Consider the following 60948-nt stretch of genomic DNA (forward strand, 5'->3'; position numbering starts at 1 on the left):
CAAAAAGCCGATTATTTTCTGGTATTTTGCCGTGTCCCCGCTTTGTTTAGCCTACTAGTAGAAAAAAGGGCCGACTGTCAGCCAGAAGTGTCATCCAGCCATTTAGAGCACTTGACGACAGTCAGACACACACACACGAAGCAAAAAGAGTGAAACGTGCAATAACACTCAAATTGTTTTCTTGTTTTTCCCCAACCAGAATGGCCCGTTTCCATGGATTATGGCCGAAATCCTTACCGCCAAAGTCCCGCAACCGCTTGTGTGCCCGGCGGTACTTGGAGTTCATATTTTAAGCCGGCTCGAGCTGGAACGCCAGCGGAATAGTAATGGCCACAAATTGGGCCAGCGGCTGACGCAAAATTACTGAAACTGGCCTTCAAACTACCTTTGCCAGACAGTCACGGTTAACACACACGCTCACCATGCCCCACACTTATGTAAATTATGAAATTGGTTTAGCCCACTACAAAATGAGCAGCCATATTAGGCCAAACCTCATCAGCATCGCCAATGCCATCAAAAGTGGCGACAGTCAGACAATGGAGTACAGCTGGAGGCATGTATATACAAGAACATTTCTATATTTATTTGTCATAAAGTGATACCTATACCTATCCTTATCCACACACATAATTTAGACACTCTGAACGAAAAATTTGATTGTGTTTATACTACAAATTGGAAGAGCAAATACAAAATATAATAATAATATTTAATTAAATTTGGGGTGCAATCCTATTCACTAGGCTTGTTTAAATTGAGTTGTTCAAAGCAGTAATGCAATCTATACCGGCAACATCCAATATTCTGCCTTGGGCACCTGTAAACGAGTGTTTTGAAATAATTAAAAGAATAGTGCTAATTTCGTAAAGTCTTGCCATTGCCCAAGGCAGTAGTTTTACCCACAAAAACCATTTTGAATACTATCCCATTTTAATGGCCGCAAAAGTTGCTAAGCCCTCCCATTGTGCATGTGGCTGCCATGTGCCATGTGCCATGTTTCACTTTGTACGCTACGGCCCAGGTCGGCCAATGACGCAGTCACCTGAAGGATGGCAGGATGGCAGGATGGCAGGATTGCAGGGATAGGGGCAGGGATTTGGTCCAGACTGGCCCATATGGTGTACTCGTCCTGGCACTATGACCCCTTAGTTAATATTTCATGGATTTTGCCTTTATGGTGCAGGATAAAGGAAAAGACAGGGAGAGATAAAGGGACATGAAAAAAATGATTGGATTTAGCTGGTAGAATGATTTTTTCCTTCGGTATCGATTAACTGGCGAAGAGAAAAACTGAAATTTAATTAGTCTCAAAACATTTCTTGCGTAAAAAATGTTTGCAGTACTTTACGGCCCAGCGAATACCTAATTGTAAAATGATTTTTTATTAAACAACGTATGCAAATATTAGTTCGGCAAATATTTGCCTCAAAATACATAGAAGTAATTGAAATTGATTCAAAGGGAACAAAAAAAACCTTGTTTTAATTACATATTCAGTTCATGAGGTGAAATCACTAATTATAAATATTTATTTTGCGAGCGTTGTGGAAACTATAATTTCATATTTAACATAAAGATAAGATAAATGTTTGTGAAGTGCCTTCCAATTTATAATTAAAGGCACTTTTAGCATTTCGTCTTTCCAAAGGTCAATAGGTCTTAATCCGCGCAGTCTTCGTGGCACGTGCATCATTAGCGTGGCATCAGAGCGCTGAGGATGCTCACGAAACTCGCATCAGCTGCCGGTCTTCATTTTTCATGTAATTATAAAAATTATGCGTGGGCCTGCGAGCCAAAAAAAGTCACGCAGTAATTACATGTCCAATAAAAAGTCATGGTTGTTTGCAAGGACAAAATGGCGGCGGCCGTAATTAAAACTCTGAGCGCTCTTGGCCAAAAGAAGACGGAGAGCCTCTTGACTCGTGGCCATCTGAAGCTCATCCGCACCTGTAACGACATCCGCGTCCTGCCCGCATCCGCCAGCAATGGTGTTTATGAGAAAACCCAGCAATGGCGAAGCCGACACACATTCCCGCGTAAACCAAAAAAAGTTTTCACCGGGGAGCACTTTGGCTTATAGCCGCCTCGAGTGCACATAAAACACGAGCCTGCGGACTCAGATTGCTGCATCTATCTAACTCATGAGTAACTTCGGTGGGGTCGAGGGGCTGATAGTTGTGTCGCCAGATTTGTGTTGCTCCAGCTGCGGGCTAACAATCTTAATGAGTCCCCTTTGGGGGCCGCCCGCCAAGCAATTAAAGTTCAAATGAGCCAAATTACAAGCTTGGAGCCACATCAAATGGTGGGCCTTGGGGATGTATTTATACGGAAGGCAACTTCCAAGGGGGAAAAATAAATTAGGAACGCCAACTTAAAGAAGCCAAACCAAATTCGGATCCTAGACTCAAGTACGAAGACTCTAGATCTCGAAATGTTAAATTAAAAATGTCAAGTTTCCGCAGAAAAGTACATTCAGAAACTAATAAAAAAACCAACACCTCTCTTCCTAAAGAATTAAAACCTTGAAATTATTTCATTTGAATATTTAAAAAGAGTAACTATTAAGTATATTGCATTTGCCATTCTCTCTGTCGAAGAGTTGTAAAGTATATAGAGGGACATAAAAAGGAAAACGTCGCCTCAGCATGGCCATTAACAACTTTACTTTAGCGCAAGGCTAACAACACGCAGCGCAGAGCCGACAACGTGCAACATACAACAGTGCGTATACGCAACACTGGGCAATGCTCCAATTTCAACTTACTGCGAAACTGAAACTGAAATGAACCTCAAAGGGGAGATACATGGAACAAGAGAAAGAGTGCTGCTGCTGCTTTCTTTGCTGTTCTACTTTTTGGCCCGCTTGCAAGGAACACGTAGACCGGAGAACACGATGCCATAAAAATAAATTGAGCCAGGACACACAGTCACCGACAAAAGTGGGTGTGCCGACAAAGAGCCAAGTGAGCGTGAAACGGAGTCTGGACCAGGAGGGTAAGCGCCCAAGGGGGGTGCTGGGGTGGGCCATATTGAACACCCCGCCACATGGCTTGTATAATTCTCAGACTGACACCCAACATATGTTTCAGTTTTGAATGAATCCTCGGATAATGGTGGCACATAGCAATTTCACACTAAACACAAACACGAAAGCCACTCGAATAACAGAATTTCCATGGCATATCGCAGCTCTCACCCACTCAAAGCACCCACACTCATGCAAATGTATCTTTAATGCGTAGACAGCGTTTCTGTTTGCAAACTCACATAGATACACGCACTCACACAAAATCTGCAGAACACTTCATGCCTGCTCTGTGCAAAGGCTTTTTATTTATTTATTTATTTATTTTGCGAGCATTCACGTTGGGTAATTGTTTATTGATCGATTTGATAAATGCCACTTTAAATACAATTTTCCACCCCTGTTCGACTGTTTACTCAAATATTTATGGGAACGCCAAGCACTTGTGATCAAATGTCATCGCAATGTGCATAAACATAAATAATTTATGATACAAAAGGTTCAAGTTGATGAAGATGAATCAACTTTGGGGTTGGTATGATAAGTGAGCTGTGGTCAATGGCAAAAACCTTTGGGGAAATTAAAAGCCAAAAAAGTCTGAAATCTAAGTTTTGATGAATTTTAAATGGATGCTCTGTTTTATGCAGGGAGAAATAATAATAATAATAAATAATAATTGTTGAATAACATTGGCTTATAAAAGAAAAAGAAACATCAAAAAAAGGAAATCACTTATGTGAGTAATGACTATTACAACTTGTTTAGACTATATCATGGCTTAAATCCAGCTTAGAGTCATGCCCTATACAGTACAATAAACTTGAAAACAATTTCTTGGGAAGCTTTAAGGTATCTTTCATTTCTTATTTATACTGGCTTCATTAATGATTTTGTTTCTTCTGTGCTCTTTGTCTTGTATAAATCAAAAAATAAATAATTATGCGGAATCTCAACATCATACCAAATAGGACTCTTCTCTTATCTATTTGATTTTTATGGCCTTCCTGGAAAAATGTAGCTAGGCCAAGTTTTCCTGCATCTTGTTTGGAGAACGAGGAAGTTGTGCGGGCGAGAGTTGTCCGTGGCGAAGGCTTGCCGGACAGTCATAAATAAGATGGAAAACGTTGACTAGAAATAAAATAATTTTTCAAAGGGCCTCCTGCCAGGACACAGGGAGCTCCGCATCCTTTTTTTCTGGGTCCCTCCTGCTGCGAATCATAAATTTCCACAGATGCCCAGAGGCTTCATTGCTTTGTGTTTTCTTTTTCGTTGGTTTGTCTTATTCTTTTCACACTTCGGCAAGAAACAAAGACAAGGCTCGTTGACTGCCGCTGCACTTTGTCATTTGTGGGTCATTTATCGCTATGTCTTTGCCGCTCGTGCAGTCCCCGCCCTAATCCCCCTTAACCTCGCCCCATTGCCATTCTCCGAGCAATTAAATGGCCCATACACACACACTTGTTGTTGTCTTTGATTGCCCAAAGCGGCGACCCCTGACCCACTGAATAATTTAAGCTCACATTTTGCGAGCCAAAAGCGCATCAAGGCCATTCAGCTTACATTGTGGACGAGATTGTGTGTATGTGAACAGGAAATTGTTAGTTGCATGGGGAATGAGAAACAGTGGGTCCCATTGCGAACCAAAAATCACTCATCCGCAGGGTTGGACGTTTTGATGGAAGTTGAAAATGAACACGGGCTGTGCACAAAAAAAAAAAAGGAATTGCAAGTTCTAAATATCACAAAAAATGAAATGGGTATTTAATTTTCAGTTACTATTTAATCCATTTAAAATGTATATGCTTTTTTAAATAAAATAAAATAATGTTAAGGTAGTATTTTAAATTTATCAGAAAGGAATGCATTAAGAGTTTTTTAACAATATAATTTAATATAAGCAGATACCAAAGAATGGATTACAAATCGAAATTATTTTCTACGTTTACAAGCCCAATTCAAAAATGTAAAAGCTTGCGAACAAAACGTCGCTTATGAAAATTTGTGTTGTATTATTATATTTTATACCACTTTTTTAATAGTTGTTTGAATCTAAGTATCAGGTGTAGTTGGAAGTTTTATACACACATTTTTGAATCTTAATTGGAGCTGTTTCCAGAATTTGCCAACCATTATTTGACTAAAGAGAATTATTTAGATAAAGTCAATTCCATGTGAGACTTTCCCACAAACCGCTGAGTGTGCGACTAAAATTCGCGAATTTTTGGGTCTTCTAATAAAGCCATGGATACAAATAATTCCACCGTTGGATGTTTTGTTGACCTGCGGCACTGTCATGCGCCCGCCCCAACTTTGCTTGTGTTACAATATTTTCCGTCATCACAGGATCTGCCGAGGCGGAGGTCAACTCGACTGACAATGTGTGTGTGTGTCGCACACTCCGGCTGCCTAAGGGATGCTTCTGCTGCCGCTGTTGTTGTTTTGGTCTCTCCGCAAACCCATTTATAATTTATGAAGGTAAGCAAACACTTTTGGCCCTAACAACGACGGCCACACACACGACACGAAAGCAGGACAACAGGACACGACATCACGACCCCAGAGCAGCCTTAAAGGATTTCGCATGTTTCGGCCAGGTGTAATGCGACGAATGTGTCGGGAGGTCAGGCCAAGTCAACCTGTAGGCCGCTTTGATTCGGCGTCCAACAACTTTGCCGGCACATTGCCGAAATTAGCAGGAATCCGGCACTATGCAAGCAAACAAAAAACCCTTGTAGAATCCCCCGAAAATTTTCAAAAAATCAGAATGAGGTTTTGCGAGAGAACAAAAGCTGCAGCAAGACAAACTTTGGCCGCATTACATTTTCGACTATTTCGGGGGACTAGGATGTGGGGGAGTAGGAGTTGGCTTGCATCTGCTTTGTTGGCCCATTCTGTATTTTGCCATAACGAGTTGCACTCAAACTTTTTGAAAGCGCATTTTGTTAAGAGTTATAATGAAGGGGCACAGGGGGCAGCGAAGTGGGGGAATGCGTATGGGGATTTAGCATGGGTTGGCGCTCCACGCTACTGAAAATGTGTTTATTAAACATTTTTTGGCAAGTTTTCAATTTCGTTAATGCTTTTAGGGGGTTGCGAGGACAAAAGGCAACGGGGCGGTTATAAAGGAGGTGCAATTTATTGTTTTATTTTTGCCTTGATTATCGGGCAGTCGAGTGAGCAGCTGCTCGTGCTACAGGGGCAATGGGGTTAAGGACCTTGCGAAACTATTTTCATTCTCATAATTTGCGTAAGCGGTCGTGATTCATTTTGAAACTTTTATACTTTAAGAGGTGCGGATAATTGTTATAAAAGTTAAAAAAGTTGTGTGGTATTTAAAAAGTTTTGTGGCAAAACAAGTAAAATGGTTCTACAAATGCAAAGTGTTTTATATATATTTTTTTAACTGACTGATCGTTGTTTAAAACAGTAAATCATTCTAATATATCATTCTATTTAAAAGGCTTTTAATCTTTTTGCTTTATAAAAATGAAATAAAAATTTTAAACAATTTTAAACAATACAATTGTATAAATTGATAAAATTGCAACTAAGCAATCATCATGTTGTTATTGACTTTGAGCGTGCGTCAATTTGATTGCAAGTAAAGTTTTTTAGAAAACACTTTTATTTCCGTGTCAATTTTAATTTTAATTAGTTTTCTTTTTTATAACTTTTATAACAAGACTTTGTGAGTTTGACACATGTCATGTTCCTGTCACTAAAAACCAGTTAACTAGTTAGTTTCCATGCCATTTGTAAGAAAATTTCAATCACTCTGTTGTGTATAAGTTTTTGTGTTTTTTTAAGAGCGATTCTCCCAGTATACTACAACAATAAAATTTTTAAGGATGTACTAGATATATGATTTTTAGAGTTGTTTATAATATATGATAACCCAATAACAGTGTTTTCAAGGATGTTAGATATGATGCCTATAAGATTGCATACAAGATTTACATGTTTACAGAACAACCCAAAAATAAGTAATAAGTAAACTGCAAATTTACCTTTCTGACAATTTAGCATCCAAGTTTGTGCTTTTTGCATCTTTTTTCCCTTGTCCTATGACGTTAAACACCATAACATCGTCTTCGTCAGAAAACGTCAATACCTCCACGTAATTTTCCGTTTGTTCCTGAACTGTTTGCATCTGAGGGCATACCGTAATCTGATTCATAAGATCCTTTGGACTTTTACATTTCGTTCTGTTCCTTAAAGTTATTTCAAGCGCTGTCTGTATATCGTTGTCATCGCATTCATATTTTAGGGAGAATCGTTGCCCAGTCTTTTGAATAAATCCATGGTTTAAGCCAAGCTGCACGGCAACCAGCACGCTCGTCTTTATGTCGTTACTTTTAACACTTAGCTTGCAGGAAACATGTTTCAAAAGTTCGCGTAAAGTCACCGGCTCATGTTGTTCTCTAAGAACAGATATAATTAAACCACCCAGCGTTGTGCAACAAGCCATTTTTAATGGGTGTTTACTTCTAATTTAGATTATTTTCTTTTATTACAAACAAATTTATATTTCTTATGACTATGAAGCTAACAAAATGAATATAACTGACTTACACGTCATCGCTTACTTCAAACAGTTTTTAAAAATACTAAATGAAAGCAATTCCAATTTATAAAATCAAAATAAATACATGGTTTATTCTCTATAAAATAATTATTACCGTTTTCTTATCTGTTCGACAAAGTTCATTATTATTAAAGACGTTATTTAACAGCACCTATGTATTTTCAATTAATATACATAAAACAGATAAAGAACTAAATCTTTTATTCTGGTAAGGGTAAATTAATTTGGATACAATGAGCTTGTCTGATTATTAAGAAAGTCGAATTAAATTGCTCATTATAAAGAAAAACCATAGGGAAAAGGAAGACTATAAGACTCTCTCCCCTAAAAAATGTTCAATGCGGACTGGCGCACCATTTTGTGAAGTTTTATGGGCTATTGTTTTCCGATTTCGTTGACCCCGTGGCTTGTTCTAATCTAATTTCAGCAAATCAAGTGAAACAATGGCAAGCTCAAGCCCCGACTCATCCTTGGCAATTTCCAAGGACTAGTTACGCAGAGGACAACCGCCCTGGCCTCCCTCCCCCTGCTGATCCAGAACTACTAAAATAATTTGCCAGCAGCCATGTCGCGTTACGAGAGCCATTATCCATGTGTGTGTTGCCAAGTGTTTATGCGCGGTTATTTTACCCGGTACTTGGAATAGTTGGGAATACCCTTAAAACAGGGAGCTGTAAATATTCTTGATAGTGATCAACATCGCCTTCAAGGGATAATAAAAACACTTTCGACTCCACGAATGCCAAGAACCTAGAGGACTCATATAGCTCAGCCCCAGAGATCGCAATAGTTTTATATTAATTTATAAAGATTTCTAAAAGTTTGCATGGAAAAATAAAATGATTCTCTTTTTGTATATTGCATATTTTTAGATACCTTTAAAAGTGATTTTTAAACTCGCCATTTAATTAATGTTTCAATCAGTTAGTTTTTTTAAATCTCTTTAACACGTTGTCCAGAAACCAGTGCAAAATGCGGGGTATACAACCCGTTTATAGAACTTCCCATTTTTCCTTAGAGTGTGTGTGTGGGAGTGTGCGAAGTGAATGCGTTAAATTAAATCAAAAATGTATGAAAGTCGAACGCACACACAAGGACCAAAGGGGAAACCCCCGAGCTGTACTTACGCATCCCAAAGCCAAGAGCCAGGACCAGAAGGACGGAGCCGATGCGCAGCCAAGATGCTGGTCTGGATGTATGGAAAAATCGGCGACACCACGTCGCCCCTGCTCCTCCCGTCCTTCGTCCGGTTCGTCCTGCTGCTCCTGCCACTGTCATCTCAGTTGTCAACGTTGCTGTCCGGGTCCTAGTACTGCTGATTCTGACTGTGCTGCTGCTGCTGCTACTGCTGCTGCTAGTGCTACTGCTCTTCTGGCTCTACTCCTGCGTGGCAGTCCCAGTGGCCCAGTTCCTGGCTGCAATGACACTTACAGCGCCTTTTGTACGCTCATTGTCCGCCTGCCTCCAATTGGGACTCGTTTGCGGCATCGAATCTGGCTGCTCTTGCTCCTGAGACCCAGAGCCAGGATCTGCTGATTGCACTGCGCCGTCTTGGCTGGCAAACTTTGTCGCATTCTCTGCCCAGCTCGATTCTCCAAATCCCAGCCGAAGTCTCAGATAAATAGGTTTATTGAATTAATACGCTGGGGGCTGGGTCCTGGCTTGCCTCCATTTGGGCTCCATCTAACCACTCTCCTGTTTCATTGTATTTTATTTTATTTTATTTTATTTTATTTTATTCGATTTTATTTCTATTTTCCACAAAAAGCTGCAACTCTTCTTTATAGGTTGGCCACAAGTTTTTCGATGCGTTTTCTCAAGCGATGTTCTTGCAATCCCATTGTTTGCTTACTCGGTCGGTCCCCTCGTTTTGCACTATTTTTGTGTTGGTTGATTTATATATTTATTTAAGTGTTTTCGCCTTTGTTGCGTGGTAGACTTTTATTGGCGCTGCAGTGGCACCAACATAGACAAATAAAGTGGCATCAGAACTCAACTTTATTGTGTGTGCGGTAATCCAATTTGTTTATTTGGCTTTTTGGTATTCTCGAAAACTTATTTAGCTGAACATCACAAACTCGTTTAAGCCCTAATAAATAAATTTACCAAACAGTGTTATTTGCCATTGGGTTTTATTGTCCTTATTAAAATGATTTGCCTTGTTTTACTTTGTTAAATAAGAGAAAATAATAATGGTTATAGATCGTAAACATAAAAAAAAGACCACAAAAATTTAAGTGCTTAGTTTTTTTGTAACACAAATTGAACTGTATAATAAAAACTTTCCCAGGAACAATTTCTCATTTTTAACTTTTATTTCAACAGCTCAATTAATGAAAACTTTTCAAAATATATAAATCAAATTATTTCCACTTGAACTTTCATAATCGTTTTGCAATTAATAACATAAAATTTCCATTTTAGTTCTTCTCGGCTGACTTTCTCATGGCGCCACACAAAAGTTAATAACCTGCACGGTTGCCATGCAGAACTATCACACAATGTTCTCGATGACTAATGGGTAAAACTTTTGCCACAAAAATCCCGAAGAAGTTGGACCATTTATAGTGTTTAACAAGTTTCATATTGCGTCTCGAAGGTCTTTGGCGTTTAGAATTCTTCGTAATAACTTACAATAACCATATGGCCGGGCTATAACCAATTGTGGTTCATTTATGTCTAGGTTGGCTGGCTTATATCACTAACCATACAACATATAGACTGGTCATTTCATACGACGCATTTGGACACAAAAAAACGGACCGCGGAAGGTCCACCGCTCTCACAGCAGCAGGTCCATGCACTTCGTGTGCGTTCGGGTTTTTTACTCTCTCATTCTTATTCTCATTTTTATGCTCGCGCACTCATTGCACGAGTTCAGTCGTTCAGTCGCAGAGAGGCGCTTTTTGAAGAAGGCTGTCCTGCGCTTGAATTCGTCTTTGTATGTATGCGTGATCATGCATTCTCATACACGGGAGCATGTGTGCGTTTATTTCATTTCGGCGCATCAAGAATATTTTGTCTTTTGCCACTTTTCAAACTTGGTACCCTAAGAATATGGGCGTATTTACTATTGGGTTATGATATAAATATTAATATTATATGTTATAATATATTTTTTTAATATTTCAGCATACATTTTATTTTTGTTTACAAATTCAAATCAGTGGTAGCAGTAAAATGTTTTACATATATGTATGTATTCGAATTTATAGAAATCAGTCCACTGAGATGGGAACAGGGCATATCGCAGTCGTGTCACTTGAAACACCGACTGCTCTTCAGTGGTTGAGAAAACTTCAAACTAAATCAATTCTTGTCGATGTTTTGCGAGCGGTTGGTGCCTGCATACCCTACCGACGATTGCTTTTAAGGGAAGCGGGCTTTTAGGACACTTGTTTTAAATGTTATGTTTAGTGATCTTTGGTTGATTTATTTTTTAATTATTCGCAGTGTTATTTTAATTGTCTTTAAACAATTCGTTAAAATTCAACATATTGGTACAATTAAAATCTAAAATTATAATCATTAAAATAAATTATTATCATTAAAAAATGTGAATTTTTATTTTTGTTCCATTTACATTTTCAAAAATATAAAAAGTATTTTATTATTTATTACTTGTTTAAAGACAATTAAAATAACACTGCGAATAATTAAAAAATAAATCAACCAAAGATCACTAAACATAACATTTAAAACAAGTGTCCTAAAAGCCCGCTTCCCTTAAAAGCAATCGTCGGTAGGGTATGCAGGCACCAACCGCTCGCAAAACATCGACAAGAATTGATTTAGTTTGAAGTTTTCTCAACCACTGAAGAGCAGTCGGTGTTTCAAGTGACACGACTGCGATATGCCCTGTTCCCATCTCAGTGGACTGATTTCTATAAATTCGAATACATACATATATGTAAAACATTTTACTGCTACCACTGATTTGAATTTGTAAACAAAAATAAAATGTATGCTGAAATATTAAAAAAATATATTATAACATATAATATTAATATTTATATCATAACCCAATAGTAAATACGCCCATATTCTTAGGGTACCAAGTTTGAAAAGTGGCAAAAGACAAAATATTCTTGATGCGCCGAAATGAAATAAACGCACACATGCTCCCGTGTATGAGAATGCATGATCACGCATACATACAAAGACGAATTCAAGCGCAGGACAGCCTTCTTCAAAAAGCGCCTCTCTGCGACTGAACGACTGAACTCGTGCAATGAGTGCGCGAGCATAAAAATGAGAATAAGAATGAGAGAGTAAAAAACCCGAACGCACACGAAGTGCATGGACCTGCTGCTGTGAGAGCGGTGGACCTTCCGCGGTCCGTTTTTTTGTGTCCAAATGCGTCGTATGAAATGACCAGTCTATATGTTGTATGGTTAGTGCTTATATTTAACGATTTAACACGTGAGAAAACATTTACACTTCAGTAACAATTTATCGCATAATCCAACTTGAAAATGTATTTTCCTTCGCCTTCTTACGATTTCCGAAATGATGCACAATAATCCCTTTCTTGCGTTACGGCGGGCGCCTTCGCATCCTTGGAGAAATCCCCGGATTCTGTTGGCCCTGTTTTTCTTCTTTGGGTTCTCAGTTCAGCGCGACATTCTAATATCCATTTGAATACGGCAAGAGCAAACAAATTTTAAAAGTGATTTCGGCAAAAGACACTCGACAGGCGGCACTGCAGGACACAGACAAAGGACACCCGAGGGGACATCAAGTGGTTTAACTTTGTCTTAATTTTTCCTTTCTTTGTTTTTCCACTTTAGCATATTTTTCTTCGTTTTTCTTTTCACATTTTGGTTTTTCCTGACTGTCGTTAGGGCACAATTCCTATTCAGACATCGCGTAAAATTGACTTCTGGTTTGGTTGCGGTTTCAATTTCACCATCCGAGTCACGTCCGCGCGCACCGGAATCAAATTTTCGACTGAAACGCGTGCGGCCAACGTCATACCACTGACTTTCTAGCATTCCGAGCCATTCCGTCCAACGTTCCCCATCGGGTTCTCCTCTGTTCCATATCGGCGGGGAATGTCTCGGCTCGGATACCGTTTCGTTTCGAACTTCCCCAGCTTTGTGCCGTTCTCATCCTTTTGGTTGCATTGGGACTTGGAAGCGAACCGGGTTCTGCGAATTCCACGCCTTCGTGAAAGTGCCGGCTGTTTGTCTGCGCTTGCGCTCTTGGGGGTTTTGCCAATAGAAGATTGTGGATTTATTATTTTATTCATCGGATGCTATTTGTAGATGACCAACTAAACACTTGTTTCCGCCACGCAGTTCCCTTTCTCCCTTCTTCCTTATGAATATCAATTGACCAACTAAACGGGTTCAAGCGTAAACAAAAATACTGAATATTAATAAAGCTTCGTATTTAAGCAAGAACTATTTGATCCCGGGGATATTTTCAATTTAAAACCAAGTAACTGATTTAAGCTTTAAAGTCAATAATTTGCTGTATAAAATAAGGCTTTTGGTTTGTTTTCTATATGAACACAATAAAAATTTGATTTTTAACCGCTGTTTCCGGCTATATAGTTAAAATACTTTGGTATTTCTTCTTTTATTAACTAAATCCGTAATTTATAGGTATCCTTAGCTAAGATATGGTCGTGGCTCTACTTTATTTACTTCCTCAGTTAAAGTCGCAAGTAAACCAACAAATAATTGGAATCGTGCAAATGGTGACCCCGTAAATCACACTGGTGACCGAGTTGGCATTTGGTCACTAAATTAGCTCGGTGTCTGTTGAAAAATCATCGCCTTCAGTGGCCAGGATTTACTACCAGGAATGGAAGGCATCTGCGGTCTCGGCTATTATGTGACAATATGCCATTATGTAAGAGGGAGTGAGCCAATATGAACGGCGACCTAGGACTAAGTATAATCTGGTGTGCTTTGTTGTCAAAGAGCAAGTAACAAATAAATATTATTGAACTTTTTAGTCCCCAGGGGGTGGCCAACTGGCAATTGACGCCCCAGTGCGATAGCGGATGCCAAAGGCATTGGGCATGCGACAGATAGGGTGCGGGTGCGGGTGCTGGTGCTGGTGCTGAATGTCCTCACACTGTGCCAACATAAATTCTTGCACTGCTCAATTTATTGTGTATTGACACAGCTTACGGAGAAACAAATAAAAATGTTTTCGAAAGTGCGGGTGCTTGGGCCAAAAGTCCTGCCCTGCACCCATTCTACGTTCTACTCATCTCAAAGGCTCCAGGAATGCGGACAACCCCTCAACCCCCTTAACCCCCGAAGTCAGGGACCTCGTTGGCATCCATTGTTATTACCTCTTTGTTGTGTTTACACGCCATTTGTGGTATTTCACCCACTTCCATGTGGCTCACCTCGTCTCGCCCGCGGCAAAAGATCCTGCGGCAAGGTGTCGGGCGGCATGCGGGCCCGGGGTCGAGGGGTTGGCGTAAAAGTACAATATATTTGAAATGCAAATGCCGGCGGGCCTTAAAATGCTCAGCTTCGGGCTCACAAAATAATCAAAATATACTTTATGTCGCCTTTGAGCCAGTGAAAACAGTTGGGCAAGTTATCGCACCCAAAAGCCAGACAACAAAAACCAAAAAGCTGCTCAAAGCCCATGAATCGGGTTGTGAAATAAAACAAGAGATCCAAAATTTAATATGCACTAAAACGACTGCATTATACTCTGGAAACAAAATTATTTTATATTGCACATTTTATTCACGAACTAATGAAAGTAAGAGATACCTTTTTTTGTTTATTTTGTTACATAACAATAGTAATCCAAAAAAGTGTTTTAATTAACTTTGGAACCAGCAAAAAATACCTAGGGATTTTTAATTAAATAACTGAATATTGCCATGTTGATGCAGGTTAGTGGCAAGTGCTATTCTATATTACCTCACACAAAAAAAAACATATTTTCAGCGCAAGCTGCTGGGTCTGCATTAGCTAAACATTGCGCAGCAGCTGTTAATTTAAGCGTTTTCACCAGAGTCGTAAATAAATTAAAATGTTTGGCTGGAGGCAATCGCAACTGCGCGCGGACCTAAATGGAAATAAACATCAGCTATCATGGAAGGGAAACTCGTTGCTGGGATTGGTTTGTTCATTTGAGGAGTAACTCTCGAGTTGTTCGCCTGCCAATATTTCAATATTTACATTATGATTGCTTTTCTCAGACTTTATTTTTCTATACGTATGCATATAAAAATATTTTTCTCTTTGTCCAACTACTTGCTCGTTTTGGAAGGGTGCCCGACCCTGCTCTTCGAATATGTGAATTTTCGTTGACATGCTAGACAAATTCCTGATAGATATACTTGTATATGCATACACATATGAGAGAAACTGTTTTGATTTTATACTTCGTCTACGGCGACAAAAGCAACAAAGGAAAATGTGCCCTCGATATTAAATATTTGCCAAGGGAAGCTATAAAAGAGCAGAGGAGATGGTCTGGAAAATACCAATATAAGAAAATTATGCACTTAGGCTACACATGTTTTGCATGGCTACCCTTGTTGATAACACAGACCGAAACGATAATTAAGTTTTAATTTTCTTGTTTTTTAATATTGTTTACAGCTTGAAGTCCATTAGTGGAAATTTTGCTAAAAATTAACACAGAGTGGTATCATGTGGATCTATAAAATTAATAAATAAAATAAAAACGCAAATCACATAAAATTTACTTGTTATCAACCACCAGCTTACAATCTATCGCATTTGTTTTCTGTATTCAGGCAATCTAACCGAACTCACTTTAAGCTTTACACTTCTCATTTGAAAAGCCATAGGGGAAATAACCCCCTTTAAGCGAAAAGTCAACTGCGAAATACATTGCACTCAACTGAATACTATGTAAATGCACAGCAGATTCCTGGTACCACTTTTTTTATTTTTAATCGACGAATTATTTTTTTTTTTAAGTATCGATACGAATGTTGCTTTAGTCAAACATTTGGAAATATATTTGCAAACGATGATCCTGATTTGTGACACCTACCTTTGGAACCTTGCGTATTGTGTAGAATCCTTAGTCCCTACATTTTGCTTTAGCAAATAAATAGGTTAAGTGTGTGTGTCTGTGGGTATTAGAGTTCAGTAAGATTGTATCCGCTGTAAACCTATTTTGACTAGCGTCTTTGTTGCAGTTTTTTCTGTTCATCTGCTCACCCATTTTCCATTTTCCATTTTCGCTTTCTTTTTGCTCGCCATCCTTTTGTGGTGAATCGGGAGTAACGGTAAACATAATTACTACACCCTTTATCCGGCGATGGAAAAAGGTTAAGGAGTCACACAGGCAAAGCGACGTGACGTTAATGCCATTGTCGGATGGGGTTGCGAACCCCCGCTGGATGTGAACCCTTGGCTAATTTGTTCTATGTTCGACTTGTGCCTAATTAATGAAGATTGTCTCGCATAATCGTAACGGTTAAATTTATATTAATTGTTGTGGGCCTGGCCGAGCACTTAAGTGGTAAACTTGTTTTTTTCTTGAACTGCTTTGGCAAAATGGGATACTTAAGATATTTAGTCCCTTTCGCTTTGGAATTTTCGTTGCCATTTAATTGTTTTATAAAGTTTTTGACCCACATACAAATATAAGAAAGTGTTGTAGTTTTCGTTAATCATTTAACAGCACAGCTAAGATACATATAAATTATTTGTATCAATTTTTTTTAAGGTTGGAATCTACAAAAGAGACCTGCATTAACTGTAAACTTTTTATTTCCTCAATGGAAATTTTACCGATGGTCAAATTTTAACCGTGACTTTGTAAAAATTGTTTTCTGCGTTCAGACATTACTCATGGGATATTCCCCTGTAAGCTTACAAGCCTTCCGAGTAATTAAATGTTTACCTGCCCCCATAGTTCGAATAGCTTTTGCTTTTCCAGCTTTAGCTTTTTCCCAAGACCCCGACAGTTGGCAACTCATGTTGGCAACACCAGTTAACGCTTATCAGTTGGTAAGAAGAGTGTAAAGCTCGCGGCTCGAGCGAGCGAAAGAGAAGCGAGTAAACTTACTGGGCTCTGTAGCTCATTCTCCCGCGCTCAGTTGGTATTACGCCGCCGAGAATTCGACGCTTCAGTTCAACTCGAAGTTTTTATCGGTGCGGTCGTGTGCTCGGCAAAAAAAAACCTATTTAATCGGACGGAAATATCACCGTTCTTGGAAAACAAGCGGATCCAATTCCTAAGTTTCGTTTAGTTCTCGCTTTGGTTCACATTTTTCGGTCCGTCAAAAATTTATAAGTCGCAGTGCGAAAGTTATCTCAAGTGCAACAAAATTAAGTAAAATTCAAATCACAACAATGCCCATGCAACAGCTGCGGAATTAGCAAAAACGACAGCACCGAAAACTTCAAACAAAAGCGGCAAATTTAAAAGCTTCGAAGTCGACGTCGGCATTATAGTCTCAAGCTCGGCTTTTCTTTCCACCTCCCCTTTTCCATCGGGCTTCTGCCGGGTGAGTTTTAGTTGCTCAGTGTTGCCAGTATTTTAATGACAAAAACTTGTAATTCCGAATAATAAACTAAAAGATGTGTAATATCGATTTCGGTATCCTACTGTGATTTAATCAACTTTATAACATAGTTCTTTTCTTTTCCCCTTTTAAAGATTTTTAAAATTCTTTATTGATTAATAATGATGTTTTTTTTTTAGTTGTCAGAACAAAAAAATCTATTTTGGAAACTAGCTACTTTTGTGGATTGCAAACATTGAATTTACTTTAGATCTTTGTGAGACCCATTCAAATCTGTGATATAAAATTCTAAACTTCATAGTTTTCATAATAATTCATCATCGAAGGGAATATAATGAGAGCACTGCAAATACTATTATTTTCCAAATAAAAAAAAACTAGCCAGCACTGTTGCTTGTGCTGTTTTGTGCTGTTTTGTGCTTCCAATTATTTTGAGTGACTTATAAACAGGTGGTGCAATATGCACAATATTTTCCCTTCCCCGTCGCCTTCTCCTTTCTATGTGCCACAGTTTTTTCTCAGAAAATTGCAAACTCGGCTGTACTGTTGGGGATAGAGCTAATCTGTTGCAATCTCCGTTTCTATGTTAAGCACTCCAGCTGACACCGCATCATCCGGACAGGTGAAAAAGGGATTATGGGCGGTCTTTTTAAGTTCAAGCGTTAGTGGGTGTTCAGTCTTTCCAGCCTAGTCATGGTTATTGTGAATGACACTATCAGTTGATCTTGGTCATTGACATTAGCCAGCCGTCTGACTTTGGTAGCTGTTAAAAGACCTTTGAGGGCTTGAAAGGGTTGAAATATAGCATAGATGTGGGTCAAAAACGAGTAGAATAAGTGAATATTATTTAAATGATTTAATAAGGGTTTAAAAGCCAATGTATAGAAGTTATTATGAAGGCGTACAGTGATTTGAGTTATCCAATATACATATATAAAACTTAAATACGATGTTATACAATTATATATGTATATAAGAAACACGTAAGCTAGCAATTAAAATTCCCCTTTTAGACTTATAAATGTTCTCACAGACAAAACTACAAATGGACAGCTAACATTTTTTACATTAAGAATTGCGACGTCACCGCATTGAGAGTCATTCAAAATTAATTTCTAGATCGGGGATTCCCATTTTTTACCACTCTTTTATTTCTGTTTTAGTTAGGTTTCATTTTGTTTTGGGCTTGGATAAATAAAAACAATAAAAGAGTAAAGTTATAGTTGTAGAAGAAGCAATTGAAGTTTAGGGCAAGGCAGACACGTGTCTCCATTCAGTTTCTTCTTGATCTTTTTAGCGGCGGCGGCCACGTAGTGATGTCATTTCAGAATAAAAAGTTTGTTCAGAAGAAATCACCAAAAGCGAGGCCAAAACTAATTTCAAGCATTTCCCGTTCCGCTTACTTTTTCTTCGTTTCTTGGCGGTATTTTTAATTGTTTTTGTTTTTATTTTTTTATTCTTTTGCCGGCAGTTAACCCTCTTGACTCCTAATAATAATTACTAAAGAATATGCTTGTTGCAAAACTGTAGATATTATGAGCGAAGCAATTCTGTGGCAACTTCATAAAATTTGTTTGTGTTAGTTAAAGGTAAGATAAACGAAGCAAAAACAAATCAGAGATAAAAGAGAGCATCTAGTTCAGTAGAACCTAAAATACTTAAAGAAATTCTGCTCAAAAAGTAATCGTGGCTGTCTGGTACTGGGGTTAGGAACATTGTCTAATACAATTGTAATGATTTTAAGCTTTGCTTAGTTTTTACCTAAGGTCTCTCTTTGGTAATGCTTTTCTGTCTCATTGGAACGATAGAATTATTTAGTGTCCACACAACTTCTGAGACAAAGATAAGGCATTGAGAGATACAAATTGCTTCTGCCCACAGGGGAGATAAGTGTACAACTCAATGGGAACAAAGATTTTCAAGGCAAGAAAAGTGCGGAGATCGATTTTAAACATCAAAACGTTAAAAAATTAGCCTATACCAAAAAACCACTTCTTTAAAATTAAAGTTCATATTACACAATCAAAGCTACAATTTTAATGAATGCAAATTTGTTTGTTTTGACCGCTTTTATTACCAAGTTTTCTAAACACCAGTAGTCATATTAAAAGAAATCAGAAGAATTCTAAAACCTTGTAAATCTATATTAAATTTAAAGAGGTAGTAAAAATAGAGTTTTTAAACAAGAGATTGTATTTCTTAAATTTATTATTTGTAAATGTATTTAAGTAAAATTAAAACCTGTATTGTATCTATTAGGTTACCAAAACTCCAACACTTCATTTAATTTTTAAATTACATTTATTTTAAATACTCAAAAAAATTTAAATGTTGAAGTGCTATACAAGTTAAAGAATACAACTATTTAGTCTACAACAAGATTTCTCAAGAACATTGGTCTTGTGATTTTCCGTTCTGCTCCCCAACCACCTGCGACCTTGGGAATATTTCTGCCACTTGCTATCTTAACCGATATCGATACACATTGGAGACACTTGTGGCACTTTTGATTGACACACTCGGCACTACAACTCAATTTTTAAGAGAGCTCTGTCAAGGAGCCCCGTCCACACTATCTCTAAATGTGTACAGCCACGGTCAAGCCGGGGCAGGGTCGCACTTATTTGTGGCCCCACGGAACACCCCACGGAACCCCCCTCGGGGGCAATGTATACCGGACAATGGTCGTTCGGACAGTCGGCCAGCTTTAAGTGTACGCCACACGCCAACCATCCGCATTGCCAGGGTCCACCAACAACGACGTCCACCACGACGGTCATTGTCAAAGGCAATAGGCGAACACGCAAAGGACGTGGACGAAGGGCAGGTGAAAGTGGTAAAAGAGAAAGCGGATTGGAGGGGAGGTGGGTGCAATCTCGTGGCCAGATAAAAGCGAAATAATCGGTTTAGTCAACTTTCCCGACCCAGGTTTACCGGGTAACTTGAGACAAAGTAAAACAAAACGAAATATTTGGCAGAAATGAAAAAAGCAAAAAAATACATATTATTTATTACAAATTTTATTTAGATTATAGGTTCTTGAAAATAAAACAATTTAAAATATATAAAATATAAAATATAAAGATATATATTCGTATATCATTGTGTTATAAAATTCCTTGCTCGGCATTTAAGTATCATAAATATGAAACATTTTTAAAGGGGATAGAGTGGCATAAGCTTAAGCTAAATAATACACCCATTTACTTTCAAAGTACCTCGCAATGGAAATCGAAAAAAAGGGTTGCGCTTTAAAAATCAGGGAAAGTGAACGAGTGTCGATGACCAACCGCTTGTGAAAAAAAATTTAAATCTTTTCTGGAAATTTCCACTCACCAAATTATGAACGAAAAAATTGCATGCCACTATTTTTACAGCGCTGCGGCCATATGTCCCACCAAATTATAGTTGCCATATTCCGGTGTGTACACAAAATAAATATATATATCAGGGTATGGGGAAAACACTCTGGGGGAATAGTTGGGCACTGAATTGATTTACCTTAACTCCAACTGCATTTCATATAGATCCCCCGAAAGGCCAAACAGTGATAGACAAGCGGACAAAAGGGAAGGGCAAGAGTGAGATGGGAAGCTAGAGAGAAAGAGATAGAAAACAACCATAGAATAATATAGGTAGTACGCCAATACGCCAATGGGGTACGACGTCCCATTAACATCGCCACAAATTAACTGGACAAGGTCCCCAATGAATTCGGTCAGCTTGTAGGTAGTGGATTTATCCTGACACGTTTATAATCACCATTGTCGGTCCTGGCTAATGTATTGTTTTGAGTTCTAATTACACTAAACTGTGAAAGATGCGATAAACACATATCAGATACAAGAGATTTATCTTTTTTAATAAGGATATATCTAGTAACAAGAGTCGTCCTTTTTTAAGACTGCAACTTGCTTTGCTTCAGTGTTTTACCACACTTAATAGATTAGTAATGACTTACTTAGAACGAAAATCTTACTTGCTGACTTCCAATTTATAAAATTTCTCAATGAGTAGCGACTCATCATAGATATGTACATATTTTTAAGGTCAGATATATTCTTGATGAGGGAGCTTAAAAAATTACTTTTTAATTTTATATTTAGTTGTTACCCTCGAAAAAGATTTTAACTATAATTAAAATATAGGTAATTATCTTTTCATTTCCTTTCTGAGCAGAGTTTGCCAGAGTCCAATAGCAACTGCGAGCCATTTTAATGTCTCTATTGGCTCTCTTCTTTGGGCATTCCAATATGGCACACTAACTATCTCACAAACGGCAACCCCAGCCCGCATTTAATTTTGCATTCCTAGCGTCAATTTGGCTTTAAGCGTTTGTTATAGAGGCCCCCATCCCCATTCCCCGCTCGAATTGGATACATGATGTTGCTATCTAGCGATGGGAATCGTGCGAGTTGTAGGAACGATAGGTTTGAGGTGTTCCCAGCACGCAATTGTCAGCACACGCACAACCCACCTGGGGTAACCCAAATTCCCCGCTCGTCGAACTACCAAAGTGACAACTGGGCCCAAAGACAAACCGCCTGATCCGTCGCACAATGGAATTGAGAATTCGACGGACAGATGTTTCCACATGGAATGTCTCATTGCGGCGTTAGGTTCAACAAGTCTAGGGATGATTTCAAGGGGGACTTCGATGAGAGACGGAAACCTGCTGACTTCCCGCACCTGAAGGAGACTTCCAATTGTGGGCCATGTGTCACCAAGACCGGGGTTTTCACTACCATATACATTTTTAATGCAGCACACGGAGCACGCACTCCCACGAGTCTCGGGATTAGTGGGCACTGCATGGTAATTATCTGCGATGGGTCCTTTCTTGGCCACGACGGCTAAATTATTGATTGCCAATCTAAGGTTGTGGGAATGTACTAGAAAGGATTATGGCTTAACCTAAGATGTCTGACACCTATATTCAGTTAATGGATTTCTAGAGCTGTCAGAGTGATATATATCAATACAAGTCTCAATACAACACTGTTGCTTAAAGTAAAAAAATATTTATTTTTCGTAATTAGGTTAATAGTAATTTATTCTATTGTTCTAAACACAATGACACTTTAAAAATGTGACTTTTTCTTACCCTAGCTGTTTAATTAGATATGTAGGTGAGATCTGTTATTTAGTTTAGATAAAATACCTACACTTAAATCATGAGCAACATTTCAGAATGGCTCCCTACACAAAGTTAAATGAACGTTTGGAAATATTACGCTTTGGTTAAAGTTTTCTTGTTTTTCAAAAATTGAGTATTTCTTATTGAAGTTTTTTAATTGACTACTTCTTTTATTTTAATGTGTTTATTGTCAATAAAACTACAAAAATTGCACTTCAATACCAACAGATTACCGTACTTGCGATCTAAGCTATTCCAAGCTAATATTTATTACCCCTAGATTTCCTACACAAGAAAGTTTTGCTAATACTCTTACTTAATTGCTCCTGTGTCCGATTACGTGAGTACTTTTTCAGCCGCTCAGCCTTTGTGAAATTTCCACGCAACTTAAGAATTCCATTCTGCAGAACATTTTTATTTTGCACAAGGCGTGTACAAGCCGCTATGGGTTTTTCAAGGAACTTATAAAGAGTTTGGCTTTGGGGGAGGGAAAAGCTGGTCATGTGTGAAGCATTGACCTTGGTTGCACATTTCCATTCTGAAACGCTCGCTTCCTGAGCGGTCTCGTCATTTAGAGACTATGAACGCAGGCTAAATAATTTATACGGCTTTTATGGTGGAACTCAGGCGGTGCTAAGCGCCACTGGCCGTACACAACCCGGTTTCCCCCCTCGCAGCCCATGAATCTGACCCAGTCTCTATTCCATTTGCACGTGGGTGTTTCGCCCAGCCCCCTCCCAAACCCTTTCTTCGCAGTTCTCACTGCTGGTGCTCTAATTGCGCCAAATCAATTGAAATTGATGCTCCAACATTCAATTGCATTGATTGCCTTTTATTTGCAGCTGCTAGAGTGGCTGGGAAAGTATCTCGAGCGAATTTGTATCTGGTTTTTTGCCGACGCGTCGGTCAATGAAAAGCATTATATTCGAGAAATATTGTGATTGTATTTGTTTATATTTCCATATCTGATGTGTTTAAATGAAATAAGCTTATCTGGCTTGAGCTGTCTTCTTAATTATTCCCGGGTGATGGATTTGGTATTAATAGTAAGATAATAAACTATTAGCTCGTAAAACTGACAAGTGTGAAATTCTTAAGTGATATATCATTAGAAAAGATTGTGACATACAGATATGTATTTTATTTTTGATTTGTTTGTGCTTAAAGAACTTAATACTTTAAATGTTAAAAATTATAATTTTTTTTTGGGAAGCTTTTTTGAACCAATTTTAAATATAATTAAATTATGTTATTTTTATTCAACCAACACATAATCAAACCCTTGCGATGTTTCATTACTAAGGTCCAAACGTGTACCATTTATCTATTGACTATTTAGTAGCTCAAGGTTCATTTAATTGAAATTTTTGGGGGGTGACCATCCAATTTTTTCAAGGATACAAATAATGACCCATAAATAGATAACGAACAGTTATATGTAACCCATGAAAAGAGAAACACGGAAAATAATCGAAAATATTATAGATGAATATAATTATGCATAATTTATGTATCGGTCATCCTTAATGACTTCGGTCAAAGTCGTCTAAATATTTCTGGTACTTTTGGGTTATTTCGGTATTTGATTCTTTGTTGGAGTTTGGGGAAGCATTTAGATTATCGCACCGTGAGGAGGTAAAATGGTTCGTCAATTATAAACGCATAATGTTTGAAGCTTAAGCGACGTTTTTTTTCGATTAGCCAAAAGCTAAAATCAAATCTGGAACAATGGATGATAAATGGGGTTTGTTTTTGGGCTTTTGTTTCATAGTGATTTCAACTTCCGTTACAAAATAAATTAGCGCTTCAGACTCACCAGCTGTACTATTACTGAAGTTACATACAGACATAAAGATATAAACAATTTCGTTGGGTTTTTTGCCACTTAGTCACTTACGTTTGAGCTTAAAGGCAAGGGGAAGGCATTCGAAAAGCAAACGATCAACAAAGGCAACCAATCGAGTGACCTATAGAGGCTTGCGATCGACACTCAAATCGCTCGTTTGTTTATTATTCATGAATGGACTCGTATTATACGCAATTAGCATACGGTTTAACTGCTGCAGTAGGGTACTTTGGCGAAATCCAGCTTTACTGTTCATACGAAATTTGATTGCTTAAAAAAAGAGTACACTTTTAAAACATTACAGCAGTTTCATTTGAAATGTTACATCCAGATGAGTATGAGCTTATACTATCTTAACCTTAAGCTGTAATTTTCCAAATTATGTATGCAATGAACCTGCTGAATTCATTGAACAGATCTAGGCCTTGGTTTTTTATAAATATTTGTGCAAGACTTGCTTGCATTTTATCTTATCATTAGGAGAATATAGTGAGGACATCCACAATTCGTATCAGTCTCAACTCTATTTGATTTTCTGCCGGGTTCTTGTGCACTCGCAACGTTATTCATCTGCCTTTTGTACTTCATTTTCTGCTTTGTTTACGAGCCCCCAGAGTGACTCACATTAGGTAAATCGTTTCTCTGTATTTATTTTGGCTCTTTTTTGTTTGCTCGGTGCTGTAATTGCTTTTATTAATTTTCGATCATTACTTTGCCTTAGTTTTTGTGCATCCGGTCGCAAATGAATTAAGAAACATTACGCAAGCATTTAAGGAAACCCCACCTATGTATATGCAATTAATGCAGGCTAAATTACGTATACGCCTTGTGGTAGTCCTTGCAAGCAATTGTAACCGCCAAGGACATCATCCTGTGGGGGCGTATTTGCCTTTTGTGGCGGTTACACCACGGGGACAGCTGCTAATGGACACATCAGCCCCCGAGCCCAGTAAATCAACTCAGTCGTGTGACAATTAGCATGTGAACGCATCAAAATTTAAGTAGACCAGTCAAGACCGAGACCAAGACCAAGACCAAGCCCAAGTTCGTTTGTTTGGGAACTTTTCCTACAGCTGGGTTGGGGACAATCCTTTCCCACATCCAGTGACCAGTGGCTCGACTTTGTGGGCCACCAGCTGACAACATTTAAAAAAGCTTTATGAACGCCATTAAAAATTCAACAGAGAAATCTAGAAAAAGCAAAACTTTTACACGATGACGAGTCTTTTGAATGCTTACTGAGTCCACACATTCCCCTCCTCTCTTTCCCAGGCAGCCATCGGCGGCTCGACAAGGCCGCCATATGGAGGAGGTTGGCGTCCGCTCGGTCCGATCAGTCCGCTCAGCAACGACGACAACCGAGCCACCGGCCAACCGGTCGCAGTCCCATTCTCAGTCGGAGCCGGAACCGCAGTCGGAACCGGAGTCGAGCAGCCCCGGATGCCGCCAGCCGCTTGATTCCTACTGGCCCCATCAGATCAGATAGAAACCTGCTAAGGACTCACAATCCCGAGTGACTCCCTCATAATGGGCACAAAAACCCAACCACAATTGGCCAAAGGTGAGTGCACGTTTGAAAGTGGATGTCTGAAGTGCAAGTGGACACTTTCTGTGAAGAGTTGCGAAGCAGATCAAGTTAATATAGAAATAGGCAAAATAATAATCTTTTTGTATGTTGTTAGCAAGCTAATAACTACCTCATAAGAACATTTATTGGTTTATTGAATGTAATATACAGAACGACTTGCGGTTATTGTAAAGTGGCGGCTAGCAATAGGCCAGCACATTGCGTGGAATTAGATAAGTTAAGAGCAGGGGAGAGTGGGTTTACCTGGCAAGAATTTTTTTTAAGAAGCAAGCCTTGTTATGTGATGTTTCGTTTTCACTCAAGGTACAAATTTACAAACTGACCCGCACAGTGATACCACTTGTGCCCTTGCAAATATTGAGAAAAGTGAAGAAAATGAATAATAATTTTTTATCTTAGCCGAACAGGCGTAGTGGAGGTAGCATTTTCTTAAACTTTACTCTCTAGCTTTGAGCAATAAAAAAGGTATTGTTAAAATGTGACAAACTTTGACCCTAAATAATAATTAGTTTTAAACGAAAGATGAATAAAAATAAGTAATTAAAAATTATTTGGTTTTCTCCCCCTTTCAAATGCCGTACTCAGACGATATAAACTGCGAGCAACGATTAGAACTCAAAACCAAACACAAATCGTCACGGCGAACTTATTAAAGAAAAATGTATTTTATGGCTCATGTGTTCTTAGATAAAGTGAGCGAAATCGCTAAATTTCACGGGATTAAACTGCTCTTACTACAAAAATATTTTATCCATACAAGAAGATTGAATAATAGAAGTTAATAGATTTAAGAGTCTGAGATTTTGCTTAAAAACCACCATGCAGAAACAAAACACCAATAAATAAATTATTCATTTTAATTATTTTTCTTTTGGAATAAAAAATTGAAACGGAAACTTTAAATACAATTAAATTTACAAATACAATCACACAATATAAAAACTGATGATACATACGGACGGCTCTTCAACAAAGACTAACAATTAAATATCCATTAATAAAAGATAATAATAATAACACTAAAATCAATACCCAACATAAATACAATCCCGCTACAAATTGATTTTGCTCAAAGCCTCTGGCATTTCAGATTGGGAAATCTTGCTTTTTGGGGTGGCAAAAAAAGTTGAACAGTTGTTACTGATTTCTGGCAGATAGTGACCCAGTTCTCTGGCGTTACTAAACCAATTGCTGGGAAAGTCAACGAGAAACTCTAACAAAAAGCCGTCCGTTGCACGATGTTGGCCCTGACACTATTCCGAAAAGGCACCGTTAACGAATGGCCTGGGTGTGTGTGTGTGGGTGCGGGGGTGACCAAGTTCGAGTGTGTGCTAGTGCGTGAGTGCCTTGAGCTTGGCCAGAGCGGCACTTCGATTTATTAGGCGCCTTGTTTTGGCCGCTCAATGAATGAAATGAATGAATGCGAATTATTTCAATGCGATGGCTAGGGTGGGTAATTGCCGACTCGTGAGAATGTACAAGAGTTTGCTACGTTGAAAGAGTTAGCATGTATAGGGATTGGTGGGGCAAAACCGACCGGAGGCTCGCTTAAAGAAAAACAAAAATACAACTCTTTGTCTAGATTCTTTTTATGCTGTGATTATTTAAAATATAGATCCTCTTCTTGCGAAAATCCCAATTATACTTAGATCAAATTGGGGTCGTTTCTATATCCAATGATATTCTTCCCTGACGGACTTCGTTCCATTTTTGAAGCAAATTTCTCGTAAATCAAGAAATCTCGAGTTTTTAAAACCAAAATAAAATTTAAGGGATTTTGAAATAACTTTTGATGACAGAGCTATTTCAATAATTACCATATGCCAACCTGTTGAAATCTTCACAGGAATTACCGGAATGCAATTTGATCTGTGGCCACAAAAACCGCAAAATAAATTTGCACAATCTATTTTGTTGTATTTCTTTATTCAATGGGACTTTATTTCACATGTTCTTTTGGCGTTTGTTGCTTCGCTGATTGAGTTTGCGTATCTATTGGAAAGCAAAAGAAAACGTAATGCAATGTATGGGGTATGATTACCGTTTCCCGCCCCGGCAATCATTCATTAACCCATATGCTCCAATAATCATTTTTTTAGGTCTGACATTGACATTGCTGCTCATTTGAATGAACAGAGAGAGAGAGAGCGTGCTTTCTCTTGTTTGCTTTATTCACGTGCGAGAACGAGGGAGAACCTCCAATTTGTTTGCCGCTCGTTCTCTTTCTCTTTTTCTTCTTGGGGTGACTTACGAAATTTGCTCATTTTTATGCTTGACGAACTTGGGAAATTGTTGACCGACTCTTGGTCACCGCGACTTTGGAAATACTCTATCAATTTAATGCAATGCCCAAACAGTGACCGACTTAATATTCGGGTTGTTCTATACACACAAGTACAAACATACAAAAATGTTTCAATGTTAAAAACATAAATAAAGTATCGTACAAAACTATTAGTCCTGACTTCAAATTATATATATTATATATATTATATATATATATTCCATACCTTGTAGATGCTTTCATAAATACGGTTGTAACATGTAGTCACCATCGGTTTCAATTGATTGTGTCTTTTTCCTGTGGATTCTTGTATTTATTTTTTGCACCTTGAACCAAACCATCGTTTATCATGTCGGCTTAAGCCAGCTTGTTAATGCTTTTTAAGGTTTTCTTTGAGCTCACTCTGTGTTGTTCTTTAAATCGCAGTTGTAAATGGAATTTATCACCTATTGTGCTTTGACCCTTTGAACCGTAGATCAGATCAGCCCACTCATATAGGTGGCATAGTAAACTTTGGATTTCGGAGCTTTTGCCATAGCTCTCTTTTGATCCAAGCTCGTATTTTACTTCGAGCCGTTTCAACCATTTCCGTTTAAATGTGTGTGTGAATCGGTTGCCAAGCTAACGGTTGCCTTGGCAGCGCAGTCGACGTCGCTGTTGCCGCGTGTAATTTGCTCACCGCGCGCTCAGCGTACGTCACTTCTCAGCCGCTGCCGCCGTCGCTGCTGCTGCCGCTGTCGCAGTCACCCATTTTGGCTGTAGTTCGCGCGGCAGTCGGCCATTTGGCTTTGGCGTTAGCCGTTTTTGTTTATCGCGCTGCGGACCGCTTCGCATTTCGCGTTGCCTAGGGCCAATTTAAAATCCCCGCTCCGCGAAAAACTCGAGTTGCAATTGCAGTGAACGAAAGTGGATCCGCACTTCCACGAAAAGTTCTGCGTAAAACTGAGAAAATCGAAAAACTAAGTGAAAAACGGCAAAAGCGAACGCAAGCGGTGCAAAAAAAGTGCAAGAAATGTGCTAAAAATGTACGAAGCTGGGTGGTAGGAGGAGAGAAGCAGAAAGGGAAGGAGAGGCAGATGATGATGCATTTGGCACCTGGCACTGAAAACATGTTCCCTTTCTCGCCCCTGTTTTGTTGTTTTCCGTGCTCTCAGCATAATTATTGAGCCTTCATCGATTCTTTTGGCCTTTTCTTGTAGTTAATTTGTTTCCACCACCCTCTTAACCGCCCCTTAAAGGTGACGCATGCGACCGAAGGCAAAACGAACAGGAAAAACAACTCAAGAAAGCGATACAAATTGAGAGCAAGGAGCATATTTACATTCACATGCATGACTCATATTCGCAGCAGGATATTGTCAAGGAGAAAAAGACAACAGGAGGGCGAGCGGGAGAGAGCGCGTCAGAGCTTAGCCGGCTTTGTTGTTGCTGCACTGAAAGAAAATAGCTTTTTAATTTATTGGTTAGTTAAAAAGAAGCGGTATTTCAAACATTTCAATTCCATATGAAATTGTTTAAATTGTTTTAAAAGAAATCCACTAAACTGGTTAAATAAATTTTGTACTTTATTATACCTATGATATATAAAGATGACTTTGTTCCGCGAATTTTCTTTTCCTCTTGCAAACTGACGACTTGATATAGGGTTTTTTTTTTATGTGTAGGCAAGAGAGCTAACTCGTGAGAGGCACATGAAAGAGAATGAGCGCTCCAATCAGCTGTGACGGCACAAGTCCTTGAAGCAAAATAAAACCGCTTGTTTGCGGAGCAGCGTGAATCGAAATCGAACGGATGTGGGGCAAAACTTTTACCGATTCCCTTTATAATCCTTTCCAAAGAGACAAAAACTTTGGGCTCAACTTTTCGTCTCAGATTCAATTCCGCTTTCCTTCACCTTTATGCCCTTCATATCCTTGTTCGTCTGTGTCGGCCGTGGCCTTGACAACAGTTTTGACATTGACTCCCACCCACATTTATGGAAGGAAAGAGAGTTGAAAAGAGAGTGCTTTACTGTGCTGCAGCCTCCTTCTATTCATTGTTGCCTAAACAAAGAACACCTGTTGAATGTTGAAAGTCCACATACTCACCCAGCTCCCTGTTTTCTGCAGATTTACTAAATCGGGCATAAAGTAAACACCGAGTAGTATTTTTGTAGTTCAGCGCTCATCCATAATGGGCCCAGAAAATTCCGAGAAAATTCCGAGAAAATTCCTACACAATGAGGTGAAAAAGTATAGCATTGATACTACAGGTCTCGCTTGATGAAGGGTACAAATAAAAATCAAATAAAATAATTTCAAATTATCTGATAAATGCCGTGCTACAACTATAAATATATTTATAGAGGGAAATTTCTTAAAATAATCTAATTTAGAAACATTTTCTATGTTGAAAGATTTTTGTTAGACCAAATTTTGCAAAATGTTGAAATAAACATAATGTGTATGTGTATAATCAGTATACTTTTAACAACCGAAAAGCAATGCCAAATCAATAGTCTGTTTTCATAAAATCGTATTCGGTAATTTTTATACCCTTGCAGAGGGTATTATAATTTCAGTCAGAAGTTTGCAACGCAGTGAAGGAGACATCTCCGACCCTATAAAGTATATATATTCTTGATCAGCATCACTAGGCGAGTCGATCTAGCCATGTCCGTCTGTCCGTCTGTCCGTCCGTCTGTCCGTCTGTCCGTCCGTTTATATGCAAACTAGTCTCTCAGTTTTAAAGATATCTGCATGAAACTTTCCCAAAAGTTGTCTTTCTATTGCAGGTAGTATATAAGTCGGAACGAGCCGGATCGGACGACTATAGCATATAGCTCCCATAGGAACAACCGGAAAAATAAATGAAAAAAAATTATAACTTTGCTGTTTTTTAATTTTTTGTTTAGTTCTTCGACATTTAGTAATGGTTAAATATTTCCGATTTACGGTTTAAATTTCATCAAAATTGGACGACTATAGCATATAGCTCCCATAGGAACAATCGGAAAAATAAATGAAAAAAAATTATAACTTTTCTGTTTTTTATTTTTTTGTTTTGTTCTTCGACATTTAGTAATGGTTAAATATTTCCGATTTACGGTTTAAATTTCATCAAAGTCGGACGACTATATCATATAGCTCTCATAGGAACAATCGGAAAAATAAATGAAAAAAATTATAACTTTTCTGTTTTTTAATTTTTTGTTTAGTTCTTCGACATATAGCAATGGTTAAATATTTCAGAATTATGGTTTAAATTTTATCAAAATCGGACTCTATATCATATAGCTCCCTTAGAAATAATAAAAATATATAAAATAACTATCAAATAATTGAGCTGCAAATCATCATAGCTTCAATGTTTTTAAACATATACGAAAGTAAATCATAATTTTAATGTTTTCAAAAATGTTTAATTCTTGCAATAGCTGCAAGGGTATATGAACTTCGGCTTGCCGAAGTTTGCTTTCTTTCTTGTTAGTTTTGCATCTCATACCATAAATAATTGTTACAAAAATGTATAATTGTATTTCTCCCAAACGATAGAACAATAATTGCCTTGTGTGGAACAGAAAAGGCCTGCTGTGCTAACTCGCTAGTTTGAAGCAATTTAAACATTCAGCAATCAAACACTTAAATCAATTTAATGTGATGTTGATATCAACATGATATTTATATTTATACCCGTTACTTCTATGGTAAAAGGATATAGATATGATTGTGTTTGGTGAACAAAGTGTGTAAAGTAGACCACACGTATTTCAATTTAATTTCAAATTTTGAATGTTCGCTTATTACCAATATCAATAAATGTAGGATAACATTACATTTGTGATGCATTTAAGTCGACTTCTTGTGCACAAAGTCGACTGTTTGTAATAAAGTTCGATAAGATTAAGTATACCCGTTGAAAAAAAATTCCCATGGGTACCCAAAATCAAAGCAGAAATTTGTTTACTTATTTATTGCTCAGACATATGCGTGCAAACACTCGCAGTATAATGGGAATCGTTTCCAGCTGTCTGGGGCTCTGAGCAAAGGGGAGGGGAGCAGTCCACCAAAGTGATGGATGGTACAGTTTCATAAAGCCAGCCCCCCAGGGAAGTTTTTTCGGTGCCGATGGGTTTTCAATTGCATTTTAATCTCCCGGTAGTTGGCAACACGTTAAACATTCGCTTTCACTCATAGAATGAAGAGTAATGAGGAGCCCCTATATCGAGATAGAGCCGCCAATAGTCTGAGCTGGTCATGATCGGGGGCAGGAAATGCAGCGAGGCTGCCCGGCGGCTGCGACAGCGTCCTGACACCCTGGAACTGGCCGTTCTGGGCGGCCAAGCTGCGGAAACGGAGCTTCAGGAGGAAAATGATAGGAACCTGGGAGCTGAAAATGGAAATGAATCTGGGACAACAGCTGCCGGAACGTCGTGCCCAGCAGCCAGCAGGAGAACGCGATGGTTTCAGTTCGCCAGGAGCTCAAAAAGTCGAAGGCAACGTCTTCATTGCGAAGAAGATGTGGAGACCCAAGAGCAGGGCAGAAGGAACTCCGACAAGGAGGGCAGCCGGAGGGCGTGTCTCGCTCAACCGGAGGGCATGAACATTGGCAGCTCCACGCAAACCATCGCCACGCCCCTGATGTTGGGGGACAGCTTCTACAGCCTGGCTCCGGGTGCAGCGAACCCATCAACAAACAGATCCGATGACCAGGAGCAGTACAAGCAAAGGGATCCATCGGTGGCTTCGGAGACCAAGTCGATGCCCAGTTTAAGACGTCTGTCACAGATAAGACGGCGCCGCAGTTCTTACTATTTTTCGGGTAATGGGGAAGAAATTGGAGAAACTTGTATATTAGAATTAAATACCCTTAAGACTAAAAAATGTATTTAAATATCTTAGTTTATTTCTAATACAATAGTGGTTTAGTTCATATAAAAAAATTTTATTAACAGCTTTAAATATTTGTTTTTGCAACAGAAAAGAATATCTGCTTTAAACGCTCGTTTTAGGATTTTTGTTTATTGGCATTGCTAAAACGTTATTTGTTTTTTTTTTCCAGAAAACGAACGTAGAATCCGCGCCAACGACAAAGAGTTTAATGCCCAATTCAAATATCACGTAAGAATTAAATCTTATTCCATTCCCAAAGAATAATTTAAGTGAAAAATCTTTGAAAGTGGAATCTTATAGTCTACCGCAAGTTTATTGAAAACATACCTTATCTCATCTCTTTAGAACAATTACATCAAAACCTCCAAGTATTCACTGTTCACGTTCCTGCCTTTCAATCTGTTGGAGCAATTCCAGCGGTTGGCCAACTTCTATTTCCTCTGTCTGTTGGTCCTTCAGCTGATACCAGCGATCTCCTCGCTCACCCCCGTAACCACAGCTATTCCCCTGATAGGAGTACTCACTCTAACTGCCGTGAAGGATGCCTACGATGATATCGTAAGTGAACAAAAACCAAGCAATTTTGAGCTGGGGAAGTTCAACTATTAAACTGTTTATACAAAACAAAATGTGGTTTTCTTTCAGCAACGTCATTTGTCCGACTCGCAGGTGAACAATCGCAAGTCGAAAACGCTGCGCAATGGCAAGTTGGTGGAGGCCAAGTGGTCGGAGGTGCAAGTGGGCGACGTCATCCGGCTGGACAACAATCAGTTCGTGGCCGCCGACACCCTGCTGCTGTCCACGTCCGAGCCGAATGGGCTCTGCTTCATCGAGACCGCCGAACTGGACGGGGAAACGAATCTCAAGGCGAAACAGTGCCTGACGGAGACCATCGAGCTGGGGGATCGCCACGATTCGCTGTGGAACTTCAACGGCGAGATCATCTGCGAGAGACCCAACAACCTGCTGAATAAGTTCGATGGCACCTTGATCTGGCGGGGTCAGAGGTTCGCCCTGGACAACGAGAAGATCCTGCTGAGAGGTTGTGTGCTCCGGAACACGCAGTGGTGCTATGGCGTGGTCGTCTTCGCCGGAGTGGACACCAAGTTGATGCAGAATTCCGGAAAGACGCAGTTCAAGAGCACTGGCGTTGATCGCCTGCTCAACTTTATTATCATTGGGGTAGGGTCATTACACATATCCTACGCTAATAACTGATAATTACTAGTCCCTGTAATTTTAGATCGTCCTCTTTCTGGTTTCGATATGTGCCCTTTTTGCGATCGGCTGTGCCATCTGGGAGGGTTTTATTGGCCAGCATTTTCAGTTGTACCTGCCCTGGGAGCACATCATACCCAAGGATTACATACCCACGGGGGCCACCGTCATTGGATTGCTGGTTTTCTTCTCGTATGCCATAGTCTTAAACACAGTTGTGCCAATCTCACTCTACGTTTCAGTAGAGGTAAGTACACAATGCCACTTAAATATCAATGTGCTAATATGATTTGACTTGACAGGTAATACGCTTCGCACAGTCGTTCCTCATCAACTGGGATGAGGAGATGTACTACGCGCCAACCAAAACCTATGCCAAAGCCCGCACCACTACGCTCAACGAGGAACTGGGCCAGATCCAGTACATCTTCTCGGACAAGACGGGCACCCTCACCCAGAACATAATGACGTTCAACAAGTGCAGCATCAACGGACGCAGCTATGGCGATGTGATTGACCTGCGGACCGGCGAGCTCATCGAGATCACCGAGGTGAGTGTCTGGTTCAAGGGGTTTTGGGACTTCTAAGCCGATTTAACCTCTAACTTGGTTGAGGGTATGTTGTCTTGTGTGTGTCGGTGTCCGTTTCTTGCACTGTCTGCCCAAAGAAATTCCAGCTTCAGTCTCTGGGTGTCCAAGTCAAACTTTAACTTTGATCTATCCCCCGACCCCACTGTGTGTGTCTTTGTTCAATTGTGCGTCTGGCAATGTGCAAAAGAAAAAAAAAAAAAAAAAAAAAACAAAAAACAACAACTCACATTACTCGTTATAGCAGCAAACAATTTTCCAAAATAGCAACACCAACAACAGACCCAGCCCCAGCCCCAGCCCCAGCCCCGCAGGTGGAGCTGCGGCAGCACCACCTGCAGCACCACCTGCAGCACCACCTCCCATCATCCTAGTGCACAAGGCCGAGGTGCACGCCAAGAAGAGCGCCCTGGTGGTCACTTCCTCGGGTGAGGCGCAAGTGGCCAGTAGCCCCATATCCACAAGATCGGACATCGAGCACTCAAACGCCAGTGAAAGGCGACCGGGACTTAAGCAGGTGCGCTACTCGGCGCCCAGTAGGAGCCAAGATGAGGACCAGCACTCGGGCGGCTTGTCCACTCGGCTGGGTGGTGTAGGAGGTCTGACCCCACCCATCAGCATGGAGGCACGGAGGAGCAGCGGCGGTTTTAAGAGGAGCGGAGCTGGATATATGCAGCGACAATTATCCCGCACAAGCAGCTGCGACAAAGTAAAGATTTTGCATGACACTGAACCGACAGAACCACACAACATGCACCATTCAAAGCACCACCGCAAGCGACTTGTCAAGATCCGGTTCAAGAAATCCCCATCAACAGTCACGCTGGGCGTTCCCTTCTGCCAACTCGAGCACCACCATGAAGGGGAGCCAGAATCCACACTGCACCTAAGCCACTCGAGCACCACAAAGCACCACCACAAAGCATTCGCCACCAATTGGAGTTCGTCGCCTCAGAGAGTGCACGTATGCATGCTGCATGTCCTTCAATTCACACATAACATTATCGTTTAGTGTAGAGCTGTGTGTTAAATATATGTATTCAATGTGTGTGCTTGCTGCTTTCACCCAACCATTAGGCGGTATTCCATGTAAGATAACTTGCCTCACCCCACCCCTTTATTGTACCATGTCAAGAATATTTACGATCCGGTCATTAATTAAAATAGAACTTCTGTTTTCTGTATCACTAAATACACTGGCTTTAACGCAATTATTGAACATTATTTTTAAATAACAATAATACACATCATAAGGTCATTTTCGCTGAATTATTAGAATTTTAAGAAAATCGTCTGTTTAATTCCTTTGCTTGTTTTTGTTTTTAACCATTTAAAAAAAAAAACAATATGTAAATATGACAATTTTTGTAGTGCAGATAAATATTTAAGCATCAACATTTCAAAATCAATATAATTTATTACGAACATTTATTTTCACAACACATTATTTTCGTATTTTTAATATGATTTAATTCTAAGGGAAAAGTAAGACCTATGGTTTGGAATCATTAAGAGTACCCATGTTACACCATAATAATAAGCGATTTACAATTTGGAACTAACTTGAATAAGGAAATAACGCTAACGCTTAATATCGTATACAGCCGAGCTTAACGTACAGTAACCTACAGATAAACCACCTGTTTCTAAGCTGCAACTGTAGTTCAACTTTTTAAGACAACTCTCCTTCGCAGGCACTGCAAAGTGTGGACTTTTCGGCCAATCCGCATCACGAGAGCGAGTTCCGGTGGTACGATCGCACGTTGCTGGACGCCGTCCGCTCGGATGAGGAGCACTCCCACGTCTTTTTCCGCCTCCTGGCCCTCTGCCACACGGTCATGGCCGAAACGGTAAACGGAAAGCTTGAGTACCAGGCCCAGAGTCCCGATGAAGCCGCCCTCGTCTCGGCCGCTCGCAATTTTGGCTTTGTCTTTCGCACACGAACACCGAATAGTATTACCATCGAGGTGATGGGGAAGATGGAGGTGAGAAAAGCTGATTTTTTATGAACCGCCCCTTAAACAATTGCTTGAAATAGGAAATAAGAGTTGGGAATATTATAGAGAGATAGGAATTACTATTTATTCAACCCTTGCAGGAATACGAGCTCCTTAATATCCTCGACTTTAACAACATCCGCAAACGGATGTCTGTGATTCTCCGGCGCGGAGACTCAGTGGTGCTCTACTGCAAAGGAGCGGACAATGTGATATACGATCGCCTGCACGGCGGACAGGAAGATTTGAAAGCACGTACCCAGGATCACCTCAATGTGCGTTGCCTTGAAGATTGACGGTTCCTTATAAAACTAATTAAATATTTATACAACAGAAATTTGCTAGCGAGGGGCTTCGTACTTTGGCTCTGGCTGAGCGGCGTCTGACCCAGCAGTACTACAACGACTGGAGGCTAAGGCAACAGGAAGCTGCCCTTTCGATGGATTCGCGGGAGCAGAAGTTAAATGAAATCTACGAAGAAATCGAGAGCGACATGCAGCTGGTTGGGGTAACGGCCATCGAGGACAAACTGCAGGACGGCGTGCCAAAATCCATTGCTAATCTGCAGAGTGCAGGCATCAAGATCTGGGTTCTCACTGGTGACAAGCAGGGTGAGCTCAGATTTAAATTTATGCTATTAATGTAATTAAAATGCTTGAGTTAATCATTCGTCAGAAACTGCCATCAACATCGGCTACTCCTGTCAACTGCTCACTGATGACCTGGCGGATGTCTTTATCGTTGACGGCAATTCCGTGGAGGAGGTGGAGAAACAGCTAAGGCAATTCAAAGAGTCCATCAAAATATACAATCGATTTAGACCAGGAGGTAAGTAATTAACTAAAGCAGAATATTGTGAAATAGGAATGTGATGAATGAGTGGGTCATAATAATAATTTAAATTTAATTCATTCAGGCATCGATGGATTTGACCAATTCAACAGCGACAGTAATATGGATCCGGTGAGCGTGACCATGACACATACCTCGGACTTCATGCAGGAGACAAACCTACCACCCACGCCGCCTCCACCGCCTGCCATTTCGGTGGTTACCTTTAGGTGGGATGACAAAATTAAGGATAATAAGGGCGGACCAGACAGGTAGAGGGCAATCCTTAACAATAACCTCAATAGCTTAGCTTTAAAAATTAAACGATTCTCCAAGCGTATTTCTAGCTGAAGTGAAACTTAACCTGAGTAGCAGAGCTAGAATATTTTTCTTATAACGAAATATAACTTTTCTATGTACTTTTCGTTGTATCTAAAACGCTCTATAATTTATAGTGAACTATCTTCCTTATTTTAAACCTAAATATCTTACAAAACTTCAATCTGTATCCTTACTTTCTGTTCCTTAAATTTTTGTTTGTCTTAGAGGACATAAAACTTCGCTTTTAGTATATCCTCTTGATTTATTTCGTGTTAAAGATAGGATGTTAGCAAAAGAAAGTTAAAGTACTACTCACCAAAGGATGTAACCCTCTATTGGTGCTTGTTCCGCCCGTCAAGTAAACTATATTTACTTAATTTTTTTAACAAAATATTTTCGTACAAATTAAAAACACCCAGCATTTGTTTACGTTCTGTCTGTTCCTCATGCCTTGTACAAAAATGAAATTGAAAACTTAATTGCCAACGAAATCAAATTCCAGAACCACAAAAACAAACAGTCACTGTCCAGTCTTTTTCATTAAACAAATAGCTATTCTTCTTTGTTGACTCATCCAAAGTAGTTTATTGTCTATCTTTCTGTAAATATAACTCATTAAACCGTGCCACTCTCTACACTAAACTTTGCTTGATAACATTTCCATTTTGATTGTTTAAAACCGTGCACCAAACTATAGTATTTATTAAAAGTTTTACATTTTTAATTAGTGCTGAATGCAATGATTTGTTCGGCGATGAGAAGAGGAGCGACGATGGGGGCTGTGCCTCCATTGTGATGGATGAGAACACCGGCTTTGCCTTGGTTGTCAACGGTCACTCTCTGGTGCACTGTCTTTCGCCGGAGCTGGAGACCAAGTGAGTTTTCGAGTGTCAATCATATGCGGATTAATCGGGTGTTTTCCTGCAGATTCCTAGACATTGCCTCGAATTGCAAGGCGGTTATCTGTTGCCGGGTAACGCCACTTCAGAAGGCGCTGGTCGTCGAGCTAATTAAGCGTGCCAAAAACGCCGTCACCCTGGCAATCGGAGATGGCGCCAACGATGTGTCCATGATCAAAGGTCAGTCAATGCTATAAAATATATTAAAATGTAATATGCAAAGATCGGTTTCCTAAAGCTGCCCACATAGGCGTTGGTATTTCCGGACAGGAGGGCCTTCAGGCTGTCCTGTCCAGCGACTACTCCATCGCCCAGTTTCGATACCTGGAGCGATTACTGCTGGTCCATGGACGCTGGTCCTACTACCGCATGTGCAAGTTTCTGCGATACTTTTTCTACAAGAACTTTGCATTTACTCTGTGTCATTGCTGGTACTCGCTATTCTGCGGCTTCAGCGCTCAGGTGAGTTTGTCCACAGGTGGTTGTCAGTGCCAAGTACTAATCTCATCCCAATCGCAGACGGTGTTCGACCCAATGTTCATTTCCGTGTACAATCTGTTTTACACATCCCTGCCAGTTTTGGCGTTGGGCGTCTTTGAGCAGGATGTCTCGGACAAAAACAGCGTGGAGTTTCCACGCCTCTACACTCCGGGACTGAAAAGCGAGCTGTTCAACATACGCGAGTTTATCTACAGTGTGCTGCATGGCGCCTTTACCTCGTTGGTCCTGTTCCTGATTCCCTATGGCGTTTACAAGGACGGCGTCTCTGCGAACGGCTACATTGTGAGCGATCACATGACGCTGGGCGCCGTTGTGGCCACTATACTCATAGTGGACAATACGGCTCAGGTCAGTTAATAAAATTAAATATGTTTATTTTATTGAAAAAAATATATTAACACTATATTATTTTTAAATTTCCTTTAGATATCTTTGTACACCTCCTACTGGACGGTTGTCAATCATGTGACTATTTGGGGTAGTTTGATTTGGTACTTCGTGCTGGACTATTTCTACAACTATGTTATTGGTGGACCTTATGTGGGCTCTTTGACGCAAGCAATGAAGGATTTGACTTTCTGGGTCACCATGCTGATCACAGTGATGGCACTGGTGGCCCCTGTCTTGGCCTATAAGTACTATTTGCTGGATGTGCATCCAAGTCTGTCAGACAAGGTACATGTTGGTTAAGCCATAAAACATTTTCGGTATTTGATTTCCTTCCTATTTGCAGATACGTCAAAAGTCCTTGAAGAAGTTCCATTCGAGAGCCTCCAGTGACGTCAGACGAACGGCTTCTTCGCGCCGCGGACGTCGCTCCGTGCGATCGGGATATGCCTTCGCCCATCAGGTGAGCCAACCTCTCAGGGTAAGACTCCCTTTGAACATAATTAACCCATACTCCTCTTTACCCTTTTCAGGAGGGCTTTGGCCGCCTGATCACCTCCGGCAAGATCATGCACAAACTACCGCAGGACTTTGCCTTCCCGCTGGGCCTGGGCACCAAGAAGACGCAGACGCTACACAACAACCTGAACTCGGCCGATGGACAGGCCGCGAAGACCAACAACGTGTCGGGCCAGCATATGGTCAACAACAACACAAATCTGAGACGGAATCAGAACCAGAACCACTCGTCGATGGCGGACATAACGGCTGATGGGCGGGGCACTGGGGGCGAGGGCGGCAGGGGCAGTGGCAGTGGCGGCACGGACGACATGAGTCCTAGGGCTCCCTGCCAGGACCTGGATACGATTAATCTCTAAGCTTCAGACGCAGGTGCTGGATCGGTAGCGGGTTCCGTAACAAACACCAAAAGAAACTGTAATGAATTTAAGTCAGCAACCATAAGTTTTAGTCAGAAAAGAGTTGTAGAATCTAGTAAGGATCTGATTGAATTTGTTCTTTGTGAATGTGAGTCAAAAAAAAAACTAGTATTATAATGTATGTTTGTATAATCCCCGTTTTATCCTTTTCAAAAGAGTACTTGTTTATAGATTGAAATTTATCGGCATTCATTCTGAAAGTATTTTTACCAGTAATTAGTAAGCCATCATCCAAAGACATCGAAAGACCATTATTATTTAAAAAGGGCTTAGATAGAGTACCCTTCCAATCGGAATTTAGTGAACCAAAAAGTATTTTTACCTAATCTTGTCCATAACGTCCTTACTTTTCCTGTGACAATCCATTAATATATACCCCTTCTTTAAAAATACCCAAGAAAGCACAACAATCTCTTCTTTCACGTATTTATATCATCGTTGATTGCATTTAAGAGAGTGAGCCCCCTGAATGATTGAGTGTGTGCTTGGTTTTTAAGATTTAGCATAGGAAGAATTAGATTTAAAAGGTCTTCGGGAAACTGAAAGTGTACTTAATTGCTTAATGATGTGCTGTGTGCTTAGCCAATATAACTGCGGTGACAACCACCGATCAGAGTAGCTTATCTACCTTTAGCTGAACGAATTCTCGTCTCAAAGTCCATAGCTATTCTATATACTCGCCCGATAAAGACACACAACAACACGTAGAAAAGTTTACACGTCTGTGTTCCTAATTAGAGTTGTAGATATAAAGCCTGCATATGCCTTAGCGAGTCCCTAGTGTTAATTCATTTTGCAGTATCGGGTTTTCTAGTTAGGACCCCCATTTTTTGGTTGTTAGTAATGGGCATTCGAATAAGAGGGTTGTGGGTTTGAACAGTAACAAAGGTCTAAAGTGATTTAACGTAAGCGTGCGGCGACTTAAGAAAACTAATTTAACATGGCTTTTTATAAATAAAAATGGAAATACTTTTAAGTATAAATAAGAAAATGGTTGGGATTCATATTTTGGCATGACAAAAATCATGCTTTTGCAAATTGTTGGGATAGAACTTAACTTAACTTTAATGTGCAAATTGTTGCTATACAAGTCGATAAGTGAAAGAACATTATAAAACCAAATAAAGAGAAATCATTTTATTTTTACCTACAATTTTAGCCAAGGAAACTTAAATTTGCTTTAAGTACATTTTTAAATGATTAAATAAACGCGAAATATTTTCAAAAGGCATTATACCTGGTATGGAATTTAAATAAGTTTTGACCAACAACATTTTTAGGTTTGTTATACAAAAGTTAAACAGTGGTTGTTTTTTTCAGATTTAATAATTAACCTTAATTAAATCCTCCATTTTTTTGTAACCAGCTTAGCTTCACATCATCGCTTTTGAATATCTGCTACTTTTCAGATTGAGCTCAATTTGCGTTACAAATTACATTTAATTTATTAAAAGAAAAGTTGAAAGCACGCCCAACCCAAACCCGTGACTTGTTTACGCCTCATTAGCTGGACATTAAGATTATGCATTTTTATGAACTTTTTGGTCAAATTTAACACACGACTTGGCCGGAACTTTGTAATTAAATCTGTTAGCATTAAATTGCTTTCCCTTTTCTTGACCACACTTTCCCGCCCTTTTTCTTTAATTTTTCTTGCGATATCGGAAGAAAAAACTTGAAGTGGCTGGGCAAATTCAAGGCGTTGGAATTAAGTCAACTTAATGTCGTTGAAGTATCCACTTTGGAGGGAGAGAAACAGACAAAAGAGATGGAGCACAACAGCAGATAACTGAAGGAAAAAATGTGATGCCATTTATTTTAATTTGCGAGTCAAAATGTCGAGACTTAAAGTGAGCAATGAATGCGTCCGAAATGCGCCACAAGCCAAGGAAAAGTGAAGATTGGAAGAGAAATGGCCAAAAGCTGCCGCAATGACGCAGTTCTTGGGGCCAAAACGTCTCTTTGCTGGTTTTAGGGTCAAACACATTAATTGACTGAATTATACTCAATACGAAATGGGTAGGAAAAATCATCATAAAATAGTCAATTTTATTAAGGTAACCAAAACTTGGCATCACTATATCAAAGAAAATCGTTCTCAAAGATGTTCAAAATCTTAACATGCAGATAAATAACTTCAAATGCCAAAAGGGATCAATGTGAATGGCCCCCTTGGGCCAAATACAATCCAAAAGATATGGCCATAAAACTAAATTTATGTGTATCTGTAGTCTTCAAAACCAATGGTATACAGCATGTAAAGAAAACACAAAATCATAAAAGTTATTTAATGAGTTATTACACTGGCCACAGAGATTTAACTTCTTGCATTATTGCACTTAATTTTAATAAATTAAGATCTTTTATATCTCCTGGAATTTGAAATAGTTTCATTATGTATTTGTTTGGTATTTATGCCTGCCTGTGTTTATTAGCATGCTGAAAATATTTAGAAAAGCAATCAGAGAAGGTTACTTTTAAATCAAATAAATGAATTATTAATTAAATGCCACTTTTAATTATTTATTTTGATACATAGTTACAAAATAACAAGTATATATAACCTTTACAGCATACACCTGCAGATTCCACGTCCTTAAAGGGAAGGGGGGCCAAAGTCATCAGTCTGAAAGTTTTCATTGGGTTGGGCTACTGCTGCTATGTTGAATGATGTGAGTGCTTCCGCTTCCGCATATCTATATATACATATAAATGTGTGTGTGTGTGTGCGGACCACTTCCTGTTGCTGGTTTCATTTTCTTTTCTGCGTTGCGTTTATATTTCATTTTATAAAAAAAAAATTCAAAATACTTAATACTCAATTTGGACCACAGACCGAGAGACCGAGAGAGAAATGCTATGCCAGACAAGTGCCGGAGGGCTTGAAGTGGGACGAAGTGGAAGGAGTGCATGTGTGTTGTGTTAACTGCTCACCACTTGGCCGCATTTCCTTCTGGGCTCCGCCTGTGCGGCAAAAGCGAGATAAAAGCGTCTTTAGCAAGCTGAATAACTTGTTGGATCCTCCGCTGCTGGAGCAAACACTTGCAGACCAAATGGTGCTTGAATGTAATTCACTTTGATTTGCTTTTATTTTAAAGAAATCCATTCAGAACTCTGAGTGGCGGGCGGCCTGCGCTTGGCATAAATCTGTGGGCATGTAGACGAGGCGCAGGGCTTGAGGCTTTTATGCGCGGCACTTAACCGCTTAATTACTCATTATGCTCCGGTTTATCCAGCCATTTATTCAGGCACTCAATGCAAGCAAAGGTACCGGCGCAGTTCAGTTTAATGAATAATTGAGTCAAACGGCAATAAAACATTAATTAACAATCTCTGCTTGGAACTCTCGTCCTTCCTGAGCCCACGAGTGTCATTTTACATTGATTGCGGGCATCCTTCTGTTTGCTGCTGCGTACTCAAATATGCAAAATTTCAGGGCCATATTTCCCGTGTATAAATATTTTCTTAACATAAACAGCTCACACTGAACGTTGTATTTCGTGTGGTAGTAAAAAATAAAACAATTTAAGCGTTAAACTTTCAAGCGGGAAGCGATGCGTGTCATCAACCCACATTGTACAATGCACAATTTTTAATTGGCACCACTGAAAACAAGCCATAAAATTCTGGCATTTAAAGCTTTTTATTTGTGTTCAATCTTTAAGTTAATTGTAAGCAAACGAACTGAATTACATGTTTTTCGTCGAAGAAAACAATTATATTAAAATTGTTTATTAAAAGTACAAACATTGCAAATTTTCAATCGCTTGTTTTGTAAATAAGAAAGGTAACCGCTTGCAAACAAGCTGACCATAAACAGTAGGTTACGTTATAAATTGTCTCTCATGTTCAAGTTACTTCAGACTACACAAAAAATACATTTTTTTTTTTCAAAAAAAAGATGATGATTAGGCAACAAATAAATGTAAATGTAAAAATCGGAAAATCTGAAAATAAATGTTTTTCCAGGAACCTTTAAGTTTCAAGTGTATGGTAAGAGAAACATTTTGTTCTTCGAACGTCTTAATACCCCCTGAAAATTTGCTGACCTTCGGGTTGGCCACGTACTTGCTACCGATTTGTCAAAATCATCGACTCACCGTGACCTCAGACACGTGAATTTCGGGTGCACCCGAGAAAATAGGGAAAATCGAGCTGACACCCGTAACAGGTTCGACGTGATGTCAACAAAAGCCAAGCAATATCAACCTAAGCGAAAACTCCTTGACACTCCCACACATAGAAGCAGGCACGTATGTGGGTGAACTTTCATTAGTGGAAACGTCAAAGTTCGTGAGGAAGCACCCCGAGCACTAACTCACGTACAGTGCCCTCCATCAAGTGCGGAATTGCAGAGGAATCGATTGGGTTGCACACGGAAAGTAGAAAAGCGATGCTGAAAGTATTGTAATTGCATTTGCATATGACATTCCGCTCGACTTTAACAAATCTTCGCCCCCCTCTGCTTAAAGTGAAACGCAACTTCAGTTTCGAAATAGAAGTCTTATTAACTCAATATGCGTACAGTGGCTCACAGTTTATTTCAACCACTATTTATTCAAAACTTAAATATCCTATAAAAAAGCATACACTTCCTTGGGGTATTTAAAAAAAAAATCATTTATAGAATTAAATAAAAACATATTTAAAACCATTTTAATTTCTTATTGAATCGATTCTGTCAATATTTTTTATCCCACTCCTTTATTAGAGTCTCTTTTAGGTGAAAACGATTCTTTTCAAATATTTACACATATTTATCTGGCAAATCAATACATGGGAACGATTTAAGATAAACCCAGACCAAATTATAAAAAGAGTGTGATTTGGATTATTACATTGTTCAAAATGAAAGATACTCTGACCCAAATAAATATTTCAGATTACATTCGACTTTAGATCAAGGCCAGCAATTGACATATAAATGTATGTGAGCCACTGTAGGTATACCCAAATAAGCCCTGGGAGAAACCCCAAGACAAATATTGTCAAGTTGGAATATCGTTCCATTTATTTGACCGCCTTTGGGCCAAGACTCTCGGAGTTTCCAATTTCTGTGTGTGTTCGGTTACCAGTAAAGTTAAGATAATAAAATGATTTTAAAGTTGGGCTGTCAGGGATGTGACGCTGTCTATTATGCAATAGGGCAACAAAATTGTTTCCAACCTTTTCGCTCCTTTGCTTTCTGTTTACAGCATGTCCATGATGCAACTTTCAGGGCAAAACAAAGGCAAAGGGATGTCGAGTGGGTGGAGTTGGGTGTTTGGGGCAAGATAGACACCGTTGCTGACAGCTGCTTAAGTGCGAAATTCGATTTCGCATTCAAGGGCGTTGTCCACTTTAAGCTTTTGCCTTTGCTTTCGCAATATCGGGCTAAATCGGAGAGCAAAGGCGCCACGGACGCTGAAGCAAGGGAAATTGCTTTAACTTGTAATGAACCAAACACCAAAGCGGAAAAAATCTCAGACCGTTAAATTTATGGAGGACAACATGAAATGGGAGAAGTACTGCCACTCAGGAAAAAATATTACCCCCTTGTACACTAAACAAGATTAACTTCTATAAAAAAGTCAATTGTGTCTTATTTATTTCGCTTTACCCTTTAATATATTCGGAGTAGCAAAGTGATTTTGGTCCGGACCAAAATTAAATGCAAATAACTCCGCTTTACCATTTTTTTAAACATTTTACAGTATAGCGCTTTTTCGGCAGTATTATTCTTAATGTATCCCCTTTTTTTAATCAACCACTTCATTCTAGCGCAATTATTATAATTCGATTTGTTATTTTCAGTGTCGAGGCTTTGAAAAAGATAGAGCTTGTAAGCTAAGAGCACCTGAAAAAGAGATAAAACTAAAACGGTGAAAAAACTGAATCTTATTATATAGAAATCCTTTTGGATTGGGCAAAAGCGAACTCTATTTGAATTTCTGAATGGCCTGCTTACAAATTTGTGAATAGTTTAAATGCCACTTGTCTGTGGCACGGCCGCAATCGTTTTCGCTAATTGAATGTTAATTAATAAAATGCCAAAACTTGCTAGCACAAAAAACGGGGATAATGAGTGGAAAAAGTCAAAGTGCGGTACTTGTTGACTGAATGCCCATTTCCAGAGCATCCGGGGACGGAACCTTCAGTTCAAAAAAAAAAACGAGGCGAGATCTAGCGAGCGATAAAGTTTTAATTTCCATTTGATGGCTGTTAGTGAAGCAGGGCAAAAATATTTTCATATTTATACGCTTTTTTTTCCACTGCCTGTGTATGTAAAATATGTTTTAATTAAAAGCAAAGTTTTATATATTTTTTCCCACTTCGGCCTTGTGTTGCGCTGATTGCCCCAAAGCTGGACAAAATCAGAATGGCAAACAAACAAATATAAATTTGCTGGCCAGTAGCAATGGCGGCAAAAACCGAAAAATTCCCCAAAGTGCAGCCCAATCCAATGGGCAATGGCAGATGAAAAACGCTACCAAAGTACCAATTCCACTCACTCACATGAATTCCCCATCCCTCGCCACACGACGGCACTCTGTTTCTGGCAGATGAGCCAAAGTAACGTAAAATTCCCCAATGCCCGAAACTACAAATAGATATTTAATTTTTTGCAATTTCATACACAGTTTTCCCAGTTGAGAGCGAGAGTGTGTGCCAGTGGGTGTTCCGTGTTCAGTGTTCGTTGCAGTTCAGCTTTTGTCCCACACAAATGACCGAAACATTTCGTTAAGCGACAAACAAACAGGAATTAATTTTGGTTGCAGCTTAAAGTTGGTCCCTGGAAACGAACAACAAATTGCAGCCAACAACTTAGCTCCTCTGGTGTCCGTCAACCACATTGAAATGCATAAAATAATATTGAACTCAAGCCTGGGCTCACAAGGGATTACAAGATAATCACTTATTCTTAGACAGACATACATTTCACACTTTGATTTGTATAGTTTGACTATTGGAATTAAGACGCTTAATGGGGCCAATTAAGAGAATTTACACGAATGATTTGAGAACCGAAAGATATTTATTTGAACATTAAATACTTCAATAGATTGATTTAAAATGTCTGTTTGAATTCAAGAACTTACAATGAAATATTAAAATAGTTAAATGAATACTTAAAATAAGATTCAAATGAAGAGGTCATACATAAAATATTTTCCTGGCTGAAACAAACAGAAGGCCATGCTTTAAATCTCATCTTTCTGATATTTTCATTTGTATTTTTCATCTAAATTATAATATAAATTCCAAATTCATAAAACTCACTATAATTTCTGCCTTTTTAGTTGCTCATCACCATGCAAAAAACTATGTCCCACAAATGCTTTCAGTGCCGTTTAAGGGTAATGTAAAAACATTCTCTAATCGAAATTCGCACTTATGTTTATTTGCAGACTATTTCCATTCGTTCTTATGGTGACTGCAAGGGTGGCGGCGACAAAAGCATTAAGGCCAAGCTGGCAAAGAAAATTCCCGAGGAACGAGAAAAGTTTTTGGGTATCAAATGTCTGCACGGCGACAAGACGATCGGCAAGATCAGCGTTAATAGCGTGATTGGTGGAATGCGAGGACTGCCGTTACTGTTCTGCGAGACCTCCAGGTATTTTTAGGAATGTTTGCAATTTTTTACGACTACTAATTATCCGTTTGTGGAGTTTTGAGGACTTAAAAATAGTTATTTGCATAAGTTGAAGCCCGCTTTAATATACCAAAGGCTTAATAAGTATAGTTTTCATTTCAACTGCAGGATATTTATGGTAAATCAGTCATTATAAAAACTTTGAAAATTATTAAAATATCTCTTTTGACACTTCTCAATTACGCATTTTCTCATTTTAATTATTTTTGGCAAAATAAAATCATTTTACATGCAGGTTCTAGGGTATTATTGTTTTAATGAAGTAATAGATATCCTTGTTAGACCACAATATAGATTAAAAAAATTCCATTTTTTAAAACAAATTATAAACTTTGTTCCTTAAATTTGCCTTGTTGTTTAACATTATTTACCCAGCCTGGACAAAAACAAGGGCATCTCCTACCGCGGAATGTTACTGAAGGATGTGTGTGCCAAACTGCCGCGGGTTCGTAAGGGGACGCAGGAGGGCACTCCCGAAGGTTGTTTCTTCCTGCTGACAACGGGGCAGATGCCCAACAAGGAGGAGGCCGAGCAGGTCACCAGCGAGTGGTTGAAGCGTGGCAATGTTCCGCGCTATTGCCTCCGGATGATTGACTCCCTGGACAAGCGGGTGCACCCGATGGCGCAGCTGTGCGCCGCCTGCGCCTGCCTCAGTGCGCAAAGCAAGTTCGTGGAGGCGTACAACAAGGGGGCCAAGCGGGGGGTCTACTGGGAGTCCATCTACGAGGACTCGATGAACCTGTGCGCCATGCTGCCCACCGTGGCGGCGGCCATCTACAACAACGTCTTCAAGGACGGCGAGGGCACACGCGAGATCAGTGAGGAGCAGGACTGGTCCGGCAACTACTGCCGCATGCTTGGTCTGCCGGACGAGGCCTTCATCGACCTGATCCGACTCTATATGATTCTGCATGCGGACCACGAGAGCGGCAACGTCTCCGCCCACGCATCCCACCTGGTTGGATCGGCGCTCAGCGACCCCTTCCTCTCCTTCTCGGCCAGCATGTGCGGCCTGGCGGGCCCACTCCACGGCCTGGCCAACCAGGAGGTGCTCGTCTGGCTGACCAAGCTCCGAAAGGCCATTGGCGACGAGCCCACGGACGACGAGCTGAAGAAGTTCATCGACGACACGCTGAAAGGTGGTCAGGTAAGTGGCCAAGAGACTATCTCAGGCTATCAGGAGTGTCTTAAAATCGCTCTCAAATCAAAGATGAGAGCCCAATTTACCAGTCGGGTTTTCTAGAAATATCTAAAAATCCATTTAACCATCTTACCAAATATTAAGGAGAATCTAAAAATGATCACAGAACAATGAGAAAAACAAACGAGCGTTTTAATTTATTTACCACCTAAAGATCATTATCGAAATCATTATATTTATATATATTCATATAATTTGACTTCATCGATATGAAATGTTTTTGTTTTTGTTACGCATATCGTTGAGTATTCTTCATTTGTTTGCGCACTCAGCGCTTGCATGTAAATCACTAGTTGTAGGGCGAGAGCGGGAGCCAATAAAGCTTTCGTCTGTTCGCTCTTGCGAATTCGCCCCGTCTCTCGCCACCGTAGCATAAGTTAGGTTCTAAGAGAAATTATTGAAATACAATTGTTAGTGATCCATCGAACACCATCGTAGCCACTCCTTTTCGTCGCGCTTTCGATATAGTTTACAATTTTTCGCAAATTAAAATCGCCCAACTACTGCGTTCACAAAGTTTTTTCGCGTCGTTAATACAAACTAGTATTAACTTTTCATGGTGACCCCGACGTGATCAGCAGTAGAGTTCGCGAGTTTAATTTTTTTTGTCGGTGAAAACTATAAACAATACGCACAACAACAAATTTATTCGTGTCGGTTCGGCCAATAAATTAAATTCAATAATTTCGTCGCTGGAAGTTGCCGTTCTTGAAGTTGCGCCTGACGTTTCGGCAATTTTAATTGCTCAATTTGCTGCTGCCGCCAAATGGAAGACAAAAAGGAAGTTGCAATTATCAAGTCGGCCATCCAGGTATAGAGTGCCAAAAGTTGAAAGTTAATCTGTGGCGTTTTGTCAATTGTGTTTTGGCCCATCTTTCAACTTTTTGCATTCGTGTAAAAATCGGTAGATAGTGAGCATTCTAACCAAGAAATAAAAATTTGCATGTACTAACAACCAAAATTCTACAATAAACATAATATATTTCGAATTATGTATATGTGAATCGCTTTGGCCAAAGAACAAGCAATAAAATACTCGTCGTCGACCCAATTAGTGCGAACTTAATTCCCCCAACTTTCGTCGTAGTGAGCACCAATTTAGGGTATAAATAAACATAGCTGGAAAAAAGTGCAAATTGTGAAAATTGCATCTCTCAGAAAATTAGCGGCAATAACTTTCGCCGCAGTTTGTCCGAACATTCCCGCGCTTTTCAGAATTTTCACGCGCTTTTCCAATTTTTCCGCGCTTTTCATAATTTTGCGCGCATTTTGGCGTCAGGCTTATATATTCGTTGCCCTTAGTTATCGGTAAGTGTATCGTTCTCCGTTAGCATCTGCATAGGAAGAGCCGCTAGCCGCGTACACATACACACGCACACCGACACCGCTGCCGCTATTTCGAGTTATCTTTCGTCGTTTTCGTTCTCGATCGCTGCAGCAGTGCAATTTTCGGTCTGCCTAAACGTTTGTTCGTTTTTTTCGGTACGCTTGAGCTTGAGCGGTAGCTCCCCTACAGTGCGTGCGTGCGGCATATACTGTCGCAGGGTTTATATAAAAAAAAATATAAAAACCCTATTTAGATTTTTCGCTGTAATTCTCTCGGCACTTAACTCCCTTACACCGTGTGCGATCGGTATAGTACTCGTTGATTTTTTATTTTATTATTTAATAATAAAATTTTATTATTTATTTATTAAAAAATAATTTAATAAAAATAAATATTTAACACCTCTTCGATACCAACCAAATAAATACAAATAAACGCAATGGCAACTAAGGATATCGAAGAGCTTAAACATCAACGAGATGTCTGCATGAAAAGTATTAACCGAACTTATCGCTACTTAAAAGAAGCTAAATTATCTATAAATCCGGTCGAGCTTGAGTGTCGATTAGAGATTCTAAATACGCACATTGAAAATGCTTCACTTTTGCAAAACCAAATAGCATGAAAAGTTAATACTAGTTTGTATTAACGACGCGAAAAAACTTTGTGAACGCAGTAGTTGGGCGATTTTAATTTGCGAAAAATTGTAAACTATATCGAAAGCGCGACGAAAAGGAGTGGCTACGATGGTGTTCGATGGATCACTAACAATTGTATTTCAATAATTTCTCTTAGAACCTAACTTATGCTACGGTGGCGAGAGACGGGGCGAATTCGCAAGAGCGAACAGACGAAAGCTTTATTGGCTCCCGCTCTCGCCCTACAACTAGTGATTTACATGCAAGCGCTGAGTGCGCAAACATTTATCAATAATAGTTTTAGTGTAAGACGCAGTAAGAAACACCGAAAAACTAACTATTCCTTACCAAAATTTGAGTATTAAATCTGTTTTAGTTTTTGGACTTAAAGCTTAATTTTCTCAGTATGGTTAACTAACATAAGTTACTAATTTTTAATGGAAATATGTTTTTTAAGTTTACAACTATGTCTTTTGCAGGTTGTTCCTGGCTACGGACATGCCGTGCTGCGTGATACTGATCCCAGGTTCATTCTGCAAAACGAGTTTGCCATGAAGCATTGCAAGGATGACGCGGGCGTGAAGCTAGTGACTCGTCTGTGGAAGATCGTACCGGAGGTGCTCAAGAAGCTGAACAAGGTGGCCAATCCCTATCCAAATGTAGACGCCCATTCGGGTGTCCTTCTGCAGCACTATTGCCTGAAGGAGCTCAACTACTATACGGTTCTGTTCGGCGTTTCCCGGGCGATTGGAGTTCTGGCCCAGCTGATTTGGTCGCGTGCCTTGGGGGCACCCATCGAGAGGCCAAAGTCGTTTTCCTCGTCGGAAATTTGCAGGTTTATCAAGGAAGCAGACGAAAAGGACAAAAAGAAAAAGTGCTGAGGCAATAGCTTGTAAAACTATGCTTGTTGACTAGAAATCTGCAATCGTGTATTTTTATGCTAGGTAGCTAAATCATACTACCTACAACTGGAAATATAGCAACGATTTTTGAATCTTTCAACTTCAAAGGGCCTATGTTTAGCACTAAGTGTTACTGACGCATTTAATATTTGTCATTACCATATGCATGTGCTTGGCATGATGTAATTGGCTTGGCTGACTGACAGTCGGCTGTTTATTTCTGACTTCTTTGATACACAGATTGGGTTGGAGAAGGGGTATACTCATTTCGTCCTGTGCTACTTGTAATTATGGCGTGGGCTTTAATAAATCGCATTTGTATTGCTTTGATGTTGGCGGCCCAAGAAACGTGTCCAATATCCATTTCCCCAGGCTGCCTCAATATTTACTTAGTGCCCAAAAGTGAATCATAAATCAGTCGCGTAATCCAAGCTCGACACAGTTAAAATGATTAATTAGAATGAGATAAGCTTGCATTAGTTTTGAGTTAATTGAAAAGCTTGGCAACAAATTTAATCGGGAATGTTGGGATTGCATTTAACGCAAGTACTTTCCAGCTATCCTGGGCAAATCAAGGATATTAATGTGTGAGTAGAATCCCTCGACACCCGCTATTGTAATTTTTATAAAAGCATTCCATCAACTGATTGATTTCTGTTCAGCCTCAATTTCCCCGCTTTGTTTGGTTTGGCTCATCCCATTCCGATTTTATTCTTCATTTTTTGTTTCATTGACACGGTCCGTTGTTTCTGTAAGTGATATTTTATTGTTATTTTTATGATACCTCTATCCCTGCGGTGATGGTCCTAGGCGTTGCCTAAGCCAGGTCCCTTGTTTCCACTCTCTTGGATTTGATATTCATTTTTCAACGGGAATACGCATTTGGCCTACATGGCAAATGACCTAGTGAGAGATAAAAACTTAACGGGTATGGGAAAAGTGAAATGCGAATGTGATGAGATATAGTTTTGTATTTTATATACCATTGTCTTGCCGTTAACAGGACACTTCGAATAACTTTTCCCTTACATTGCCAATTAAAACCTTTAAGCCGGATCATATCATTTATGCTCCAGAAAATCAAACTAAAGCTATACCCTTGCATATAAATGAATATATACATTTTGTATGTTACAAACTTTTGATTGAATTAATAACAGCGTATGCAAGAATATAAAATAATAATAAACGTAAAGTCAAGCCCCACAATATAAGCATTAATTAATCGAAAATTAATTGAACAGCCAAGCTTTTCAATAAGCTTGATATATATTATGATCACAAACTACTTTTTCCCGGCTCTCCGAAATTTATTAATTGCTTCGAGCATGAGAGATTTCAATGGAAATGTGAGCAGTAAATGTGGGCAGTAAAGCCTAAATGATAAAAGTTAAAATATGTTTACTAAAGTTGGCGGGAAAAATAAGCTGCAAAACGTTTTAATAAAAGTATTTACTATTTCCCGCACAGTTATTTTATTGTTGAGGGAAATCACGAAAACTTTTTTTATTGCAATTCAGTGCGCAGCAACACGCAGCTGTTTTTTCTATCATTTTTTCTTTTTCATAAAACATAATTTGAAACTGTTTTGGGCGGACGAAATGCAGAGGCACGCTCAGGCTCTATATGTGGCCTTGGGTGCCGGAAAAGGAAAGCGAGCCCCATACACACACACACACGCTCAAATTCACCCACTTGAACACGCACACACCCACACATTAGGGGGTGGCTGGGTGGGAATAAAACACATCCGCATCAACCATGGTCCTGTCCATGTGGACGCTGCTGTCCCGCCGCGTGGCCAGACCCAAAAATAAAACAATAGTCGACTTCCATCTGGTTGTACGCTCGTGTGTGGCAGTAGTCATATAAAATGTTCGCACATATGCCGGGTTGCTTTCAGCTATTTGCTGCAATATTAAAACAAAAGTAATGCGAAAGTGCTTTCCAACCCATCGCCATCATTGCCGCCCACAGTGCTTGGCGCTCTAAAAAAACAAAAGCCGTAGATTAAACATTTTCTGAAATTGTGTCTGGCATGCAACTTTGTAGGGATATTTTAAAAACTGACCAAAATAAAGCTTCATCTATGCCCCACTGGGTACCAGGTTAAATGGGTGTTTTTGGAATGATGGAAACTGTAGAATTAATGGTTATATCTTCAAGTGAAATAGTATTGTCTTGCCAATACACATAAATCTTTTAATGGATACCAAATCTTGGCTTCTAAACATAATGCTTCTAAGGGGTATCCAAACTACATATCCTCTGGCTTACCCAGTCTTTAAATTTTATTTAAAACTTGGCTCACTTGGAACACAGTCTATCTATAAAAAATAGCACAGTTTTATGAAAAAGGGTTAGCACTACTCTCCCCATTTTTCTTAGCATTTGCTCAATGACAATCATTAAACACAAAATATGTTGGAGTATAAGGCAACCTCGTTTTGAAAACTTTCGCTTTAAGCTATTCTCTTGTCCTCTATTTTGTCTGTGATTTCATTTCATTAACTTCCGGGTAAACTTCGAAAAGACAACTTGAGTGAGTTTTCCAAGGACTGCTTTTTAAGCCCCATATCTCCATAATCACTTTCATTGCCGCCAAAAGTATACCAGTCTTAAATATAGCGAGATGCGAATTTTGTTGTTGGCTAAAAAGGAAGCGGATGGGGAAACGCAATAACTTCCTTATAGACCAAAAACTTTATGGCTGCAACAGCAGCTGCACTCGAGTCGCTATCAAACCCAAACCCCAGCCTTCAGCCCCTCGGGCATTCGCATCCTTTCCCCATGTCACAATGTTATTGTATTATAATGGTCTCTGGCGCGGACCGAGACTGCTTGGGCTTCTGCGTATGTTCTATTTTTTAAGATATGCAAAATAAGTTGCATTTGCATTCGACAAAAGCAACTCGCAGACAAACACATCAGACATTGTGGAAAATAACTATTTATATATATGGACGCATACTCGTATATCAGTGTGTTTGTGTTGGGCTGAGTGAAAAGTTTGCCGGGTACGCAGGAAAATTATAATTCTTCCTCTCTAAACAAAGACTGGCCCAAGGAGGAAAGGACATGCTGAAAGAGCAGCAGTGACTGACTGAGTGGCAGTAACTGTTGGCTTCCATTTGACAGTTTCCCGGAAGTTTTCCATCCCCTCGATATTGAATCAAATTCCTTTATGTTTTTTTTTCCCTTTCTATTTTGCATTTTAAATGTATATACCTTATGGCTTGATGCGAGTCATATTAAATGGGAATAATTGAATTGATAATGCTCATTTGGTTATTTATGTAGCATGTGCCACGGTTACTTGTACCAATTAATTGTTTAATTATTACAAAATCCTTTTCATATTTATTGCCCATTGAATTAAATAATTTTTAATTGCAGGTCAATGAAAACAATCCGTTCTACAACGTTCTTAAATTAAATGGCTGTTAATTATATTATTGTTACTAATGAAAGGGCCATCATTGTGTTTTGTTTCCTGAAACTAATGACTATTTAATTTTGCGAAATGTTTGCTGTATATGGGTCTGATGCATCAATGCATTTTAATATCGATTGCTATCTGATTTTCTGACGAGATTATGCTAGCATGAACTCGAGTAATTAAGCATTGTTAAAACTGATTGTGTTTTATATTTTTGATAACGATAGCCTTGCTGCTATATCAGATTGCACTAAACAAACGTCACCACAGCTTTAAGTGTTTTTCAAACCGGACTGTTCAAAGCTGTACATTCTAGTCCACCTTTTTGCCCCCTGCTAGTTCATTTAACGTTCTCTATTTCATTTTCCAGTCGAAGAAATATTCGCACATATTTTTGCCTGGTGGAATGTGCTAAGAGTGCCGGCAAGTAAAAATAATTGCGATTATACTCGCTATTTTTCCGCACAGCAGCGTTGGGCTAACACTAAAGTAGAGTGGGGTTGGGGTTGGGGTTGGGTAAGGAGCTTACCTGTTCTGGACAGACAGGAGCAGAAGTGAATGCCTCGGGTTGGCATTCAGGTTGTTTCAGGGGAGACTTGAGAAATTTGGTCTCCATTTGTACGATTTTGTTTTAGGTTATTCCCTTTCCGCCACAATGTAAAATACAAAACCGCTAAAGTTCTTTAACCCCTTCCTTTCTTAACCAGCACTTTTAATAGCCGAACATTTTCAATAACACAGATTGTCCTAATTTTTTCAACTTTCCATATGTTTTATTGTAAAACACAAAATATTTTTATCATAATGAAAACAACTTTGGTGGTTAGTGTAATCAATGATTAACAAAACAATAATAGGTTTTAATAAGGTGCAAATTAATGAAAGGGTTTTAATTATTTCAATATTCCGTTCATTGAATGCAAAACAGGTTTAATTACAACAATATTTTAGGTTGTTAAAGTAACTGGTAAATTACAATATATGTTACGCATACAAAGGAATCTTTTCGACCCATTTAAAAAGGCTAATACGCCATTTATTTCCCCAAATATGTTTTATTTGTATCCTTTGTTAACATCCATTTGTAAAGCATCGATTTCGAATAACAAAAAGGATCAATTACGTAGATGGTATTTAAAGAACACTTTGACTTATTGATAGGCAATAAACTGCGTCACACGTGGCGTATGCGTTATTTAAATGCCGAAAAGCTTCTATTTTTCCCTTTCATCACCTTGGTACTTTCACTGATTGCTTGTGGCTTAATTAAGAGAAGGAGGAAAAGTTAGCCGCATTGTTTGCAATTTGGTATCCCGTGTTTGTCATTGTCAACATCATCAGCATCGTTCCCATCTGGCCGGGCACTGTTCTATTGTTCGTTGAATTAGGTTTTGGTTTTGGTGAGTGGACTGCAGTTGTCGCTTATCCTTATCTGCTTGTCCCCATAATTATAATTATCAACAGACGACTAAGGTGGCCTTTGTTTTCGAGGACTCAAATCGCGAATTATGCTTTCCACTCGGCTTGCTATGGCCAACTGGCAGATAAGATATGCGTAAGTCGAGATGTTGGCTTTAAGGCTGCAGCCGCTTTAATTAGTGATTATACATTTGCAGCACGTGCTGCTCTTGGCCCTTTGGTTTCCCAGTCGAGTTAATTAATTTATTATTGTTCTGGCATTCGTTTGGCAACAAATTTTGACACAATACAACTGTTGGCCCACAATAAATTTACTCCACCACTGACCTCCTGTTGTTTCTTGTGCGGCGTTTCATTAATAATTCAGCTCATACGAAACTGAGCCAAACTGCTGAATTGAGTAACCGAAACTGGATAAATTAAGTTCATCTCACATCAACAGCAGCAACATCTGTTCCATGCCGTTCCTCGTTGTGCTCAAACCATAGTTTTTCCATTCAAGCCGAAAATCAATACTTTTGGCATTTGTCTGATAAATCTCTAGCTATTCGTTTCAATTTGTCAATCAAGATGACACACCCAGCCAGAAAAACAAAGCGAAAATTGAAATTAAAAACATTCAGACAGCATTGATCAAGAAAAATGTCCCGCCAAGTTTTTGGAAAATTTTAGCCGACTTTATACGCACTTTTGAAGATAATCCCTGATTTGTTTTATGGTAAAAGCAATGTAAATAAATGCGTTTGATCTGACTTTGTTTTGTGGTTGAGTTCAATAAACTTTGCTTTGTTTGTTTCCAGAAACTTCTTGCTGCATACTTCTGTGGTCGAGCTAAACTTTCATTTGATTTCGGTTGGACAATTTATTTGTGGGATAAGATTTCACAATAAATTATGAGAATTTTGGCTCTTAGAATAGTTATGTTGGAGAATCCATTAAATATTTAAGCAACCAATCTATTTAATTATTTCTATTTCTCTTTGAATATTGCATTTATTAGATAAATAGCAAAAATGGGAATTTAATCAGCTGCACTTGTTTTTGCATTCTATAGCTCTTAGCTTTGTTTAACCGCTTACCATATTTTTGTAGGATAACTCATTTAAATTTGCTGCTCAATTTGATAAGTTTTAATTGCAAATTATAGCTGCAGGCGAAAATAGGGGGAAATGTGTGTAAATTTCCGAACATTAACCAAGCACAAATTTTTGGCCATTTCCAGGAAGAACACTCGGGGTCTGGCTGACCTTCACCTAACACTTTTAACGTTTTAGTTCCAACTTTTTCTCGCTCTAATTGCATTTTGCATACTGAGCGAAGTCTGGTGTGCATTTACACAAGTTTGCATATATGCATATATAAATATCTGCAGTCTGGCTGTCATGTGCCCGTCAACACACACTGAGCATTTTGCACACATATCGCACTCAACTATTTGAACAGCAACTGAAATGCGCATAAAAACTTTTACAATAAATCAGGAAATTTGTAAAGCGTTACACACGCACCCATATGTGAAGCAGTCGGTTCGGGCAGATTTGTTGCAAAAATGTTCTGCTCCAAATGGAAATTTGTTTACCAAGCTGTTGATGCCGCAGGCTGTGTTCTGTTTTATCTGCCGCTGCTGTCGCAACAGTTTACATTACTTGGCGAGAGTAATTTCAAAATTCTGGCGCTGCCGACTACTGTGACAAAAACCCCTTGATGCTTATAGTTGGGAGATGTTTTTTCGACGGTCTTTTATTTATTACAGCTAATATAGGCTAATTAAGCAGGAGCAAAGTATTTTCAGCTCTTAAATTAAGTCTTGCCTCAAGTCTGTTTACACATCTTCCTGGAATAAAGCATTCTGCTCATTTTACCTTTAACAATAGATTGATTACGCTGTCTGCATTTAAATATAGAATTAATAAAGCGACTACAGAAAGCATGGATTGAAATGCGAAATTGATATTGTCTGTTTTCGATGCTGTCGTTTTGATTATTCCTAAGCAATTAAAAATATTTGCCAGAAATTGTATTTTCATTTTTAGTATATAAAGGCTGAAACATATTATTTCAAATACATTGCTAACCAAACATAAGACGAGTTCATTGCTGGCTGGTGGGAGCAATCAATGTCCGTGACGAATGAACGATTTAACGATTATGGCGATAGAGTGATTTATCGGCGGGCAAATCAACTGAAGCAATACAAAACACACGCCCACACCCCAGTTAATCTGCTTCGTGTTTGAGAAAGGCAAAGTCTTAAAGCGTTGAGGAGCAGGATTTGCGTGCGTTTTATTGAGCACTAGATTGCACTCACTTATGGGAGCGATTAAAATCGATTCAATCCATTCACAGCATAAATCAACTAACCAAAATCTTCTGCTGGCGAAGGTCAACACAACACCAGCCCCAAACTCCGCCCAAACGGTTCAACGAGGAAATATAAATGTCTGCTAGAGCGTATTTATCTACTAGTAGTAGTCTTTGGTTGACAGCACTTGGCGGTATTGTCATAAAGGGAAATTGTCATTCATCATCTGCCCTTACAATAATGGTGCAAAAAATACTATTTCCCAACTCCCATTCTGATAGGGCGATGAAAAGCCTTTTAAATGCAAATGCTGTATTTGTATTGCGGAAAAAGATACCAAAAGAGCCCGTTTTATTTATGTTCCCTATTGTTGAACTTACTTAAAATTGTTGCGACCATGTAAACCACAAAGAGCAAACACAGATCTATCCATAGCAGATATGAAACCAGAAAAAAAACAAATTGCTTACAGCCATACAAATATTTGTAACGATAACTTAAAATTGTTGCAATTCGTTCTTGTGGTTACTTGTGAAGTATAATTTTTGAATTGAGAATTTTCCAATCAGCACAGAAAGTAATAATACTGGTATCTGTTAAATTTACATATTTAAGTATATTGATATTGATTATGACCGTACGGAGTGGAAAATTTCTCTGCTTGTTGCATGCCATTCAGCTTCACTCGGATTTTCAACTGCAGCTCCATCTGAGTTTCATTCTCGAAGCGTTTACCCATAAATATTCATGGGGCCTAATCGGTTTATGACTGTCATAATCGCCTGCACTTTGCACGTCTTTCGGTCATGAAGTTGAATTAGCTTTTCCCCACTATTTTTCCACATTTCTATTTTTTTTGTATTCTCTGTACTCTCTGCTGACATATGTCCAATAAGGAATATAGGTTAATCTAAATGATGCAGTAGGAAAACCTAATGATAAATAATTCAATGTTTACATTTCCAAACGGAAATAAAATCATATAATTCGTTTAATATCCAGTAACTTATAGGTTGACTCTATGCTTCAGAAATTTATATATTAAGTTGTTTAGTCTGTAAGTAAAAAAATATATATATTTTTTTTAAATAAGGCAACAAAATGGTTTGGAAATGGACAAATATACTAATTTTTTATGTACGTATAGGTTGAAGATAATCATTTTAAATACAAATTTACTTGGTAAAATCCTAAAGGTCTCCTACCATTTCCACCTTATTTAAGAACTCTAAAGAACACTAACTCTTTGGGATATATCGAATCCCGTTTGGAAATAAAAATTGAAATCGGGCTACATATGGCTCCAGCGAAATGTCAGCCAACAAAAAATGCGTATATTTACGCGACATATTTACGGCGTTTTAAATGAAAGCACGTGTTTAGCAAGGCAAACGACGGCGCTGATGCCTCAAATATCGCACCTAGCTCGCGCCACAAAAAGCCGTCCGGGGCACAAGCAAAAGTGGCAAGAGCATCAGCATCAGCCGGGCCAGGCAACCTGAAACGAGACCATAAAATGGCGAACGTTGGCAATAAAAACTAGAACAACTGCCAGTGGGCCAAAAGCATGGGTGGGAGG

At 39.2% G+C, this 60948-nt stretch overlaps 3 protein-coding genes across 14 annotated transcripts in view; 2 read left to right on the plus strand and 1 right to left on the minus strand.

The window, feature by feature from the left end:
• Positions 1 to 12559, minus strand: part of LOC108135144 — a 19784-nt gene extending 7225 nt beyond the window's left edge. The window contains exons 1-2 of one of the 2 annotated variants that reach the window (XM_017255756.2): positions 12052 to 12559; positions 8741 to 9702 (exon numbers count right to left, since the gene is read on the minus strand). In XM_017255756.2, the coding sequence (XP_017111245.1) occupies positions 8741 to 8891 (151 nt within the window). In that variant the 5' untranslated portion in view covers positions 8892 to 9702; positions 12052 to 12559. Of the gene's footprint in view, positions 1 to 7035; positions 7588 to 8740; positions 9703 to 12051 lie in introns of those variants that run through there. The other variant, XM_017255755.2, reaches the window with a different exon arrangement.
• A 4149-nt stretch (positions 12560 to 16708) lies between these two features.
• On the plus strand, positions 16709 to 41661 carry LOC108135108 (phospholipid-transporting ATPase ID). Of its 11 annotated transcripts, none has more exons than XM_017255690.2 (20): positions 16709 to 17085; positions 25359 to 25647; positions 32999 to 33057; positions 33175 to 33387; positions 33475 to 34011; positions 34073 to 34294; positions 34350 to 34598; positions 34879 to 35598; positions 36329 to 36619; positions 36733 to 36906; positions 36966 to 37242; positions 37307 to 37459; positions 37548 to 37734; positions 38512 to 38658; positions 38711 to 38862; positions 38921 to 39144; positions 39202 to 39531; positions 39610 to 39858; positions 39917 to 40033; positions 40104 to 41661. In XM_017255690.2, the coding sequence occupies exons 2-20, from the start codon at positions 25614 to 25616 to the stop codon at positions 40446 to 40448; spliced, it is 4680 nt and encodes a 1559-aa protein (XP_017111179.1). In that variant the 5' UTR covers positions 16709 to 17085; positions 25359 to 25613; the 3' UTR covers positions 40449 to 41661. The 11 variants fall into 11 exon arrangements, with proteins under 11 accessions (XP_017111179.1, XP_017111180.1, XP_017111182.1 ...); XM_017255691.2 differs by having other exon boundaries at positions 37548 to 37692; XM_017255693.2 differs by having other exon boundaries at positions 34879 to 35343.
• A 6017-nt stretch (positions 41662 to 47678) lies between these two features.
• LOC108135045 (probable citrate synthase, mitochondrial) lies at positions 47679 to 52316 on the plus strand. The gene is made up of 4 exons (XM_017255584.1): positions 47679 to 47845; positions 47897 to 48102; positions 48517 to 49288; positions 51787 to 52316. Exons 1-4 carry the CDS (start codon positions 47801 to 47803, stop codon positions 52186 to 52188), a joined length of 1425 nt encoding a protein of 474 aa, XP_017111073.1. The 5' UTR covers positions 47679 to 47800; the 3' UTR covers positions 52189 to 52316.
• The last annotated feature ends 8632 nt before the right edge of the window (positions 52317 to 60948 follow it).

The sequence above is a fragment of the Drosophila elegans genome, unplaced genomic scaffold (assembly GCF_018152505.1).
Source record: "Drosophila elegans isolate 14027-0461.03 unplaced genomic scaffold, ASM1815250v1 contig_476, whole genome shotgun sequence".
Lineage (NCBI taxonomy): Eukaryota > Metazoa > Arthropoda > Insecta > Diptera > Drosophilidae > Drosophila > Drosophila elegans.

Coding starts and splice junctions, on each gene's coding strand:
- LOC108135108 (XM_017255685.1), top strand. CDS start 32,194: ATGATCGGGGGCAGGAAATGCAGCGAGGCTGCCCGGCGGCTGCGACAG. Junction 37,243..37,306: donor TCTCACTGGTGACAAGCAGG/GTGAGCTCAGAT, acceptor ATCATTCGTCAG/AAACTGCCATCAACATCGGC. Junction 40,034..40,103: donor GATATGCCTTCGCCCATCAG/GTGAGCCAACCT, acceptor TACCCTTTTCAG/GAGGGCTTTGGCCGCCTGAT.
- LOC108135045 (XM_017255584.1), top strand. CDS start 47,801: ATGCAAAAAACTATGTCCCACAAATGCTTTCAGTGCCGTTTAAGG. Junction 47,846..47,896: donor GCTTTCAGTGCCGTTTAAGG/GTAATGTAAAAA, acceptor GTTTATTTGCAG/ACTATTTCCATTCGTTCTTA. Junction 49,289..51,786: donor ACACGCTGAAAGGTGGTCAG/GTAAGTGGCCAA, acceptor TGTCTTTTGCAG/GTTGTTCCTGGCTACGGACA.